Genomic DNA, 62,429 nt, shown 5'->3' on the forward strand with positions numbered 1-62,429 from the left:
CTGTTCCTGCGCAGCTGTTCCTGCGCAGCTGTTTCTGCGCAGCTGTTTCTGCGCAGCTGTTCCTGCGCAGCTGTTCCTGCGCAGCTGTTTCTGCGCAGCTGTTTCTGCGCAGCTGTTCCTGCGCAGCTGTTTCTGTGCAGCTGTTTCTGCGCAGCTGTTTCTGCGCAGCTGTTTCTGCGCAGCTGTTTCTGCGCAGCTGTTTCTGCGCAGCTGTATCTGCGCAGCTGTTTCTGCGCAGCTGTATCTGCGCAGCTGTATCTGCGCAGCTGTATCTGCGCAGCTGTATCTGCGCAGCTGTTTCTGCGCAGCTGTTTCTGCGCAGCTGTTTCTGCGCACTGTTTCTGCGCAGCTGTTTCTGCGCAGCTGTTTCTGCGCAGCTGTTTCTGCGCAGCTGCTTCTGCGCAGCTGCTTCTGCGCAGCTGTTTCTGCGCAGCTGTTTCTGCGCAGCTCTTTCTGCGCAGCTGTTTCTGCGCAGCTCTTTCTGCGCAGCTGTTTCTGCGCAGCTGTTTCTGCGCAGCTGTTTCTGCGCAGCCGTTTCTGCGCAGCCGTTTCTGCGCAGCCGTTTCTGCGCAGCCGTTTCTGCGCAGCCGTTTCTGCGCAGCCGTTTCTGCGCAGCCGTTTCTGCGCAGCCGTTTCTGCGCAGCCGTTTCTGCGCAGCCGTTTCTGCGCAGCCGTTTCTGCGCAGCCGTTTCTGCGCAGCCGTTTCTGCGCAGCCGTTTCTGCGCAGCCGTTTCTGCGCAGCCGTTTCTGCGCAGCCGTTTCTGCGCAGCCGTTTCTGCGCAGCCGTTTCTGCGCAGCCGTTTCTGCGCAGCCGCTTCTGCGCAGCCGTTTCTGCGCAGCCGCTTCTGCGCAGCCGCTTCTGCGCAGCCGCTTCCGCGCAGCCGCTTCCGCGCAGCCGCTTCCGCGCAGCCGTTTCCGCGCAGCCGCTTCCGCGCAGCCGCTTCCGCGCAGCCGCTTCTGCGCAGCCGCTTCTGCGCAGCCGCTTCTGCGCACCGGCTTCTGCGCAGCCGCTTCTGCGCAGCCGCTTCTGCGCAGCCGCTTCTGCGCAGCCGCTTCTGCGCAGCCGCTTCTGCGCAGCTGTTTCTGCGCAGCTGTTTCTGCGCAGCTGTTTCTGCGCAGCTGCATCTGCGCAGCTGTTTCTGCGCAGCTGCTTCTGCGAAGCTGCTTCTGCGCAGCTGCTGCTGCGCAGCCGTTTCTGCGCAGCCGTTTCTGCGCAGCCGTTTCTGCGCAGCCGTTTCTGCGCAGCCGCTTCTGCGCAGCCGCTTCTGCGCAGCCGCTTCTGCGCAGCCGCTACTGCGCAGCCGCTTCTGCGCAGCCGCTTCTGCGCAGCCGCTTCTGCGCAGCAGCTTCTGCGCAGCCGCTTCTGCGCAGCCGCTTCTGCGCAGCCGCTTCTGCGCAGCCGCTTATGCGCAGCCGCTTCTGCGCAGCCGCTTCTGCGCAGCCGCTTCTGCGCAGCCGCTTCTGCGCAGCCGCTTCTGCGCAGCCGCTTCTGCGCAGCCGCTTGTGCGCAGCCGCTTCTGCGCAGCCGCTTCTGCGCAGCCGCTTCTGCGCAGCCGCTTCTGCGCAGCCGCTTCTGCGCAGCCGTATCTGCGCAGCCGTTTCTGCGCAGCCGTTTCTGCGCAGCCGTTTCTGCGCAGCCGTTTCTGCGCAGCCGTTTCTGCGCAGCCGCTTCTGCGCAGCCGCTTCTGCGCAGCCGCTTCTGCGCAGCCGCTTCTGCGCAGCCGCTTCTGCGCAGCCGCTTCTGCGCAGCCGCTTCTGCGCAGCCGCTTCTGCGCAGCCGCTTCTGCGCAGCCGCTTCTGCGCAGCTGTTCCTGCGCAGCCGCTTCTGCGCAGCTGTTTCTGATTTTCTGATGAGACTTCACTGAAACAGCATGGGTGACGAACTCCGTACGCGCGCGTGGTCTAGAGATCCTACCACGCGCGTACGGGATTCAACTTTACATGTTCAACTGCCCAAAAAACATTGAACATGGAGGTACGCTCCTGTAACCGGAGGCTATAGAGTGTTTCTGCGCCGCTGTTTCTGCGCCGCTGTTTCTGCGCCGCTGTTTCTGCGCAGCTGTTTCTGCGCAGCTGTTTCTGCGCAGCTGTTTCTGCGCAGCTGTTTCTGCGCAGCTGTTTCTGCGCAGCTGTTGCTGCGCAGCTGTTCCTGCGCAGCTGTTCCTGCGCAGCTGTTCCTGCGCAGCTGTTTCTGCGCAGCTGTTCCTGCGCAGCTGTTCCTGCGCAGCTGTTCCTGCGCAGCTGTTCCTGCGCAGCTGTTTCTGCGCAGCTGTTTCTGCGCAGCTGTTTCTGCGCAGCTGTTCCTGCGCAGCTGTTCCTGCGCAGCTGTTTCTGCGCAGCTGTTTCTGCGCAGCTGTTTCTGCGCAGCTGTTTCTGCGCAGCTGTTTCTGCGCAGCTGTTTCTGCGCAGCTGTTTCTGCGCAGCTGTTTCTGCGCAGCTGTTTCTGCGCAGCTGTATCTGCGCAGCTGTTTCTGCGCAGCTGTATCTGCGCTGCTGTATCTGCGCAGCTGTATCTGCGCTGCTGTATCTGCGCAGCTGTATCTGCGCAGCTGTTTCTGCGCAGCTGTTTCTGCGCACTGTTTCTGCGCAGCTGTTTCTGCGCAGCTGTTTCTGCGCAGCTGTTTCTGCGCAGCTGCTTCTGCGCAGCTGCTTCTGCGCAGCTGTTTCTGCGCAGCTGTTTCTGCGCAGCTGTTTCTGCGCAGCCGTTTCTGCGCAGCCGTTTCTGCGCAGCCGTTTCTGCGCAGCCGTTTCTGCGCAGCCGTTTCTGCGCAGCCGTTTCTGCGCAGCCGTTTCTGCGCAGCCGTTTCTGCGCAGCCGTTTCTGCGCAGCCGTTTCTGCGCAGCCGTTTCTGCGCAGCCGTTTCCGCGCAGCCGTTTCCGCGCAGCCGTTTCCGCGCAGCCGCTTCCGCGCAGCCGCTTCCGCGCAGCCGCTTCCGCGCAGCCGCTTCCGCGCAGCCGCTTCCGCGCAGCCGCTTCCGCGCAGCCGCTTCCGCGCAGCCGCTTCGGCGCAGCCGCTTCTGCGCAGCTGTTTCTGATTTTCTGATGAGACTTCACTGCAACAGCATGGGTTACGAACTCCGTACGCGCGCGTGGTCTAGAGATCCTACCACGCGCGTACGGGATTCAACTTTACATGTTCAACTGCCCAAAAAACATTGAACATGGAGGTACGCTCCTGTAACCGGAGGCTATAGAGTGTTTCTGCGCCGCTGTTTCTGCGCCGCTGTTTCTGCGCCGCTGTTTCTGCGCAGCTGTTTCTGCGCAGCTGTTTCTGCGCACCTGTTCCTGCGCACCTGTTCCTGCGCAGCTGTTCCTGCGCAGCTGTTCCTGCGCACCTGTTCCTGCGCAGCTGTTCCTGCGCAGCTGTTCCTGCGCAGCTGTTCCCGCGCAGCTGTTCCCGCGCACCTGTTCCCGCGCACCTGTTCCCGCGCACCTGTTCCCGCGCAGCCGTTCCCGCGCAGCCGTTCCCGCGCAGCCGTTTCCGCGCAGCCGCTTCCGCGCAGCCGCTTCCGCGCAGCCGCTTCCGCGCAGCCGCTTCTGCGCAGCCGTCTCCGCGCAGCTGTTTCTGATTTTCTGATGAGACTTCACTGCAACAGCATGGGTGACGAACTCCGTACGCGCCCGTGGTCTAGAGATCCTACCACGCGCGTACGGGATTCAACTTTACATGTTCAACTGCCCAAAAAACATTGAACATGGAGGTACGCTCCTGTAACCGGAGGCTATAGAGTGTTTCTGCGCCGCTGTTTGTGCGCCGCTGTTTCTGCGCAGCTGTTTCTGCGCAGCTGTTTCTGCGCAGCTGTTTCTGCGCAGCTGTTTCTGCGCAGCTGTTCCTGCGCAGCTGTTCCTGCGCAGCTGTTCCTGCGCAGCTGTTCCTGCGCAGCTGTTCCTGCGCAGCTGTTTCTGCGCAGCTGTTTCTGCGCAGCTGTTTCTGCGCAGCTGTTCCTGCGCAGCTGTTCCTGCGCAGCTGTTTCTGCGCAGCTGTTTCTGCGCAGCTGTTCCTGCGCAGCTGTTTCTGCGCAGCTGTTTCTGCGCAGCTGTTTCTGCGCAGCTGTTTCTGCGCAGCTGTTTCTGCGCAGCTGTTTCTGCGCAGCTGTATCTGCGCAGCTGTATCTGCGCAGCTGTTTCTGCGCAGCTGTTTCTACGCAGCTGTTTCTGCGCACTGTTTCTGCGCAGCTGTTTCTGCGCAGCTGTTTCTGCGCAGCTGTTTCTGCGCAGCTGCTTCTGCGCAGCTGCTTCTGCGCAGCTGCTTCTGCGCAGCTGTTTCTGCGCAGCTGTTTCTGCGCAGCTGTTTCTGCGCAGCCGTTTCTGCGCAGCCGTTTCTGCGCAGCCGTTTCTGCGCAGCCGTTTCTGCGCAGCCGTTTCTGCGCAGCCGTTTCTGCGCAGCCGTTTCTGCGCAGCCGTTTCTGCGCAGCCGTTTCTGCGCAGCCGTTTCTGCGCAGCCGTTTCTGCGCAGCCGTTTCTGCGCAGCCGTTTCTGCGCAGCCGCTTCCGCGCAGCCGCTTCCGCGCAGCCGCTTCCGCGCAGCCGCTTCCGCGCAGCCGCTTCCGCGCAGCCGCTTCCGCGCAGCCGCTTCCGCGCAGCCGCTTCCGCGCAGCCGCTTCCGCGCAGCCGCTTCCGCGCAGCCGCTTCCGCGCAGCCGCTTCTGCGCAGCTGTTTCTGATTTTCTGATGAGACTTCACTGCAACAGCATGGGTGACGAACTCCGTACGCGCGCGTGGTCTAGAGATCCTACCACGCGCGTACGGGATTCAACTTTACATGTTCAACTGCCCAAAAAACATTGAACATGGAGGTACGCTCCTGTAACCGGAGGCTATAGAGTGTTTCTGCGCCGCTGTTTCTGCGCCGCTGTTTCTGCGCCGCTGTTTCTGCGCAGCTGTTTCTGCGCAGCTGTTTCTGCGCACCTGTTCCTGCGCACCTGTTCCTGCGCAGCTGTTCCTGCGCAGCTGTTCCTGCGCACCTGTTCCTGCGCAGCTGTTCCTGCGCAGCTGTTCCCGCGCAGCTGTTCCCGCGCACCTGTTCCCGCGCACCTGTTCCCGCGCACCTGTTCCCGCGCAGCCGTTCCCGCGCAGCCGTTCCCGCGCAGCCGTTCCCGCGCAGCCGTTTCCGCGCAGCCGCTTCCGCGCAGCCGCTTCCGCGCAGCCGCTTCCGCGCAGCCGCTTCCGCGCAGCCGCTTCTGCGCAGCCGTCTCCGCGCAGCTGTTTCTGATTTTCTGATGAGACTTCACTGCAACAGCATGGGTGACGAACTCCGTACGCGCCCGTGGTCTAGAGATCCTACCACGCGCGTACGGGATTCAACTTTACATGTTCAACTGCCCAAAAAACATTGAACATGGAGGTACGCTCCTGTAACCGGAGGCTATAGAGTGTTTCTGCGCCGCTGTTTGTGCGCCGCTGTTTCTGCGCAGCTGTTTCTGCGCAGCTGTTTCTGCGCATCTGTTTCTGCGCATCTGTTTCTGCGCAGCTGTTTCTGCACAGCTGTTTCTGCGCAGCTGTTTCTGCGCCGCTGTTTCTGCGCCGCTGTTTCTGCGCAGCTGTTTCTGCGCAGCTGTTTCTGCGCACCTGTTCCTGCGCACCTGTTCCTGCGCAGCTGTTCCTGCGCAGCTGTTCCTGCGCACCTGTTCCTGCGCAGCTGTTCCTGCGCAGCTGTTCCTGCGCAGCTGTTCCCGCGCAGCTGTTCCCGCGCACCTGTTCCCGCGCACCTGTTCCCGCGCACCTGTTCCCGCGCAGCCGTTCCCGCGCAGCCGTTCCCGCGCAGCCGTTCCCGCGCAGCCGTTTCTGCGCAGCCGTTTCTGCGCAGCCGTTTCTGCGCAGCCGTTTCTGCGCAGCCGTTTCTGCGCAGCCGTTTCTGCGCAGCCGTTTCTGCGCAGCCGTTTCTGCGCAGCCGCTTCCGCGCAGCCGCTTCCGCGCAGCCGCTTCCGCGCAGCCGCTTCCGCGCAGCCGCTTCCGCGCAGCCGCTTCCGCGCAGCCGCTTCCGCGCAGCCGCTTCCGCGCAGCCGCTTCCGCGCAGCCGCTTCCGCGCAGCCGCTTCTGCGCAGCTGTTTCTGATTTTCTGATGAGACTTCACTGCAACAGCATGGGTGACGAACTCCGTACGCGCGCGTGGTCTAGAGATCCTACCACGCGCGTACGGGATTCAACTTTACATGTTCAACTGCCCAAAAAACATTGAACATGGAGGTACGCTCCTGTAACCGGAGGCTATAGAGTGTTTCTGCGCCGCTGTTTCTGCGCCGCTGTTTCTGCGCCGCTGTTTCTGCGCAGCTGTTTCTGCGCAGCTGTTTCTGCGCACCTGTTCCTGCGCACCTGTTCCTGCGCAGCTGTTCCTGCGCAGCTGTTCCTGCGCACCTGTTCCTGCGCAGCTGTTCCTGCGCAGCTGTTCCCGCGCAGCTGTTCCCGCGCACCTGTTCCCGCGCACCTGTTCCCGCGCACCTGTTCCCGCGCAGCCGTTCCCGCGCAGCCGTTCCCGCGCAGCCGTTCCCGCGCAGCCGTTTCCGCGCAGCCGCTTCCGCGCAGCCGCTTCCGCGCAGCCGCTTCCGCGAAGCCGCTTCCGCGCAGCCGCTTCCGCGCAGCCGCTTCTGCGCAGCCGTCTCCGCGCAGCTGTTTCTGATTTTCTGATGAGACTTCACTGCAACAGCATGGGTGACGAACTCCGTACGCGCCCGTGGTCTAGAGATCCTACCACGCGCGTACGGGATTCAACTTTACATGTTCAACTGCCCAAAAAACATTGAACATGGAGGTACGCTCCTGTAACCGGAGGCTATAGAGTGTTTCTGCGCCGCTGTTTGTGCGCCGCTGTTTCTGCGCAGCTGTTTCTGCGCAGCTGTTTCTGCGCATCTGTTTCTGCGCATCTGTTTCTGCGCATCTGTTTCTGCGCAGCTGTTTCTGCGCAGCTGTTTCTGCGCAGCTGTTTCTGCGCCGCTGTTTCTTCGCCGCTGTTTCTGCGCAGCTGTTTCTGCGCAGCTGTTTCTGCGCACCTGTTCCTGCGCACCTGTTCCTGCGCAGCTGTTCCTGCGCAGCTGTTCCTGCGCACCTGTTCCTGCGCAGCTGTTCCTGCGCAGCTGTTCCTGCGCAGCTGTTCCCGCGCAGCTGTTCCCGCGCACCTGTTCCCGCGCACCTGTTCCCGCGCACCTGTTCCCGCGCAGCCGTTCCCGCGCAGCCGTTCCCGCGCAGCCGTTCCCGCGCAGCCGTTCCCGCGCAGCCGTTCCCGCGCAGCCGTTCCCGCGCAGCCGTTCCCGCGCAGCCGTTCCCGCGCAGCCGTTTCTGCGCAGCCGTTTCTGCGCAGCCGTTTCTGCGCAGCCGTTTCTGCGCAGCCGTTTCTGCGCAGCCGTTTCTGCGCAGCCGTTTCTGCGCAGCCGTTTCTGCGCAGCCGTTTCTGCGCAGCCGTTTCTGCGCAGCCGTTTCTGCGCAGCCGTTTCTGCGCAGCCGTTTCTGCGCAGCCGTTTCTGCGCAGCCGTTTCTGCGCAGCCGTTTCTGCGCAGCCGTTTCTGCGCAGCCGCTTCTGCGCAGCCGCTTCTGCGCAGCCGCTTCCGCGCAGCCGCTTCCGCGCAGCCGTTTCCGCGCAGCCGCTTCCGCGCAGCCGCTTCCGCGCAGCCGCTTCCGCGCAGCCGCTTCTGCGCAGCCGCTTCTGCGCAGCCGCTTCTGCGCAGCCGCTTCTGCGCAGCCGCTTCTGCGCAGCCGTTTCTGCGCAGCCGTTTCTGCGCAGCCGTTTCTGCGCAGCCGTTTCTGCGCAGCTGCATCTGCGCAGCTGCTTCTGCGCAGCTGCTTCTGCGCAGCTGCTGCTGCGCAGCCGTTTCTGCGCAGCCGTTTCTGCGCAGCCGCTTCTGCGCAGCCGCTTCTGCGCAGCCGCTTCTGCGCAGCCGCTTCTGCGCAGCCGCTTCTGCGCAGCCGCTTCTGCGCAGCCGCTTCTGCGCAGCCGCTTCTGCGCTGCCGCTTATGCGCAGCCGCTTATGCGCAGCCGCTTCTGCGCAGCCGCTTCTGCGCAGCCGCTTCTGCGCAGCCGCTTCTGCGCAGCCGCTTCTGCGCAGCCGCTTCTGCGCAGCCGCTTGTGCGCAGCCGCTTGTGCGCAGCCGCTTCTGCGCAGCCGCTTCTGCGCAGCCGCTTCTGCGCAGCCGCTTCTGCGCAGCCGTTTCTGCGCAGCCGTATCTGCGCAGCCGTATCTGCGCAGCCGTTTCTGCGCAGCCGTTTCTGCGCAGCCGTTTCTGCGCAGCCGTTTCTGCGCAGCCGCTTCTGCGCAGCCGCTTCTGCGCAGCCGCTTCTGCGCAGCCGCTTCTGCGCAGCCGCTTCTGCGCAGCCGCTTCTGCGCAGCTGTTCCTGCGCAGCCGCTTCTGCGCAGCTGTTTCTGATTTTCTGATGAGACTTCACTGCAACAGCATGGGTGACGAACTCCGTACGCGCGCGTGGTCTAGAGATCCTACCACGCGCGTACGGGATTCAACTTTACATGTTCAACTGCCCAAAAAACATTGAACATGGAGGTACGCTCCTGTAACCGGAGGCTATAGAGTGTTTCTGCGCCGCTGTTTCTGCGCCGCTGTTTCTGCGCAGCTGTTTCTGCGCAGCTGTTTCTGCGCAGCTGTTCCTGCGCAGCTGTTCCTGCGCTGCTGTTCCTGCGCAGCTGTTCCTGCGCAGCTGTTCCTGCGCAGCTGTTCCTGTGCAGCTGTTCCTGCGCAGCTGTTCCTGTGCAGCTGTTCCTGCGCAGCTGTTCCTGCGTAGCTGTTCCTGCGCAGCTGTTCCTGCGCAGCTGTTTCTGCGCAGCTGTTCCTGCGCAGCTGTTCCTGCGCAGCTGTTTCTGCGCAGCTGTTTCTGCGCAGCTGTTTCTGTGCAGCTGTTCCTGCGCAGCTGTTTCTGCGCAGCTGTTTCTGCGCAGCTGTTTCTGCGCAGCTGTTTCTGCGCAGCTGTTTCTGCGCAGCTGTTTCTGCGCAGCTGTATCTGCGCAGCTGTATCTGCGCAGCTGTTTCTGCGCAGCTGTTTCTGCGCAGCTGTATCTGCGCAGCTGTATCTGCGCAGCTGTATCTGCGCAGCTGTTTCTGCGCAGCTGTTTCTGCGCACTGTTTCTGCGCAGCTGTTTCTGCGGAGCTGTTTCTGCGCAGCTGTTTCTGCGCAGCTGCTTCTGCGCAGCTGTTTCTGCGCAGCTGTTTCTGCGCAGCTGTTTCTGCGCAGCTGTTTCTGCGCAGCCGTTTCTGCGCAGCTGTTTCTGCGCAGCCGTTTCTGCGCAGCCGTTTCTGCGCAGCCGTTTCTGCGCAGCCGTTTCTGCGCAGCCGTTTCTGCGCAGCCGTTTCTGCGCAGCCGTTTCTGCGCAGCCGTTTCTGCGCAGCCGTTTCTGCGCAGCCGTTTCTGCGCAGCCGTTTCTGCGCAGCCGTTTCTGCGCAGCCGTTTCTGCGCAGCCGTTTCTGCGCAGCCGTTTCTGCGCAGCCGTTACTGCGCAGCCGTTTCTGCGCAGCCGTTTCTGCGCAGCCGTTTCTGCGCAGCCGTTTCTGCGCAGCCGTTTCTGCGCAGCCGTTTCTGCGCAGCCGTATCTGCGCAGCCGTATCTGCGCAGCCGTTTCTGCGGAGCCGCTTCTGCGCAGCCGCTTCTGCGCAGCCGCTTCTGCGCAGCCGTATCAGCGCAGCCGTTTCTGCGCAGCCGTTTCTGCGCAGCCGTTTCTGCGCAGCCGTATCTGCGCAGCCGTATCTGCGCAGCCGTTTCTGCGCAGCCGTTTCTGCGCAGCCGTTTCTGCGCAGCTGCTTCTGCGCAGCTGCTTCTGCGCAGCTGCTTCTGCGCAGCTGCTTCTGCGCAGCTGATTCTGCGCAGCCGCTTCTGCGCAGCCGCTTCTGCGCAGCCGTTTCTGCGCAGTCGTTTCTGCGCAGCCGTTTCTGCGCAGCCGTTTCTGCGCAGCCGTTTCTGCGCAGCCGTTTCTGCGCAGCCGTTTCTGCGCAGCCGTTTCTGCGCAGCCGTTTCTGCGCAGACGTTCCTGCGCAGCCGTTTCTGCGCAGCCGTTTCTGCGCAGCCGCTTCTGCGCAGCCGCTTCTGCGCAGCCGCTTCTGCGCAGCCGCTTCTGCGCAGCCGCTTCTGCGCAGCCGCTTCTGCGCAGCCGCTTCTGCAGAGCCGCTTCTGCGCAGCCGCTTCTGCGCAGCCGCTTCTGCGCAGCCGCTTCTGCGCAGCCGCTTCTGCGCAGCCGCTTCTGCGCAGCCGCTTCTGCGCAGCCGCTTCTGCGCAGCCGTTCCTGCGAAGCCGTTCCTGCGCAGCCGTTCCTGCGCAGCCGTTCCTGCGCAGCCGTTCCTGCGCAGCCGTTCCTGCGCAGCCGTTCCTGCGCAGCCGTTCCTGCGCAGCCGTTTCTGCGCAGCCGTTTCTGCGCAGCCGTATCTGCGCAGCCGTTTCTGCGCAGCCGTTTCTGCGCAGCCGTTTCTGCGCAGCCGTTTCTGCGCAGCCGCTTCTGCGCAGCCGCTTCTGCGCAGCCGCTTCTGCGCAGCCGCTTCTGCGCAGCCGCTTCTGCGCAGCCGCTTCTGCGCAGCCGCTTCTGCGCAGCCGCTTCTGCGCAGCCGCTTCTGCGCAGCCGCTTCTGCGCAGCCGCTTCTGCGCAGCCGCTTCTGCGCAGCCGCTTCTGCGCAGCCGCTTCTGCGCAGCCGCTTCTGCGCAGCCGTTTCTGCGCAGCCGTTTCTGCGCAGCCGCTTCTGCGCAGCCGCTTCTGCGCAGCCGCTACTGCGCAGCCGCTACTGCGCAGCCGCTTCTGCGCAGCCGCTTCTGCGCAGCCGCTTCTGCGCAGCCGCTTCTGCGCAGCCGCTTCTGCGCAGCCGCTTCAGCGCAGCCGCTTCTGCGCAGCCGCTTCTGCGCAGCCGCTTATGCGCAGCCGCTTATGCGCAGCTGTTCCTGCGCAGCCGTTTCTGCGAAGCCGTTTCTGCGCAGCCGCTTCTGCGCAGCCGCTTCTGCGCAGCTGTTTCTGATTTTCTGATGAGACTTCACTGCAACAGCATGGGTGACGAACTCCGTACGCGCGCGTGGTCTAGAGATCCTACCACGTGCGTACGGGATTCAACTTTACATGTTCAACTGCCCAAAAAACATTGAACATGGAGGTACGCTCCTGTAACCGGAGGCTATAGAGTGTTTCTGCGCCGCTGTTTCTGCGCCGCTGTTTCTGCGCCGCTGTTTCTGCGCAGCTGTTTCTGCGCAGCTGTTTCTGCGCAGCTGTTTCTGCGCAGCTGTTTCTGCGCAGCTGTTGCTGCGCAGCTGTTCCTGCGCAGCTGTTCCTGCGCAGCTGTTCTTGCGCAGCTGTTTCTGCGCAGCTGTTCCTGCGCAGCTGTTCCTGCGCAGCTGTTCCTGCGCAGCTGTTCCTGCGCAGCTGTTTCTGCGCAGCTGTTTCTGCGCAGCTGTTTCTGCGCAGCTGTTCCTGCGCAGCTGTTTCTGCGCAGCTGTTTCTGCGCAGCTGTTCCTGCGCAGCTGTTTCTGCGCAGCTGTTTCTGCGCAGCTGTTTCTGCGCAGCTGTTTCTGCGCAGCTGTTTCTGCGAAGCTGTATCTGCGCAGCTGTATCTGCGCAGCTGTTTCTGCGCAGCTGTATCTGCGCAGCTGTATCTGCGCAGCTGTTTCTGCGCAGCTGTTTCTGCGCAGCTGTTTCTGCGCACTGTTTCTGCGCAGCTGTTTCTGCGCAGCTGTTTCTGCGCAGCTGCTTCTGCGCAGCTGCTTCTGCGCAGCTGTTTCTGCGCAGCTGTTTCTGCGCAGCTGTTTCTGCGCAGCCGTTTCTGCGCAGCCGTTTCTGCGCAGCCGTTTCTGCGCAGCCGTTTCTGCGCAGCCGTTTCTGCGCAGCCGTTTCTGCGCAGCCGTTTCTGCGCAGCCGTTTCTGCGCAGCCGTTTCTGCGCAGCCGTTTCTGCGCAGCCGTTTCTGCGCAGCCGCTTCCGCGCAGCCGCTTCCGCGCAGCCGCTTCCGCGCAGCCGCTTCCGCGCAGCCGCTTCCGCGCAGCCGCTTCCGCGCAGCCGCTTCCGCGCAGCCGCTTCCGCGCAGCCGCTTCCGCGCAGCCGCTTCCGCGCAGCCGCTTCCGCGCAGCCGCTTCCGCGCAGCCGCTTCCGCGCAGCCGCTTCCGCGCAGCCGCTTCCGCGCAGCCGCTTCCGCGCAGCCGCTTCTGCGCAGCTGTTTCTGATTTTCTGATGAGACTTCACTGCAACAGCATGGGTGACGAACTCCGTACGCGCGCGTGGTCTAGAGATCCTACCACGCGCGTACGGGATTCAACTTTACATGTTCAACTGCCCAAAAAACATTGAACATGGAGGTACGCTCCTGTAACCGGAGGCTATAGAGTGTTTCTGCGCCGCTGTTTCTGCGCCGCTGTTTCTGCGCCGCTGTTTCTGCGCAGCTGTTTCTGCGCAGCTGTTTCTGCGCACCTGTTCCTGCGCACCTGTTCCTGCGCAGCTGTTCCTGCGCAGCTGTTCCTGCGCACCTGTTCCTGCGCAGCTGTTCCTGCGCAGCTGTTCCCTCGCAGCTGTTCCCGCGCACCTGTTCCCGCGCACCTGTTCCCGCGCACCTGTTCCCGCGCAGCCGTTCCCGCGCAGCCGTTCCCGCGCAGCCGTTCCCGCGCAGCCGTTCCCGCGCAGCCGTTCCCGCGCAGCCGTTTCCGCGCAGCCGTTTCCGCGCAGCCGTTTCCGCGCAGCCGCTTCAACGCAGCCGCTTCCGCGCAGCCGCTTCCGCGCAGCCGCTTCTGCGCAGCCGCTTCTGCGCAGCCGTCTCCGCGCAGCTGTTTCTGATTTTCTGATGAGACTTCACTGCAACAGCATGGGTGACGAACTCCGTACGCGCCCGTGGTCTAGAGATCCTACCACGCGCGTACGGGATTCAACTTTACATGTTCAACTGCCCAAAAAACATTGAACATGGAGGTACGCTCCTGTAACCGGAGGCTATAGAGTGTTTCTGCGCCGCTGTTTGTGCGCCGCTGTTTCTGCGCAGCTGTTTCTGCGCAGCTGTTTCTGCGCATCTGTTTCTGCGCAGCTGTTTCTGCACAGCTGTTTCTGCGCAGCTGTTTCTGCGCAGCTGTTTCTGCGCAGCTGTTTCTGCGCAGCTGTTTCTGCGCAGCTGTTTCTGCGCAGCTGTTTCTGCGCAGCTGTTTCTGCGCAGCTGTCTCTGCGCAGCTGTCTCTGCGCAGCTGTCTCTGCGCAGCTGTCTCTGCGCAGCTGTCTCTGCGCAGCTGTTTCTGCGCAGCTGTTTCTGCGCATCTGTTTCTGCGCAGCTGTCTCTGCGCAGCTGTTTCTGCGCAGCTGCTTATGCCTAGCTGTTTCTGCGCAGCTGTTTCGGCGCAGCTGTTCCGGCGCAGCTGTTTCGGCGCAGCTGTTTCTGCGCAGCTGTTTCGGCGCAGCTGTTTCGGCGCAGCTGTTTCGGCGCAGCTGTTTAGGCGCAGCTGTTTCGGCGCAGCAGTTTCGGCGCAGCAGTTTCGGCGCAGCAGTTTCGGCGCAGCAGTTTCGGCGCAGCAGTTTCGGCGCAGCAGTTTCGGCGCAGCAGTTTCGGCGCAGCAGTTTCGGCGCAGCAGTTTCGGCGCAGCAGTTTCGGCGCAGCAGTTTCGGCGCAGCAGTTTCGGCGCAGCAGTTTCGGCGCAGCAGTTTCGGCGCAGCTGTTTCGGCGCAGCTTTTTCGGCGCAGCTGTTTCGGCGCAGCTGTTTCGGCGCAGCTGTTTCGGCGCAGCTGTTTCGGCGCAGCTGTTTCGGCGCAGCTGTTTCGGCGCAGCTGTTTCGGCGCAGCTGTTTCGGCGCAGCTGTTTCGGCGCAGCTGTTTCGGCGCAGCTGTTTCGGCGCAGCTGTTTCGGCGCAGCTGTTTCTGCGCAGCTGTTTATGCGCAGCTGTTTATGCGCAGCTGTTTATGCGCAGCTGTTTATGCGCAGCTGTTCATGCGCAGCTGTTCATGCGCAGCCGTTTCTGCGCAGCCGTTTCTGCGCAGCCGTTTCTGCGCAGCCGTTTCTGCGCAGCCGTTTCTGCGCAGCCGTTTCTGCGCAGCCGTTTCTGCGCAGCCGTTTCTGCGCAGCCGTTTCTGCGCAGCCGTTTCTGCGCAGCCGTTTCTGCGCAGCCGTTTCTGCGCATACGTTTCTGCGCAGCCGTTTCTGCGCAGCCGTTTCTGCGCAGCCGTTACTGCGCAGCCGTTACTGCGCAGCCGTTTCTGCGCAGCCGTTTCTGCGCAGCCGTTTCTGCGCAGCCGTTTCTGCGCAGCCGTTTCTGCGCAGCCGTTTCTGCGCAGCCGTTTCTGCGGAGCCGCTTCTGCGCAGCCGCTTCTGCGCAGCCGTATCAGCGCAGCCGCTTCTGCGCAGCCGTTTCTGCGCAGCCGTTTCTGCGCAGCCGTATCTGCGCAGCCGTATCTGCGCAGCCGTTTCTGCGCAGCCGTTTCTGCGCAGCCGCTTCTGCGCAGCCGCTTCTGCGCAGCCGCTTCTGCGCAGCCGCTTCTGCGCAGCCGATTCTGCGCAGCCGCTTCTGCGCAGCCGCTTCTGCGCAGCCGCTTCTGCGCAGTCGTTTCTGCGCAGCCGTTTCTGCGCAGCCGTTTCTGCGCAGCCGTTTCTGCGCAGCCGTTTCTGCGCAGCCGTTTCTGCGCAGCCGTTTCTGCGCAGACGTTCCTGCGCAGCCGTTTCTGCGCAGCCGCTTCTGCGCAGCCGCTTCTGCGCAGCCGCTTCTGCGCAGCCGCTTCTGCGCAGCCGCTTCTGCGAAGCCGCTTCTGCGCAGCCGCTTCTGCGCAGCCGCTTCTGCGCAGCCGCTTCTGCGCAGCCGCTTCTGCGCAGCCGCTTCTGCGCAGCCGCTTCTGCGCAGCCGCTTCTGCGCCGCCGCTTCTGCGCAGCCGCTTCTGCGCAGCCGCTTCTGCGAAGCCGTTCCTGCGCAGCCGTTCCTGCGCAGCCGTTCCTGCGCAGCCGTTCCTGCGCAGCCGTTCCTGCGCAGCCGTTCCTGCGCAGCCGTTCCCGCGCAGCCGTTCCCGCGCAGCCGTTCCCGCGCAGCCGTTCCTGCGCAGCCGTTTCTGCGCAGCCGCTTCTGCGCAGCCGCTTCTGCGCAGCCGCTTCTGCGCAGCCGCTTCTGCGCAGCCGCTTCTGCGCAGCCGCTTCTGCGCAGCCGCTTCTGCGCAGCCGCTTCTGCGCAGCCGCTTCTGCGCAGCCGCTTCTGCGCAGCCGCTTCTGCGCAGCCGCTTCTGCGCAGCCGCTTCTGCGCAGCCGCTTCTGCGCAGCCGCTTCTGCGCAGCCGCTTCTGCGCAGCCGCTACTGCGCAGCCGCTTCTGCGCAGCCGCTTCTGCGCAGCCGCTTCTGCGCAGCCGCTTATGCGCAGCTGTTCCTGCGCAGCCGCTTCTGCGCAGCTGTTTCTGATTTTCTGATGAGACTTCACTGCAACAGCATGGGTGACGAACTCCGTACGCGCGCGTGGTCTAGAGATCCTACCACGTGCGTACGGGATTCAACTTTACATGTTCAACTGCCCAAAAAACATTGAACATGGAGGTACGCTCCTGTAACCGGAGGCTATAGAGTGTTTCTGCGCCGCTGTTTCTGCGCCGCTGTTTCTGCGCCGCTGTTTCTGCGCCGCTGTTTCTGCGCCGCTGTTTCTGCGCAGCTGTTTCTGCGCAGCTCTTTCTGCGCAGCTGTTTCTGCGCAGCTGTTTCTGCGCAGCTGTTGCTGCGCAGCTGTTCCTGCGCAGCTGTTCCTGCGCAGCTGTTTCTGCGCAGCTGTTTCTGCGCAGCTGTTGCTGCGCAGCTGTTTCTGCGCACCTGTTCCTGCGCAGCTGTTCCTGCGCAGCTGTTCCTGCGCAGCTGTTCCTGCGCACCTGTTCCTGCGCACCTGTTCCTGCGCACCTGTTCCTGCGCAGCTGTTCCTGCGCACCTGTTCCTGCGCAGCTGTTCCTGCGCACCTGTTCCTGCGCACCTGTTCCTGCGCACCTGTTCCTGCGCACATGTTCCTGCGCACCTGTTCCTGCGCAGCTGTTCCTGCGCACCTGTTCCTGCGCACCTGTTCCTGCGCAGCTGTTCCTGCGCACCTGTTCCTGCGCACCTGTTCCTGCGCACCTGTTCCTGCGCACCTGTTCCTGCGCAGCTGTTCCTGCGCAGCTGTTCCTGCGCAGCTGTTCCTGCGCAGCTGTTCCTGCGCAGCTGCTCCTGCGCAGCTGTTCCTGCGCAGCTGTTCCTGCGCAGCTGTTTCTGCGCAGCTGTTCCTGCGCAGCTGTTTCTGCGCAGCTGTTTCTGCGCAGCTGTTTATGCGCAGCTGTTTCTGCGCAGCTGTTTCTGCGCAGCTGTTTCTGCGCAGCTGTTCCTGCGCAGCTGTTTCTGCGCAGCTGTTTCTGCGCAGCTGTTTCTGCGCAGCTGTTTCTGCGCAGCTGTTCCTGTGCAGCTGTTTCTGCGCAGCTGTTCCTGCGCAGCTGTTTCTGCGCAGCTGTTTCTGCGCAGCTGTTTCTGCGCAGCTGTTTCTGCGCAGCTGTTTCTGCGCAGCTGTTCCTGCGCAGCTGTTTCTGCGCAGCTGTTACTGCGCAGCTGTTTCTGCGCAGCTGTTTCTGCGAAGCTGTTTCTGCGCAGCTGTTTCTGCGAAGCTGTTTCTGCGCAGCTGTTTCTGCGCAGCTGTTTCTGCGCAGCTGTTTCTGCGCAGCTGTTCCTGCGCAGCTGTTCCTGCGCAGCTGTTTCTGCGCAGCTGTTCCTGCGCAGCTGTTTCTGCGCAGCTGTTTCTGCGCAGCTGTTTCTGCGCAGCTGTTCCTGCGCAGCTGTTCCTGCACAGCTGTTTCTGCGCAGCTGTTCCTGCGCAGCTGTTCCTGCGCAGCTGTTCCTGTGCGGCTGTTCCTGCGCGGCTGTTCCTGCGCGGCTGTTTCTGCGCGGCTGTTCCTGCGCGGCTGTTCCTGCGCGGCTGTTCCTGCGCGGCTGTTCCTGCGCGGCTGTTCCTGCGCGGCTGTTCCTGCGCGGCTGTTCCTGCGCGGCTGTTTCTGCGCGGCTGTTCCTGCGCGGCTGTTCCTGCGCGGCTGTTCCTGCGCGGCTGTTCCTGCGCGGCTGTTCCTGCGCGGCTGTTCCTGCGCGGCTGTTTCTGCGCGGCTGTTTCTGCGAGGCTGTTTCTGCGCAGCTGTTTCTGCGCAGCTGTTTCTGCGCAGCTGGTCCTGCGCAGCTGTTCCTGCGCACCTGTTCCTGCACACCTGTTTTTGCGCACCTGTTCCTGCGCAGCTGTTCCTGCGCAGCTGTTCCCGCGCAGCTGTTCCCGCGCACCTGTTCCCGCGCACCTGTTCCCGCGCACCTGTTCCCGCGCACCTGTTCTCGCGCAGCTGTTTCCGCGCAGCCGTTTCCGCGCAGCCGTTTCCGCGCAGCCGTTTCCGCGCAGCCGCTTCTGCGCAGCCGCTTCTGCGCAGCCGTCTCCGCGCAGCTGTTTCTGATTTTCTGATGAGACTTCACTGCAACAGCATGGGTGACGAACTCCGTACGCGCGCGTGGTCTAGAGATCCTACCACGCGCGTACGGGATTCAACTTTACATGTTCAACTGCCCAAAAAACATTGAACATGGAGGTACGCTCCTGTAACCGGAGGCTATAGAGTGTTTCTGCGCCGCTGTTTCTGCGCCGCTGTTTCTGCGCAGCTGTTTCTGCGCAGCTGTTTCTGCGCAGCTGTTTCTGCGAAGCTGTTTCTGCGCAGCTGTTTCTGCGCAGCTGTTTCTGCGCAGCTGTTTCTGCGCAGCTGTTTCTGTGCAGCTGTTTCTGCGCAGCTGTCTCTGCGCAGCTGTTTCTGCGCAGCTGTTTCTGCGCAGCTGTTTCTGTGCAGCTGTTTCTGCGCAGCTGTCTCTGCGCAGCTGTTTCTGCGCAGCTGTTTCTGCGCAGCTGTTTCTGCGCAGCTGTTCCTGCGCAGCTGTTTCTGCGCAGCTGTTTCTGCGCAGCTGTTTCTGCGCAGCTGTTTCTGCGCAGCTGTTCCTGCGCAGCTGTTTCTGCGCAGCTGTTTCTGCGCAGCTGTTTCTGCGCAGCTGTTTCTGCGCAGCTGTTCCTGCGCAGCTGTTTCTGCGCAGCTGTTTCTGCGCAGCTGTTCCTGCGCAGCTGTTCCTGCGCAGCTGTTTCTGCGCCGCTGTTTCTGCGCCGCTGTTTCTGCGCAGCTGTTTCTGCGCAGCTGTTTCTGCGCATCTGTTTCTGCGCAGCTGTTTCTGCGCAGCTGTTTCTGCGCAGCTGTTTCTGCGCAGCTGTTTCTGCGCAGCTGTTTCTGCGCAGCTGTTTCTGCGCAGCTGTATCTGCGCAGCTGTTTCTGCGCAGCTGTCTCTGTGCAGCTGTCTCTGCGCAGCTGTCTCTGCGCAGCTGTCTCTGCGCAGCTGTTTCTGCGCAGCTGTTTCTGCGCAGCTGTTTCTGCGCAGCTGTTTCTGCGCAGCTGTTTCTGCGCAGCTGTTTCTGCGCAGCTGTTTCTGCGCAGCTGTTTCTGCGCAGCTGTTTCTGCGCAGCTGTTCCTGCGCAGCTGTTCCTGCGCACCTGTTCCTGCGCAGCTGTTCCTGCGCAGCTCTTCCTGCGCAGCTGTTCCTGCGCACCTGCTCCTGCGCACCTGTTCCTGCGCACCTGTTCCTCCGCACCTGTTCCTGCGCACCTGTTCCTGCGCACCTGTTCCTGCGCAGCTGTTCCTGCGCAGCTGTTCCTGCGCAGCTGTTCCTGCGCAGCTGTTCCTGCGCAGCTGCTCCTGCGCAGCTGCTCCTGCGCAGCTGTTTCTGCGCAGCTGTTCCTGCGCAGCTGTTCCTGCGCAGCTGTTTCTGCGCAGCTGTTTCTGCGCAGCTGTTTCTGCGCAGCTGTTTCTGCGCAGCTGTTTCTGCGCAGCTGTTTCTGCGCAGCTGTTCCTGCGCAGCTGTTTCTGCGCAGCTGTTTCTGCGCAGCTGTTCCTGCGCAGCTGTTTCTGCGCAGCTGTTTCTGCGCAGCTGTTTCTGCGCAGCTGTTCCTGCGCAGCTGTTTCTGCGCAGCTGTTTCTGCGCAGCTGTTCCTGCGCAGCTGTTTCTGCGAAGCTGTTTCTGCGCAGCTGTTTCTGCGCAGCTGTTTCTGCGCAGCTGTTCCTGCGCAGCTGTTCCTGCGCAGCTGTTCCTGCGCAGCTGTTCCTGCGCAGCTGTTCCTGCGCAGCTGTTCCTGCGCAGCTGTTCCTGCGCTGCTGTTCCTGCGCAGCTGTTTCTGCGCAGCTGTTCCTGCGCAGCTGTTTCTGCGCAGCTGTTCCTGCGCAGCTGTTTCTGCGCAGCTGTTCCTGCGCAGCTGTTCCTGCGCAGCTGTTCCTGCGCAGCTGTTCCTGCGCAGCTGTACCTGCGCAGCTGTTCCTGCGCAGCTGTTCCTGCGCAGCTGTTCCTGTGCAGCTGTTCCTGCGCAGCTGTTTCTGCGCAGCTGTTCCTGCGCAGCTGTTCCTGCGCAGCTGTACCTGCGCAGCTGTTCCTGCGCAGCTGTTCCTGCGCAGCTGTTCCTGCGCAGCTGTTCCTGCGCAGCTGTTCCTGCGCAGCTGTTCCTGCGCAGCTGTTCCTGCGCAGCTGTTTCTGCGCAGCTGTTCCTGCGCAGCCGTTTCTGCGCAGCCGTTTCTGCGCAGCCGTTTCTGCGCAGCCGTTTCTGCGCAGCCGTTTCTGCGCAGCCGTTTCTGCGCAGCCGTTTCTGCGCAGCCGTTTCTGCGCAGCCGTTCCTGCGCAGCTGTTTCTGCGCAGCTGTTTCTGCGAAGCTGTTTCTGCGCAGCTGTTTCTGCGCAGCTGTTTCTGCGCAGCTGTTCCTGCGCAGCTGTTTCTGCGCAGCTGTTTCTGCGCAGCTGTTCCTGCGCGGCTGTTCCTGCGCACCTGTTTTTGCGCACCTGTTCCTGCGCAGCTGTTCCTGCGCAGCTGTTCCTGCGCAGCTGTTCCCGCGCACCTGTTCCCGCGCACCTGTTCCCGCGCACCTGTTCTCGCGCAGCTGTTCTCGCGCAGCCGTTTCCGCGCAGCCGTTTCTGCGCAGCCGCTTCCGCGCAGCCGCTTCTGCGCAGCCGTCTCCGCGCAGCTGTTTCTGATTTTCTGATGAGACTTCACTGCAACAGCATGGGTGACGAACTCCGTACGCGCGCGTGGTCTAGAGATCCTACCACGCGCGTACGGGATTCAACTTTACATGTTCAACTGCCCAAAAAACATTGAACATGGAGGTACGCTCCTGTAACCGGAGGCTATAGAGTGTTTCTGCGCCGCTGTTTCTGCGCCGCTGTTTCTGCGCAGCTGTTTCTGTGCAGCTGTTTCTGCGCAGCTGTTTCTGCGCAGCTGTTTCTGCGCAGCTGTTTCTGCGCAGCTGTTTCTGCGCAGCTGTTTCTGCGCAGCTGTTTCTGCGCAGCTGTTTCTGCGCAGCTGTCTCTGCACAGCTGTTTCTGCGCAGCTGTCTCTGCGCAGCTGTTTCTGCGCAGCTGTTTCTGCGCAGCTGTTTCTGCGCAGCTGTTTCTGCGCAGTTGTTTCTGCGCAGCTGTTTCTGCGCAGCTGTTTCTGCGCAGCTGTTTCTGCGTAGCTGTTCCTGCGCAGCTGTTTCTGCGAAGCTGTTTCTGCGCAGCTGTTTCTGCGCAGCTGTTTCTGCGCAGCTGTTTCTGCGCAGCTGTTCCTGCGCAGCTGTTTCTGCGCAGCTGTTTCTGCGCAGCTGTTTCTGCGCAGCTGTTTCTGCGCAGCTGTTCCTGCGCAGCTGTTTCTGCGCAGCTGTTTCTGCGCAGCTGTTCCTGCGCAGCTGTTTCTGCGCCGCTGTTTCTGCGCCGCTGTTCCTGCGCAGCTGTTTCTGCGCAGCTGTTTCTTCGCATCTGTTTCTGCGCAGCTGTTTCTGCGCAGCTGTTTCTGCGCAGCTGTTTCTGCGCAGCTGTTTCTGCGCAGCTGTATCTGCACAGATGTCTCTGCGCAGCTGTCTCTGCGCAGCTGTCTCTGCGCAGCTGTCTCTGCGCAGCTGTCTCTGCGGAGCTGTTTCTGCGCAGCTGTTTCTGCGCAGCTGTTTCTGCGCAGCTGTTTCTGCGCAGCTGTTTCTGCGCAGCTGTTTCTGCGCAGCTGTTTCTGCGCAGCTGTTTCTGCGCAGCTGTTTCTGCGCAGCTGTTTCTGCGCAGCTGTTTCTGCGCAGCTGTTCCTGCGCACCTGTTCCTGCGCAGCTGTTCCTGCGCAGCTGTTCCTGCGCAGCTGTTCCTGCGCAGCTGTTCCTGCGCAGCTGTTCCTGCGCAGCTGTTCCTGCGCAGCTGTTCCTGCGCACCTGCTCCTGCGCAGCTGTTCCTGCGCACCTGTTCCTCCGCACCTGTTCCTGCGCACCTGTTCCTGCGCACCTGTTCCTGCGCACCTGTTCCTGCGCAGCTGTTCCTGCGCAGCTGTTCCTGCGCAGCTGTTCCTGCGCAGCTGCTCCTGCGCAGCTGTTTCTGCGCAGCTGTTTCTGCGCAGCTGTTTCTGCGCAGCTGTTTCTGCGCAGCTGTTTCTGCGCAGCTGTTTCTGCGCAGCTGTTTCTGCGCAGCTGTTTCTGCGCAGCTGTTTCTGCGCAGCTGTTTCTGCGCAGCTGTTTCTGCGCAGCTGTTCCTGCGCAGCTGTTCCTGCGCAGCTGTTTCTGCGCAGCTGTTCCTGCGCAGCTGTTTCTGCGCAGCTGTTTCTGCGCAGCTGTTCCTGCGCAGCTGTTCCTGCGCAGCTGTTTCTGCGCAGCTGTTTCTGCGCAGCTGTTTCTGCGAAGCTGTTTCTGCGCAGCTGTTTCTGCGCAGCTGTTTCTGCGCAGCTGTTCCTGCGCAGCTGTTTCTGCGCAGTTGTTTCTGCGCAGCTGTTCCTGCGCAGCTGTTTCTGCGCAGTTGTTTCTGCGCAGTTGTTTCTGCGCAGCTGTTCCTGCGCAGCTGTTTCTGCGCAGCTGTTCCTGCGCAGCTGTTTCTGCGCAGCTGTTCCTGCGCAGCTGTTCCTGCGCAGCTGTTCCTGCGCAGCTGTTCCTGCGCAGCTGTTCCTGCGCAGCTGTTCCTGCGCAGCTGTTCCTGCGCAGCTGTTCCTGCGCAGCTGTTTCTGCGCAGCTGTTTCTGCGCAGCTGTTCCTGCGCAGCTGTTCCTGCGCAGCTGTTCCTGCGCAGCTGTTCCTGCGCAGCTGTTTCTGCGCAGCTGTTCCTGCGCAGCTGTTCCTGCGCAGCTGTTCCTGCGCAGCTGTTCCTGCGCAGCTGTTTCTGCGCAGCTGTTCCTGCGCAGCTGTTACTGCGCAGCTGTTCCTGCGCAGCTGTTCCTGCGCAGCTGTTCCTGCGCAGCTGCTCCTGCGCAACTGTTCCTGCGCAGCTGTACCTGCGCAGCTGTTCCTGCGCAGCTGTTCCTGCGCAGCTGTTCCTGCGCAGCTGTTTCTGCGCAGCTGTTCCTGCGCAGCTGTTCCTGCGCAGCTGTACCTGCGCAGCTGTTCCTGCGCAGCTGTTCCTGCGCAGCTGTTCCTGCGCAGCTGTTCCTGCGCAGCTGTTCCTGCGCAGCTGTTTCTGCGCAGCTGTTTCTGCGCAGCTGTTCCTGCGCAGCTGTTCCTGCGCAGCTGTTCCTGCGCACCTGTTCCTGCGCAGCTGTTCCTGCGCAGCTGTTCCTGCGCAGCTGTTTCTGCGCAGCTGTTCCTGCGCAGCTGTCCCTGCGCAGCTGTTCCTGCGCAGCTGTTACTGCGAGCTGTTTCTGCGCAGCTGTTTCTGCGCAGCTGTATCTGCGCAGCTGTTTCTGCGCAGCTGTTTCTGCGCAGCTGTTTCTGCGCAGCTGCTTCTGCGCAGCTGCTTCTGCGCAGCTGCTTCTGCGCAGCTGCTTCTGCGCAGCTGTTTCTGCGCAGCTGTTTCTGCGCAGCCGTTTCTGCGCAGCCGTTTCTGCGCAGCCGTTTCTGCGCAGCCGTTTCTGCGCAGCCGTTTCTGCGCAGCCGTTTCTGCGCAGCCGTTTCTGCGCAGCCGTTTCTGCGCAGCCGTTTCTGCGAAGCCGTTTCTGCGCAGCCGTTTCTGCGCAGCCGTTCCTGCGCAGCTGTTCCTGCGCAGCTGTTCCTGCGCAGCTGTTTCTGCGCAGCTGTTTCTGCGCAGCTGTTCCTGCGCAGCTGTTCCTGCGCAGCTGTTCCTGCGCAGCTGTTCCTGCGCACCTGTTTTTGCGCACCTGTTCCTGCGCAGCTGTTCCTGCGCAGCTGTTCCTGCGCAGCTGTTCCTGCGCAGCTGTTCCCGCGCACCTGTTCCCGCGCACCTGTTCTCGCGCAGCTGTTCTCGCGCAGCCGTTTCCGCGCAGCCGTTTCCGCGCAGCCGTTTCCGCGCAGCCGCTTCCGCGCAGCCGCTTCTGCGCAGCCGTCTCCGCGCAGCTGTTTCTGATTTTCTGATGAGACTTCACTGCAACAGCATGGGTGACGAACTCCGTACGCGCGCGTGGTCTAGAGATACTACCACGCGCGTACGGGATTCAACTTTACATGTTCAACTGCCCAAAAAACATTGAACATGGAGGTACGCTCCTGTAACCGGAGGCTATAGAGTGTTTCTGCGCCGCTGTTTCTGCGCCGCTGTTTCTGCGCAGCTGTTTCTGCGCAGCTGTTTCTGCGCAGCTGTTTCTGCGCAGCTGTTTCTGCGCAGCTGTTTCTGCGCAGCTGTTTCTGCGCAGCTGTTTCTGCGCAGCTGTCTCTGCGCAGCTGTTTCTGCGCAGCTGTCTCTGCGCAGCTGTTTCTGCGCAGCTGTTTCTGCGCAGCTGTTTCTGCGCAGCTGTTTCTGCGCAGCTGTTTCTGCGCAGCTGTTTCTGCGCAGCTGTTTCTGCGTAGCTGTTCCTGCGCAGCTGTTTCTGCGAAGCTGTTTCTGCGCAGCTGTTTCTGCGCAGCTGTTTCTGCGCAGCTGTTTCTGCGCAGCTGTTCCTGCGCAGCTGTTCCTGCGCAGCTGTTTCTGCGCAGCTGTTTCTGCGCAGCTGTTTCTGCGCAGCTGTTCCTGCGCAGCTGTTCCGGCGCAGCTGTTCCTGCGCAGCTGTTCCTGCGCAGCTGTTCCTGCGCAGCTGTTCCTGCGCACCTGTTTTTGCGCACCTGTTCCTGCGCAGCTGTTCCTGCGCAGCTGTTCCTGCGCAGCTGTTCCTGCGCAGCTGTTCCCGCGCACCTGTTCCCGCGCACCTGTTCTCGCGCAGCTGTTCTCGCGCAGCCGTTTCCGCGCAGCCGTTTCCGCGCAGCCGTTTCCGCGCAGCCGCTTCCGCGCAGCCGCTTCTGCGCAGCCGTCTCCGCGCAGCTGTTTCTGATTTTCTGATGAGACTTCACTGCAACAGCATGGGTGACGAACTCCGTACGCGCGCGTGGTCTAGAGATACTACCACGCGCGTACGGGATTCAACTTTACATGTTCAACTGCCCAAAAAACATTGAACATGGAGGTACGCTCCTGTAACCGGAGGCTATAGAGTGTTTCTGCGCCGCTGTTTCTGCGCCGCTGTTTCTGCGCAGCTGTTTCTGCGCAGCTGTTTCTGCGCAGCTGTTTCTGCGCAGCTGTTTCTGCGCAGCTGTTTCTGCGCAGCTGTTTCTGTGCAGCTGTTTCTGCGCAGCTGTCTCTGCGCAGCTGTTTCTGCGCAGCTGTCTCTGCGCAGCTGTTTCTGCGCAGCTGTTTCTGCGCAGCTGTTTCTGCGCAGCTGTTTCTGCGCAGCTGTTTCTGCGCAGCTGTTTCTGCGTAGCTGTTCCTGCGCAGCTGTTTCTGCGAAGCTGTTTCTGCGCAGCTGTTTCTGCGCAGCTGTTTCTGCGCAGCTGTTTCTGCGCAGCTGTTTCTGCGCAGCTGTTCCTGCGCAGCTGTTCCTGCGCAGCTGTTTCTGCGCAGCTGTTTCTGCGCAGCTGTTCCTGCGCAGCTGTTCCTGCACAGCTGTTTCTGCGCAGCTGTTTCTGCGCAGCTGTTCCTGCGCAGCTGTTTCTGCGCCGCTGTTTCTGCGCCGCTGTTTCTGCGCAGCTGTTTCTGCGCAGCTGTTTCTTCGCATCTGTTTCTGCGCAGCTGTTTCTGCGCAGCTGTTTCTGCGCAGCTGTTTCTGCGCAGCTGTTTCTGCGCAGCTGTTTCTGCGCAGCTGTTTCTGCGCAGCTGTTTCTGCGCAGCTGTTTCTGCGCAGCTGTATCTGCGCAGATGTCTCTGCGCAGCTGTCTCTGCGCAGCTGTCTCTGCGCAGCTGTCTCTGCGGAGCTGTTTCTGCGCAGCTGTTTCTGCGCAGCTGTTTCTGCGCAGCTGTTTCTGCGCAGCTGTTTCTGCGCAGCTGTTTCTGCGCAGCTGTTTCTGCGCAGCTGTTTCTGCGCAGCTGTTTCTGCGCAGCTGTTTCTGCGCACCTGTTCCTGCGCACCTGTTCCTGCGCAGCTGTTCCTGCGCAGCTGTTCCTGCGCAGCTGTTCCTGCGCACCTGCTCCTGCGCACCTGTTCCTGCGCAGCTGTTCCTGCGCACCTGTTCCTCCGCACCTGTTCCTGCGCACCTGTTCCTGCGCACCTGTTCCTGCGCAGCTGTTCCTGCGCAGCTGTTCCTGCGCAGCTGCTCCTGCGCAGCTGTTTCTGCGCAGCTGTTCCTGCGCAGCTGTTTCTGCGCAGCTGTTTCTGCGCAGCTGTTTCTGCGCAGCTGTTTCTGCGCAGCTGTTTCTGCGCAGCTGTTTCTGCGCAGCTGTTCCTGCGCAGCTGTTTCTGCGCAGCTGTTTCTGCGCAGCTGTTTCTGCGCAGCTGTTCCTGCGCAGCTGTTTCTGCGCAGCTGTTTCTGCGCAGCTGTTCCTGCGCAGCTGTTCCTGCGCAGCTGTTTCTGCGCAGCTGTTTCTGCGCAGCTGTTTCTGCGAAGCTGTTTCTGCGCAGCTGTTTCTGCGCAGCTGTTTCTGCGCAGCTGTTTCTGCGCAGTTGTTTCTGCGCAGTTGTTTCTGCGCAGCTGTTCCTGCGCAGCTGTTTCTGCGCAGCTGTTCCTGCGCAGCTGTTTCTGCGCAGCTGTTCCTGCGCAGCTGTTTCTGCGCAGCTGTTCCTGCGCAGCTGTTCCTGCGCAGCTGTTCCTGCGCAGCTGTTCCTGCGCAGCTGTTCCTGCGCAGCTGTTTCTGCGCAGCTGTTTCTGCGCAGCAGTTTCTGCGCAGCAGTTTCTGCGCAGCAGTTTCTGCGCAGCTGTTCCTGCGCAGCTGTTCCTGCGCAGCTGTTCCTGCGCAGCTGTTCCTGCGCAGCTGTTCCTGCGCAGCTGTTTCTGCGCAGCTGTTTCTGCGCAGCTGTTCCTGCGCAGCTGTTCCTGCGCAGCTGTTCCTGCGCTGCTGTTCCTGCGCAGCTGCTTCTGCGCAGCTGTTCCTGCGCAGCTGTTCCTGCGCAGCTGTTCCTGCGCAGCTGTTCCTGCGCAGCTGTTCCTGCGCAGCTGTTCCTGCGCAGCTGTTCCTGCGCAGCTGTTCCTGCGCAGCTGTTCCTGCGCAGCTGTTTCTGCGCAGCTGTTTCTGCGCAGCTGCTTCTGCGCAGCTGCTTCTGCGCAGCTGCTTCTGCGCAGCTGCTTCTGCGCAGCTGCTTCTGCGCAGCTGCTTCTGCGCAGCTGCTTCTGCGCAGCTGTTCCTGCGCAGCTGTTTCTGCGCAGCTGTTTCTGCGCAGCTGTTTCTGCGCAGCTGCTTCTGCGCAGCTGCTTCTGCGCAGCTGCTTCTGCGCAGCTGCTTCTGCGCAGCTGCTTCTGCGCAGCTGCTTCTGCGCAGCTGCTTCTGCGCAGCCGTTTCTGCGCAGCCGTTTCTGCGCAGCCGTTTCTGCGCAGCCGTTTCTGCGCAGCCGTTTCTGCGCAGCCGTTTCTGCGCAGCCGTTTCTGCGCAGCCGTTTCTGCGCAGCCGCTTCTGCGCAGCCGCTTCTGCGCAGCCGCTTCTGCGCAGCCGCTTCTGCGCAGCCGCTTCTGCGCAGCCGCTTCCGCGAAGCCGCTTCCGCGCAGCCGCTTCCGCGCAGCCGCTTCCGCGCAGCCGCTTCCGCGCAGCCGCTTCCGCGCAGCCGCTTCCGCGCAGCCGTTTCCGCGCAGCCGTTTCCGCGCAGCCGCTTCCGCGCAGCCGCTTCCGCGCAGCCGCTTCCGCGCAGCCGCTTCCGCGCAGCCGCTTCCGCGCAGCCGCTTCTGCGCAGCCGCTTCTGCGCAGCCGCTTCTGCGCAGCCGCTTCTGCGCAGCCGCTTCTGCGCAGCCGTTTCTGCGCAGCCGTTTCTGCGCAGCCGTTTCTGCGCAGCCGTTTCTGCGCAGCCGTTTCTGCGCAGCCGTTTCTGCGCAGCCGCTTCTGCGCAGCCGCTTCTGCGCAGCCGCTGCTGCGCAGCCGTTTCTGCGCAGCCGTTTCTGCGCAGCCGTTTCTGCGCAGCCGCTTCTGCGCAGCCGCTTCTGCGCAGCCGCTTCTGCGCAGCCGCTTCTGCGCAGCCGCTTCTGCGCAGCCGCTTCTGCGCAGCCGCTTCTGCGCAGCCGCTTCTGCGCAGCCGCTTCTGCGCAGCCGCTTCTGCGCAGCCGCTTCTGCGCAGCCGCTTGTGCGCAGCCGCTTCTGCGCAGCCGCTTGTGCGCAGCCGCTTGTGCGCAGCCGCTTCTGCGCAGCCGCTTGTGCGCAGCCGCTTCTGCGCAGCCGCTTCTGCGCAGCCGCTTCTGCGCAGCCGCTTCTGCGCAGCCGCTTCTGCGCAGCCGCTTCTGCGCAGCCGCTTCTGCGCAGCCGCTTCTGCGCAGCCGCTTCTGCGCAGCCGCTTCTGCGCAGCTGTTCCTGCGCAGCCGCTTCTGCGCAGCTGTTTCTGATTTTCTGATGAGACTTCACTGCAACAGCATGGGTGACGAACTCCGTACGCGCGCGTGGTCTAGAGATCCTACCACGCGCGTACGGGATTCAACTTTACATGTTCAACTGCCCAAAAAACATTGAACATGGAGGTACGCTCCTGTAACCGGAGGCTATAGAGTGTTTCTGCGCCGCTGTTTCTGCGCCGCTGTTTATGCGCAGCTGTTCCTGCGCAGCTGTTCCTGCGCAGCTGTTCCTGCGCAGCTGTTCCTGCGCAGCTGTTCCTGCGCAGCTGTTCCTGCGCAGCTGTTCCTGTGCAGCTGTTCCTGCGCGGCTGTTCCTGCGCGGCTGTTCCTGCGCGGCTGTTCCTGCGCGGCTGTTTCTGCGCAGCTGATTCTGCGCGGCTGTTTCTGCGAGGCTGTTTCTGCGAGGCTGTTTCTGCGCGGCTGTTTCTGCGCAGCTGTTTCTGCGCAGCTGTTCCTGCGCAGCTGTTCCTGCGCAGCTGTTCCTGCGCAGCTGTTCCTGCGCAGCTGTTCCTGCGCAGCTGTTCCTGCGCACATGTTCCTGCGCACCTGTTCCTGCGCACCTGTTCCTGCGCACCTGTTCCTGCGCACCTGTTCCTGCGCACCTGTTCCTGCGCAGCTGTTCCTGCGCAGCTGTTCCCGCGCACCTGTTCCCGCGCACCTGTTCCCGCGCACCTGTTCCCGCGCAGCTGTTCCCGCGCAGCCGTTCCCGCGCAGCCGTTCCCGCGCAGCCGTTTCCGCGCAGCCGTTTCCGCGCAGCCGTTTCCGCGCAGCCGTTTCCGCGCAGCCGTTTCCGCGCAGCCGCTTCCGCGCAGCCGCTTCTGCGCAGCCGTCTCCGCGCAGCTGTTTCTGATTTTCTGATGAGACTTCACTGCAACAGCATGGGTGACGAACTCCGTACGCGCGCGTGGTCTAGAGATCCTACCACGCGCGTACGGGATTCAACTTTACATGTTCAACTGCCCAAAAAACATTGAACATGGAGGTACGCTCCTGTAACCGGAGGCTATAGAGTGTTTCTGCGCCGCTGTTTCTGCGCAGCTGTTTCTGCGCAGCTGTTTCTGCGCAGCTGTTTCTGCGCAGCTGTTTCTGCGCAGCTGTTTCTGCGCAGCTGTTTCTGCGCAGCTGTTTCTGCGCAGCTGTTTCTGCGCAGCTGTCTCTGCGCAGCTGTCTCTGCGCAGCTGTCTCTGTGCAGCTGTCTCTGCGCAGCTGTCTCTGCGCAGCTGTCTCTGCGCAGCTGTCTCTGCGCAGCTGTTTCTGCGCAGCTGTTTCTGCGCAGCTGTTTCTGCGCAGCTGTTTCTGCGCAGCTGTTTCTGCGCAGCTGTTTCTGCGCAGCTGTTTCTGCGCAGCTGTTTCTGCGCAGCTGTTTCTGCGCAGCTGTTGCTGTGCACCTGTTCCTGCGCAGCTGTCCCTGCGCAGCTGTTCCTGCGCACCTGTTCCTGCGCAGCTGTTCCTGCGCACCTGTTCCTGCGCACCTGTTCCTGCGCACCTGTTCCTGCGCAGCTGTTCCTGCGCACCTGTTCCTGCGCAGCTGTTCCTGCGCAGCTGTTCCTGCGCACCTGTTCCTGCGCACCTGTTCCTGTGCAGCTGTTCCTGCGCAGCTGTTCCTGCGCAGCTGTTCCTGCGCAGCTGTTCCTGCGCAGCTGTTCCTGCACAGCTGTTCCTGCGCAGCTGTTCCTGCGCAGCTGTTCCTGCGCAGCTGCTCCTGCGCAGCTGTTCCTGCGCAGCTGTTCCTGCGCAGCTGTTTCTGCGCAGCTGTTCCTGCGCAGCTGTTTCTGCGCAGCTGTTTCTGCGCAGCTGTTTCTCCGCAGCTGTTTCTGCGCAGCTGTTTCTGCGCAGCTGTTCCTGCGCAGCTGTTTCTGCGAAGCTGTTTCTGCGCAGCTGTTTCTGCGCAGCTGTTTCTGCGCAGCCGTTTCTGCGCAGCTGTTCCTGCGCAGCTGTTTCTGCGCAGCTGTTTCTGCGCAGCTGTTCCTGCGCAGCTGTTTCTGCGCAGCTGTTTCTGCGCAGCTGTTTCTGCGCAGCTGTTCCTGCGCAGCTGTCTCTGCGCAGCTGTTTCTGCGCAGCTGTTTCTGCGCAGCTGTTTCTGCGAAGCTGTTTCTGCGCAGCTGTTTCTGCGCAGCTGTTTCTGCGCAGCTGTTCCTGCGCAGCTGTTTCTGCGCAGCTGTTTCTGCGCAGCTGTTTCTGCGCAGCTGTTCCTGCGCAGCTGTTCCTGCGCAGCTGTTCCTGCGCAGCTGTTCCTGCGCACCTGTTCCTGCGCAGCTGTTCCTGCGCAGCTGTTCCTGCGCAGCTGTTCCTGCGCACCTGTTCCTGCGCACCTGTTCCTGCGCACCTGTTCCTGCGCACCTGTTTTTGCGCACCTGTTTTTGCGCACCTGTTCCTGCGCACCTGTTCCTGCGCAGCTGTTCCTGCGCAGCTGTTCCTGCGCAGCTGTTCCTGCGCACCTGTTCCCCCGCACCTGTTCCCGCGCACCTGTTTCCGCGCAGCCGTTTCCGCGCAGCCGTTTCCGCGCAGCCGTTTCCGCGCAGCCGTTTCCGCGCAGCCGCTTCCGCGCAGCCGCTTCCGCGCAGCCGCTTCCGCGCAGCTGCTTCTGCGCAGCCGTCTCCGCGCAGCTGTTTCTGATTTTCTGATGAGACTTCACTGCAACAGCATGGGTGACGAACTCCGTACGCGCGCGTGGTCTAGAGATCCTACCACGCGCGTACGGGATTCAACTTTACATGTTCAACTGCCCAAAAATCATTGAACATGGAGGTACGCTCCTGTAACCGGAGGCTATAGAGTGTTTTTGCGCCGCTGTTTCTGCGCCGCTGTTTCTGCGCAGCTGTTTCTGCGCAGCTGTTTCTGCGCATCTGTTTCTGCGCAGCTGTTTCTGCGCAGATGTTTCTGCGCAGCTGTTACTGCGCAGCTGTTTCTGCGCAGCTGTTTCTGCGCAGCTGTTTCTGCGCAGCTGTTTCTGCGCAGCTGTTTCTGCGCAGCTGTTTCTGCGCATCTGTTTCTGCGCAGCTGTTTCTGCGCAGCTGTTTCTGCGCAGCTGTTTCTGCGCAGCTGTTTCTGCGCAGCTGTTTCTGCGCAGCTGTTTCTGCGCAGCTGTATCTGCGCAGCTGTTTCTGCGCAGCTGTCTCTGTGCAGCTGTCTCTGCGCAGCTGTCTCTGCGCAGCTGTTTCTGCGCAGCTGTTTCTGCGCAGCTGTTTCTGCGCAGCTGTTTCTGCGCAGCTGTTTCTGCGCAGCTGTTTCTGCGCAGCTGTTTCTGCGCAGCTGTTTCTGCGCAGCTGTTTCTGCGCAGCTGTTTCTGCGCAGCTGTTTCTGCGCAGCTGTTTCTGCGCAGCTGTTCCTGCGCAGCTGTTCCTGCGCACCTGTTCCTGCGCAGCTGTTCCTGCGCAGCTGTTCCTGCGCAGCTGTTCCTGCGCAGCTGTTCCTGCGCACCTGTTCCTGCGCAGCTGTTCCTGCGCAGCTGTTCCTGCGCAGCTGTTCCTGCGCAGCTGTTCCTGCGCAGCTGCTCCTGCGCAGCTGTTTCTGCGCAGCTGTTCCTGCGCACCTGTTCCTGCGCAGCTGTTCCTGCGCAGCTGTTCCTGCGCAGCTGTTCCTGCGCAGCTGTTCCTGCGCAGCTGCTCCTGCGCAGCTGTTTCTGCGCAGCTGTTCCTGCGCAGCTGTTTCTGCGCAGCTGTTTCTGCGCAGCTGTTTCTGCGCAGCTGTTTCTGCGCAGCTGTTTCTGCGCAGCTGTTTCTGCGCAGCTGTTCCTGCGCAGCTGTTTCTGCGCAGCTGTTTCTGCGCAGCTGTTTCTGCGCAGCTGTTTCTGCGCAGCTGTTCCAGCGCAGCTGTTTCTGCGCAGCTGTTTCTGCGCAGCTGTTCCTGCGCAGCTGTTCCTGCGCAGCTGTTCCTGCGCAGCTGTTCCTGCGCAGCTGTTCCTGCGCTGCTGTTCCTGCGGAGCTGTTTCTGCGCAGCTGTTCCTGCGCAGCTGTTTCTGCGCAGCTGTTCCTGCGCAGCTGTTTCTGCGCAGCTGTTCCTGCGCAGCTGTTCCTGCGCAGCTGTTCCTGCGCAACTGTTCCTGCGCAGCTGTACCTGCGCAGCTGTTCCTGCGCAGCTGTTCCTGCGCAGCTGTTCCTGCGCAGCTGTTTCTGCGCAGCTGTTCCTGCGCAGCTGTTCCTGCGCAGCTGTACCTGTGCAGCTGTTCCTGCGCAGCTGTTCCTGCGCAGCTGTTCCTGCGCAGCTGTTCCTGCGCAGCTGTTCCTGCGCAGCTGTTCCTGCGCAGCTGTTCCTGCGCAGCTGTTCCTGCGCAGCTGTTCCTGCGCAGCTGTTCCTGCGCAGCTGTTCCTGCGCAGCTGTTCCTGCGCAGCTGATCCTGCGCAGCTGTTCCTGCGCAGCTGTTTCTGCGCAGCTGTTTCTGCGCAGCTGTTTCTGCGCAGCTGTTTCTGCGCAGCTGTATCTGCGCAGCTGTTTCTGCGCAGCTGTATCTGCGCAGCTGTATCTGCGCAGCTGTTTCTGCGCAGCTGCATCTGCGCAGCTGCTTCTGCGTAGCTGCTTCTGCGCAGCTGCTTCTGCGCAGCTGCTTCTGCGCAGCTGTTTCTGCGCAGCTGTTTCTGCGCAGCTGTTTCTGCGCAGCCGTTTCTGCGCAGCCGTTTCTGCGCAGCCGTTTCTGCGCAGCCGTTTCTGCGCAGCCGTTTCTGCGCAGCCGTTTCTGCGCAGCCGTTTCTGCGCAGCCGTTTCTGCGCAGCCGTTTCTGCGCAGCCGTTTCTGCGCAGCCGTTTCTGCGCAGCCGTTTCTGCGCAGCCGTTCCAGCGCAGCTGTTTCTGCGAAGCTGTTTCTGCGCAGCTGTTTCTGCGCAGCTGTTTCTGCGCAGCTGTTCCTGCGCAGCTGTTCCTGCGCAGCTGTTCCTGCGCAGCTGTTCCTGCGCACCTGTTCCTGCGCACCTGTTCCTGCGCAGCTGTTCCTGCGCACCTGTTCCTGCGCACCTGTTCCTGCGCACCTGTTTTTGCGCACCTGTTCTCGCGCAGCCGTTTCCGCGCAGCCGTTTCCGCGCAGCCGTTTCCGCGCAGCCGCTTCCGCGCAGCCGCTTCCGCGCAGCCGTCTCCGCGCAGCTGTTTCTGATTTTCTGATGAGACTTCACTGCAACAGCATGGGTGACGAACTCCGTACGCGCGCGTGGTCTAGAGATCCTACCACGCGCGTACGGGATTCAACTTTACATGTTCAACTGCCCAAAAAACATTGAACATGGAGGTACGCTCCTGTAACCGGAGGCTATAGAGTGTTTCTGCGCCGCTGTTTCTGCGCCGCTGTTTCTGCGCAGCTGTTTCTGCGCAGCTGTTTCTGCGCAGCTGTTTCTGCGCAGCTGTTTCTGCGCAGCTGTTTCTGCGCAGCTGTTTCTGCGCAGCTGTTTCTGCGCAGCTGTTTCTGCGCAGCTGTTTCTTCGCAGCTGTTTCTGCGCAGCTGTCTCTGCGCAGCTGTCTCTGCGCAGCTGTTTCTGCGCAGCTGTTTCTGCGCAGCTGTTTCTGCGCAGCTGTTTCTGCGCAGCTGTTTCTGCGCAGCTGTTTCTGCGCAGCTGTTTCTGCGCAGCTGTTTCTGCGCAGCTGTTCCTGCGTAGCTGTTCCTGCGCAGCTGTTTCTGCGAAGCTGTTTCTGCGCAGCTGTTTCTGCGCAGCTGTTTCTGCGCAGCTGTTTCTGCGCAGCTGTTCCTGCGCAGCTGTTCCTGCGCAGCTGTTTCTGCGCAGCTGTTTCTGCGCAGCTGTTTCTGCGCAGCTGTTCCTGCGCAGCTGTTTCTGCGCAGCTGTTTCTGCGCAGCTGTTCCTGCGCAGCTGTTCCTGCGCAGCTGTTTCTGCGCCGCTGTTTCTGCGCCGCTGTTTCTGCACAGCTGTTTCTGCACAGCTGTTTCTTCGCATCTGTTTCTGCGCAGCTGTTTCTGCGCAGCTGTTTCTGCGCAGCTGTTTCTGCGCAGCTGTTTCTGCGCAGCTGTTTCTGCGCAGCTGTTTCTGCGCAGCTGTTTCTGCGCAGCTGTTTCTGCGCAGCTGTTTCTGCGCAGCTGTTTCTGCGCAGCTGTTCCTGCGCACCTGTTCCTGCGCACCTGTTCCTGCGCACCTGTTCCTGCGCAGCTGTTCCTGCGCAGCTGTTCCTGCGCAGCTGTTCCTGCGCACCTGCTCCTGCGCACCTGTTCCTGCGCAGCTGTTCCTGCGCACCTGTTCCTCCGCACCTGTTCCTGCGCACCTGTTCCTGCGCACCTGTTCCTGCGCAGCTGTTCCTGCGCAGCTGTTCCTGCGCAGCTGTTCCTGCGCAGCTGCTCCTGCGCAGCTGTTTCTGCGCAGCTGTTCCTGCGCAGCTGTTTCTGCGCAGCTGTTTCTGCGCAGCTGTTTCTGCGCAGCTGTTTCTGCGCAGCTGTTTCTGCGCAGCTGTTTCTGCGCAGCTGTTTCTGCGCAGCTGTTTCTGCGCAGCTGTTCCTGCGCAGCTGTTTCTGCGCAGCTGTTTCTGCGCAGCTGTTCCTGCGCAGCTGTTTCTGCGCAGCTGTTTCTGCGCAGCTGTTTCTGCGCAGCTGTTCCTGCGCAGCTGTTCCTGCGCAGCTGTTTCTGCGCAGCTGTTTCTGCGCAGCTGTTTCTGCGAAGCTGTTTCTGCGCAGCTGTTTCTGCGCAGCTGTTTCTGCGCAGCTGTTCCTGCGCAGCTGTTTCTGCGCAGTTGTTTCTGTGCAGTTGTTTCTGCGCAGCTGTTCCTGCGCAGCTGTTTCTGCGCAGCTGTTCCTGCGCAGCTGTTCCTGCGCAGCTGTTCCTGCGCAGCTGTTCCTGCGCAGCTGTTCCTGCGCAGCTGTTCCTGCGCAGCTGTTCCTGCGCAGCTGTTCCTGCGCAGCTGTTCCTGCGCAGCTGTTTCTGCGCAGCTGTTTCTGCGCAGCAGTTTCTGCGCAGCAGTTTCTGCGCAGCAGTTTCTGCGCAGCTGTTCCTGCGCAGCTGTTCCTGCGCAGCTGTTCCTGCGCAGCTGTTCCTGCGCAGCTGTTTCTGCGCAGCTGTTTCTGCGCAGCTGTTCCTGCGCAGCTGTTCCTGCGCAGCTGTTCCTGCGCAGCTGTTCCTGCGCAGCTGTTTCTGCGCAGCTGTTTCTGCGCAGCTGTTCCTGCGCAGCTGTTTCTGCGCAGCTGTTCCTGCGCAGCTGTTCCTGCGCAGCTGCTCCTGCGCAGCTGTTCCTGCGCAGCTGTACCTGCGCAGCTGTTCCTGCACAGCTGTTCCTGCGCAGCTGTTCCTGCGCAGCTGTTCCTGCGCAGCTGTTCCTGCGCAGCTGTTCCTGCGCAGCTGTTCCTGCGCAGCTGTTCCTGCGCAGCTGTTTCTGCGCAGCTGTTTCTGCGCAGCTGTTTCTGCGCAGCTGTTCCTGCGCAGCTGTTCCTGCGCAGCTGTTCCTGCGCAGCTGTTCCAGCGCAGCTGTTCCTGCGCAGCTGTTCCTGCGCAGCTGTTCCTGCGCAGCTGTTTCTGCGCAGCTGTTCCTGCGCAGCTGTTCCTGCGCAGCTGTTTCTGCGCAGCTGTTTCTGCGCAGCTGTATCTGCGCAGCTGTATCTGCGCAGCTGTTTCTGCGCAGCTGCTTCTGCGCAGCTGCTTCTGCGCAGCTGCTTCTGCGCAGCTGCTTCTGCGCAGCTGCTTCTGCGCAGCTGCTTCTGCGCAGCTGCTTCTGCGCAGCTGTTTCTGCGCAGCCGTTTCTGCGCAGCCGTTTCTGCGCAGCCGTTTCTGCGCAGCCGTTTCTGCGCAGCCGTTTCTGCGCAGCCGTTTCTGCGCAGCCGTTTCTGCGCAGCCGTTTCTGCGCAGCCGTTCCTGCGCTGCCGTTTCTGCGAAGCTGTTTCTGCGCAGCTGTTTCTGCGCAGCTGTGCCTGCGCAGCTGTTCCTGCGCAGCTGTTCCTGCGCAGCTGTTCCTGCGCAGCTGTTCCTGCGCAGCTGTTCCTGCGCAGCTGTTCCTGCGCACCTGTTTTTGCGCACCTGTTCCTGCGCAGCTGTTCCTGCGCAGCTGTTCCTGCGCAGCTGTTCCCGCGCAGCTGTTCCCGCGCACCTGTTCCCGCGCACCTGTTCTCGCGCAGCTGTTCTCGCGCAGCCGTTTCCGCGCAGCCGTTTCCGCGCAGCCGTTTCCGCGCAGCCGCTTCTGCGCAGCCGTCTCCGCGCAGCTGTTTCTGATTTTCTGATGAGACTTCACTGCAACAGCATGGGTGACGAACTCCGTACGCGCGCGTGGTCTAGAGATCCTACCACGCGCGTACGGGATTCAACTTTACATGTTCAACTGCCCAAAAAACATTGAACATGGAGGTACGCTCCTGTAACCAGAGGCTATAGAGTGTTTCTGCGCCGCTGTTTCTGCGCCGCTGTTTCTGCGCCGCTGTTTCTGCGCAGCTGTTTCTGCGCAGCTGTTTCTGCGCAGCTGTTTCTGCGCAGCTGTTTCTGCGCAGCTGTTTCTGCGCAGCTGTTTCTGCGCAGCTGTTTCTGCGCAGCTGTTTCTGCGCAGCTGTCTCTGGGCAGCTGTTTCTGCGCAGCTGTCTCTGCGCAGCTGTTTCTGCGCAGCTGTTTCTGCGCAGCTGTTTCTGCGCAGCTGTTTCTGCGCAGCTGTTTCTGCGCAGCTGTTTCTGCGCAGCTGTTTCTGCGCAGCTGTTCCTGCGCAGCTGTTTCTGCGCAGCTGTTTCTGCGCAGCTGTTTCTGCACAGCTGTTTCTGCGCAGCTGTTTCTGCGCAGCTGTTCCTGCGCAGCTGTTCCTGCGCAGCTGTTTCTGCGCAGCTGTTTCTGCGCAGCTGTTTCTGCGCAGCTGTTCCTGCGCAGCTGTTCCTGCGCAGCTGTTTCTGCGCAGCTGTTTCTGCGCAGCTGTTCCTGCGCAGCTGTTTCTGCGCCACTGTTTCTGCGCCGCTGTTTCTGCGCAGCTGTTTCTGCGCAGCTGTTTCTGCGCAGCTGTTTCTTCGCATCTGTTTCTGCGCAGCTGTTTCTGCGCAGCTGTTTCTGCGCAGCTGTTTCTGCGCAGCTGTTTCTGCGCAGCTGTTTCTGTGCAGCTGTTTCTGCGCAGCTGTTTCTGCGCAGCTGTTTCTGCGCAGCTGTTCCTGCGCACCTGTTCCTGCGCACCTGTTCCTGCGCAGCTGTTCCTGCGCAGCTGTTCCTGCGCAGCTGTTCCTGCGCAGCTGTTCCTGCGCAGCTGTTCCTGCGCACCTGCTCCTGCGCACCTGTTCCTGCGCAGCTGTTCCTGCGCACCTGTTCCTCCGCACCTGTTCCTGCGCACCTGTTCCTGCGCACCTGTTCCTGCGCAGCTGTTCCTGCGCAGCTGTTTCTGCGAAGCTGTTTCTGCGCAGCTGTTTCTGCGCAGCTGTTTCTGCGCAGCTGTTCCTGCGCAGCTGTTTCTGCGCAGTTGTTTCTGCGCAGTTGTTTCTGCGCAGCTGTTCCTGCGCAGCTGTTTCTGCGCAGCTGTTCCTGCGCAGCTGTTTCTGCGCAGCTGTTCCTGCGCAGCTGTTCCTGCGCAGCTGTTCCTGCGCAGCTGTTCCTGCGCAGCTGTTCCTGCGCAGCTGTTCCTGCGCAGCTGTTCCTGCGCAGCTGTTCCTGCGCAGCAGTTTCTGCGCAGCTGTTTCTGCGCAGCTGTTCCTGCGCAGCTGTTCCTGCGCAGCTGTTCCTGCGCAGCTGTTCCTGCGCAGCTGTTTCTGCGCAGCTGTTTCTGCGCAGCTGTTCCTGCGCAGTTGTTCCTGCGCAGCTGTTCCTGCGCAGCTGTTCCTGCGCAGCTGTTCCTGCGCAGCTGTTTCTGCGCAGCTGTTCCTGCGCAGCTGTTTCTGCGCAGCTGTTCCTGCGCAGCTGTTCCTGCGCAGCTGTTCCTGCGCAGCTGTTCCTGCACAGCTGCTCCTGCGCAGCTGCTCCTGCGCAGCTGTACCTGCACAGCTGTTCCTGCGCAGCTGTTCCTGCGCAGCTGTTCCTGCGCAGCTGTTTCTGCGCAGCTGTTCCTGCGCAGCTGTTCCTGCGCAGCTGTACCTGCGCAGCTGTTCCTGCGCAGCTGTTCCTGCGCAGCTGTTCCTGCGCAGCTGTTCCTGCGCAGCTGTTCCTGCGCAGCTGTTCCTGCGCAGCTGTTCCTGCGCAGCTGTTCCTGCGCAGCTGTTTCTGCGCAGCTGTTTCTGCGCAGCTTTTCCTGCGCAGCTGTTCCTGCGCAGCTGTTCCTGCGCAGCTGTTCCTGCGCAGCTGTTCCTGCGCAGCTGTTTCTGCGCAGCTGTTTCTGCGCAGCTGTTTCTGCGCAGCTGTTTCTGCGCAGCTGCTTCTGCGCAGCTGCTTCTGCGCAGCTGCTTCTGCGCAGCTGCTTCTGCGCAGCTGCTTCTGCGCAGCTGCTTCTGCGCAGCTGCTTCTGCGCAGCTGCTTCTGCGCAGCTGCTTCTGCGCAGCTGCTTCTGCGTAGCTGCTTCTGCGCAGCTGTTTCTGCGCAGCCGTTTCTGCGCAGCCGTTTCTGCGCAGCCGTTTCTGCGCAGCCGCTTCTGCGCAGCCGCTTCTGCGCAGCCGCTTCTGCGCAGCCGCTTCTGCGCAGCCGCTTCTGCGCAGCCGCTTCTGCGCAGCCGCTTCTGCGCAGCCGCTTCCGCGCAGCCGCTTCTGCGCAGCCGCTTCCGCGCAGCCGCTTCCGCGCAGCCGCTTCCGCGCAGCCGCTTCCGCGCAGCCGCTTCCGCGCAGCCGCTTCCGCGCAGCCGCTTCCGCGCAGCCGCTTCCGCGCAGCCGTTTCCGCGCAGCCGCTTCCGCGCAGCCGCTTCCGCGCAGCCGCTTCCGCGCAGCCGCTTCTGCGCAGCCGCTTCTGCGCAGCCGCTTCTGCGCAGCCGCTTCTGCGCAGCCGCTTCTTCGCAGCTGTTTCTTCGCAGCTGTTTCTGCGCAGCTGTTTCTGCGCAGCTGCATCTGCGCAGCTGTTTCTGCGCAGCTGCTTCTGCGCAGCTGCTGCTGCGCAGCCGTTTCTGCGCAGCCGTTTCTGCGCAGCCGTTTCTGCGCAGCCGTTTCTGCGCAGCCGCTTCTGCGCAGCCGCTTCTGCGCAGCCGCTTCTGCGCAGCCGCTTCTGCGCAGCCGCTTCTGCGCAGCCGCTTCTGCGCAGCCGCTTCTGCGCAGCCGCTTCTGCGCAGCCGCTTCTGCGCAGCCGCTTCTGCGCAGCCGCTTCTGCGCAGCCGCTTCTGCGCAGCCGCTTCTGCGCAGCCGCTTCTGCGCAGCCGCTTCTGCGGAGCCGCTTCTGCGCAGCCGCTTGTGCGCAGCCGCTTGTGCGCAGCCGCTTGTGCGCAGCCGCTTGTGCGCAGCCGCTTGTGCGCAGCCGCTTCTGCGCAGCCGCTTCTGCGCAGCCGCTTCTGCGCAGCTGTTCCTGCGCAGCCGCTTCTGCGCAGCTGTTTCTGATTTTCTGATGAGACTCCACTGCAACAGCATGGGTGACGAACTCCGTACGCGCGCGTGGTCTAGAGATCCTACCACGCGCGTACGGGATTCAACTTTACATGTTCAACTGCCCAAAAAACATTGAACATGGAGGTACGCTCCTGTAACCGGAGGCTATAGAGTGTTTCTGCGCCGCTGTTTCTGCGCCGCTGTTTCTGCGCCGCTGTTTCTGCGCAGCTGTTTCTGCGAAGCTGTTTCTGCGCAGCTGTTCCTGTGCAGCTGTTCCTGCGCAGCTGTTCCTGCGCAGCTGTTCCTGCGCAGCTGTTCCTGCGCAGCTGTTCCTGCGCAGCTGTTCCTGCGCAGCTGTTCCTGCGCAGCTGTTCCTGCGCAGCTGTTCCTGCGCAGCTGTTCCTGCGCAGCTGTTTCTGCGCAGCTGTTTCTGCGCAGCTGTTTCTGTGCAGCTGTTCCTGCGCAGCTGTTCCTGCGCAGCTGTTTCTGCGCAGCTGTTTCTGCGCAGCTGTTTCTGCGCAGCTGTTTCTGCGCAGCTGTTTCTGCGCAGCTGTTTCTGCGCAGCTGTTTCTGCGCAGCTGTTTCTGCGCAGCTGTATCTGCGCAGCTGTATCTGCGCAGCTGTATCTGCGCAGCTGTTTCTGCGCAGCTGTTTCTGCGCAGCTGTTTCTGCGCAGCTGCTTCTGCGCACTGTTTCTGCGCAGCTGTTTCTGCGCAGCTGTTTCTGCGCAGCTGTTTCTGCGCAGCTGCTTCTGCGCAGCTGTTTCTGCGCAGCTGCTTCTGCGCAGCTGTTTCTGCGCAGCTGTTTCTGCGCAGCTGTTTCTGCGCAGCTGTTTCTGCGCAGCTGTTTCTGCGCAGCTGTTTCTGCGCAGCCGTTTCTGCGCAGCCGTTTCTGCGCAGCCGTTTCTGCGCAGCCGTTTCTGCGCAGCCGTTTCTGCGCAGCCGTTTCTGCGCAGCCGTTTCTGCGCAGCCGTTTCTGCGCAGCCGTTTCTGCGCAGCCGTTTCTGCGCAGCCGTTTCTGCGCAGCCGTTTCTGCGCAGCCGTTTCTGCGCAGCCGTTTCTGCGCATACGTTTCTGCGCAGCCGTTTCTGCGCAGCCGTTTCTGCGCAGCCGTTACTGCGCAGCCGTTTCTGCGCAGCCGTTTCTGCGCAGCCGTTTCTGCGCAGCCGTTTCTGCGCAGCCGTTTCTGCGCAGCCGTATCTGCGCAGCCGCTTCTGCGCAGCCGCTTCTGCGCAGCCGCTTCTGCGCAGCCGCTTCTGCGCAGCCGTTTCTGCGCAGCCGTTTCTGCGCAGCTGTATCTGCGCAGCTGTATCTGCGCAGCTGTATCTGCGCAGCTGTTTCTGCGCAGCTGTTTCTGCGCAGCTGCTTCTGCGCAGCTGCTTCTGCGCAGCTGCTTCTGCGCAGCTGCTTCTGCGCAGCTGCTTCTGCGCAGCCGATTCTGCGCAGCCGCTTCTGCGCAGCCGCTTCTGCGCAGCCGTTTCTGCGCAGTCGTTTCTGCGCAGCCGTTTCTGCGCAGCCGTTTCTGCGCAGCCGTTTCTGCGCAGCCGTTTCTGCGCAGCCGTTTCTGCGCAGCCGTTTCTGCGCAGCCGTTCCTGCGCAGCCGTTTCTGCGCAGCCGCTTCTGCGCAGCCGCTTCTGCGCAGCCGCTTCTGCGCAGCCGCTTCTGCGCAGCCGCTTCTGCGCAGCCGTTCCTGCGAAGCCGTTCCTGCGAAGCCGTTCCTGCGCAGCCGTTCCTGCGCAGCCGTTCCTGCGCAGCCGTTCCTGCGCAGCCGTTTCTGCGCAGCCGTTTCTGCACAGCCGTTTCTGCGCAGCCGTTTCTGCGCAGCCGTTTCTGCGCAGCCGTATCTGCGCAGCCGTTTCTGCGCAGCCGTTTCTGCGCAGCCGCTTCTGCGCAGCCGTTTCTGCGCAGCCGCTTCTGCGCAGCCGCTTCTGCGCAGCCGCTTCTGCGCAGCCGCTTCTGCGCAGCCGCTTCTGCGCAGCCGCTTCTGCGCAGCCGCTTCTGCGCAGCGGCTTCTGCGCAGCCGCTTCTGCGCAGCCGCTTCTGCGCAGCCGCTTCTGCGCAGCCGCTTCTGCGCAGCCGCTTCTGCGCAGCCGCTTCTGCGCAGCCGCTTCTGCGCAGCCGCTTCTGCGCAGCCGCTTCTGCGCAGCCGCTTCTGCGCAGCCGCTTCTGCGCAGCCGCTTCTGCGCAGCCGCTTATGCGCAGCCGCTTATGCGCAGCTGTTCCTGCGCAGCCGTTCCTGCGAAGCCGTTTCTGCGCAGCCGCTTCTGCGCAGCTGTTTCTGATTTTCTGATGAGACTTCACTGCAACAGCATGGGTGACGAACTCCGTACGCGCGCGTGGTCTAGAGATCCTACCACGTGCGTACGGGATTCAACTTTACATGTTCAACTGCCCAAAAAACATTGAACATGGAGGTACGCTCCTGTAACCGGAGGCTATAGAGTGTTTCTGCGCCGCTGTTTCTGCGCCGCTGTTTCTGCGCCGCTGTTTCTGCGCCGCTGTTTCTGCGCAGCTGTTTCTGCGCAGCTGTTTCTGCGCAGCTGTTTCTGCGCAGCTGTTTCTGCGCAGCTGTTCCTGCGCAGCTGTTTCTGCGCAGCTGTTTCTGCGCAGCTGTTCCTGCGCAGCTGTTTCTGCGCAGCTGTTTCTGCGCAGCTGTTTCTGCGCAGCTGTTCCTGCGCAGCTGTTCCTGCGCAGCTGTTCCTGCGCAGCTGTTTCTGCGCAGCTGTTCCTGCGCAGCTGTTCCTGCGCAGCTGTTCCTGCGCAGCTGTTTCTGCGCAGCTGTTCCTGCGCAGCTGTTCCTGCGCAGCTGTTCCTGCGCAGCTGTTCCTGCGCAGCTGTTCCTGCGCAGCTGTTTCTGCGCAGCTGTTTCTGCGCAGCTGTTCCTGCGCAGCTGTTCCTGCGCAGCTGTTTCTGCGCAGCTGTTTCTGCGCAGCTGTTCCTGCGCAGCTGTTTCTGTGCAGCTGTTTCTGCGCAGCTGTTTCTGCGCAGCTGTTTCTGCGCAGCTGTTTCTGCGCAGCTGTTTCTGCGCAGCTGTATCTGCGCAGCTGTTTCTGCGCAGCTGTATCTGCGCAGCTGTATCTGCGCAGCTGTATCTGCGCAGCTGTATCTGCGCAGCTGTTTCTGCGCAGCTGTTTCTGCGCAGCTGTTTCTGCGCACTGTTTCTGCGCAGCTGTTTCTGCGCAGCTGTTTCTGCGCAGCTGCTTCTGCGCAGCTGCTTCTGCGCAGCTGTTTCTGCGCAGCTGTTTCTGCGCAGCTCTTTCTGCGCAGCTGTTTCTGCGCAGCCGTTTCTGCGCAGCCGTTTCTGCGCAGCCGTTTCTGCGCAGCCGTTTCTGCGCAGCCGTTTCTGCGCAGCCGTTTCTGCGCAGCCGTTTCTGCGCAGCCGTTTCTGCGCAGCCGTTTCTGCGCAGCCGTTTCTGCGCAGCCGTTTCTGCGCAGCCGTTTCTGCGCAGCCGTTTCTGCGCAGCCGTTTCTGCGCAGCCGTTTCTGCGCAGCCGTTTCTGCGCAGCCGTTTCTGCGCAGCCGTTTCTGCGCAGCCGTTTCTGCGCAGCCGTTTCTGCGCAGCCGTTTCTGCGCAGCCGTTTCTGCGCAGCCGTTTCTGCGCAGCCGTTTCTGCGCAGCCGTTTCTGCGCAGCCGTTTCTGCGCAGCCGTTTCTGCGCAGCCGCTTCTGCGCAGCCGCTTCTGCGCAGCCGCTTCTGCGCAGCCGCTTCCGCGCAGCCGCTTCCGCGCAGCCGTTTCCGCGCAGCCGCTTCCGCGCAGCCGCTTCCGCGCAGCCGCTTCTGCGCAGCCGCTTCTGCGCAGCCGCTTCTGCGCAGCCGCTTCTGCGCAGCCGTTTCTGCGCAGCCGTTTCTGCGCAGCTGTTTCTGCGCAGCTGTTTCTGCGCAGCTGTTTCTGCGCAGCTGCATCTGCGCAGCTGTTTCTGCGCAGCTGCTTCTGCGAAGCTGCTTCTGCGCAGCTGCTGCTGCGCAGCCGTTTCTGCGCAGCCGTTTCTGCGCAGCCGCTTCTGCGCAGCCGCTTGTGCGCAGCCGCTTGTGCGCAGCCGCTTCTGCGCAGCCGCTTCTGCGCAGCCGCTTCTGCGCAGCCGCTTCTGCGCAGCCGCTTCTGCGCAGCCGCTTCTGCGCAGCCGCTTCTGCGCAGCCGCTTCTGCGCAGCCGCTTCTGCGCAGCCGTTTCTGCGCAGCCGTTTCTGCGCAGCCGTTTCTGCGCAGCCGCTTCTGCGCAGCCGCTTCTGCGCAGCCGCTTCTGCGCAGCCGCTTCTGCGCAGCCGCTTCTGCGCAGCCGCTTCTGCGCAGCCGTTTCTGCGCAACCGTTTCTGCGCAGCCGCTTCTGCGCAGCCGCTTCTGCGCAGCCGCTTCTGCGCAGCCGCTTCTGCGCAGCCGCTTCTGCGCAGCTGTTCCTGCGCAGCCGCTTCTGCGCAGCTGTTTCTGATTTTCTGATGAGACTTCACTGCAACAGCATGGGTGACGAACTCCGTACGCGCGCGTGGTCTAGAGATCCTACCACGCGCGTACGGGATTCAACTTTACATGTTCAACTGCCCAAAAAACATTGAACATGGAGGTACGCTCCTGTAACCGGAGGCTATAGAGTGTTTCTGCGCCGCTGTTTCTGCGCCGCTGTTTCTGCGCAGCTGTTTCTGCGCAGCTGTTTCTGCGCAGCTGTTTCTGCGCAGCTGTTCCTGCACAGCTGTTCCTGCGCTGCTGTTCCTGCGCAGCTGTTCCTGCGCAGCTGTTCCTGCGCAGCTGTTCCTGCGCAGCTGTTCCTGCGCAGCTGTTCCTGCGTAGCTGTTCCTGCGCAGCTGTTCCTGCGCAGCTGTTTCTGCGCAGCTGTTCCTGCGCAGCTGTTCCTGCGCAGCTGTTTCTGCGCAGCTGTTTCTGCGCAGCTGTTTCTGTGCAGCTGTTCCTGCGCAGCTGTTTCTGCGCAGCTGTTTCTGCGCAGCTGTTTCTGCGCAGCTGTTTCTGCGCAGCTGTTTCTGCGCAGCTGTATCTGCGCAGCTGTATCTGCGCAGCTGTTTCTGCGCAGCTGTTTCTGCGCAGCTGTATCTGCGCAGCTGTATCTGCGCAGCTGTATCTGCGCAGCTGTATCTGCGCAGCTGTTTCTGCGCAGCTGTTTCTGCGCAGCTGTTTCTACGCACTGTTTCTGCGCAGCTGTTTCTGCGGAGCTGTTTCTGCGCAGCTGTTTCTGCGCAGCTGCTTCTGCGCAGCTGTTTCTGCGCAGCTGCTTCTGCGCAGCTGCTTCTGCGCAGCTGTTTCTGCGCAGCTGTTTCTGCGCAGCTGTTTCTGCGCAGCTGTTTCTGCGCAGCTGTTTCTGCGCAGCTGTTTCTGCGCAGCCGTTTCTGCGCAGCCGTTTCTGCGCAGCCGTTTCTGCGCAGCCGTTTCTGCGCAGCCGTTTCTGCGCAGCCGTTTCTGCGCAGCCGTTTCTGCGCAGCCGTTTCTGCGCAGCCGTTTCTGCGCAGCCGTTTCTGCGCAGCCGTTTCTGCGCAGCCGTTTCTGCGCATACGTTTCTGCGCAGCCGTTTCTGCGCAGCCGTTTCTGCGCAGCCGTTACTGCGCAGCCGTTTCTGCGCAGCCGTTTCTGCGCAGCCGTTTCTGCGCAGCCGTTTCTGCGCAGCCGTTTCTGCGCAGCCGTATCTGCGCAGCCGTTTCTGCGGAGCCGCTTCTGCGCAGCCGCTTCTGCGCAGCCGCTTCTGCGCAGCCGTATCAGCGCAGCCGTTTCTGCGCAGCCGTTTCTGCGCAGCCGTTTCTGCGCAGCCGTATCTGCGCAGCCGTATCTGCGCAGCTGTTTCTGCGCAGCTGTTTCTGCGCAGCTGCTTCTGCGCAGCTGCTTCTGCGCAGCTGCTTCTGCGCAGCTGCTTCTGTGCAGCTGCTTCTGCGCAGCTGATTCTGCGCAGCCGCTTCTGCGCAGCCGCTTCTGCGCAGCTGTTTCTGCGCAGTCGTTTCTGCGCAGCCGTTTCTGCGCAGCCGTTTCTGCGCAGCCGTTTCTGCGCAGCCGTTTCTGCGCAGCCGTTTCTGCGCAGCCGTTTCTGCGCAGCCGTTTCTGCGCAGCCGTTTCTGCGCAGCCGTTTCTGCGCAGACGTTCCTGCGCAGCCGTTTCTGCGCAGCCGCTTCTGCGCAGCCGCTTCTGCGCAGCCGCTTCTGCGCAGCCGCTTCTGCGCAGCCGCTTCTGCGCAGCCGCTTCTGCGCAGCCGCTTCTGCGCAGCCGCTTCTGCGCAGCCGCTTCTGCGCAGCCGCTTCTGCGCAGCCGCTTCTGCGCAGCCGCTTCTGCGCAGCCGCTTCTGCGCAGCCGCTTCTGCGCAGCCGCTTCTGCGCAGCCGTTCCTGCGAAGCCGTTCCTGCGCAGCCGTTCCTGCGCAGCCGTTCCTGCGCAGCCGTTCCTGCGCAGCCGTTCCTGCGCAGCCGTTCCTGCGCAGCCGCTTCTGCGCAGCCGCTTCTGCGCAGCCGCTTCTGCGCAGCCGCTTCTGCGCAGCCGCTTCTGCGCAGCCGCTTCTGCGCAGCCGCTTATGCGCAGCCGTTCCTGCGCAGCCGTTTCTGCGAAGCCGTTTCTGCGCAGCCGCTTCTGCGCAGCCGCTTCTGCGCAGCTGTTTCTGATTTTCTGATGAGACTTCACTGCAACAGCATGGGTGACGAACTCCGTACGCGCGCGTGGTCTAGAGATCCTACCACGTGCGTACGGGATTCAACTTTACATGTTCAACTGCCCAAAAAACATTGAACATGGAGGTACGCTCCTGTAACCGGAGGCTATAGAGTGTTTCTGCGCCGCTGTTTCTGCGCCGCTGTTTCTGCGCCGCTGTTTCTGCGCAGCTGTTTCTGCGCAGCTGTTTCTGCGCAGCTGTTTCTGCGCAGCTGTTGCTGCGCAGCTGTTCCTGCGCAGCTGTTCCTGCGCAGCTGTTCCTGCGCAGCTGTTTCTGCGCAGCTGTTCCTGCGCAGCTGTTCCTGCGCAGCTGTTCCTGCGCAGCTGTTCCTGCGCAGCTGTTTCTGCGCAGCTGTTTCTGCGCAGCTGTTTCTGCGCAGCTGTTCCTGCGCAGCTGTTCCTGCGCAGCTGTTTCTGCGCAGCTGTTTCTGCGCAGCTGTTCCTGCGCAGCTGTTTCTGCGCAGCTGTTTCTGCGCAGCTGTTTCTGCGCAGCTGTTTCTGCGCAGCTGTTTCTGCGCAGCTGTTTCTGCGCAGCTGTATCTGCGCAGCTGTTTCTGCGCAGCTGTATCTGCGCAGCTGTATCTGCGCAGCTGTATCTGCGCAGCTGTTTCTGCGCAGCTGTTTCTGCGCAGCTGTTTCTGCGCACTGTTTCTGCGCAGCTGTTTCTGCGCAGCTGTTTCTGCGCAGCTGCTTCTGCGCAGCTGCTTCTGCGCAGCTGTTTCTGCGCAGCTGTTTCTGCGCAGCTGTTTCTGCGCAGCTGTTTCTGCGCAGCTGTTTCTGCGCAGCCGTTTCTGCGCAGCCGTTTCTGCGCAGCCGTTTCTGCGCAGCCGTTTCTGCGCAGCCGTTTCTGCGCAGCCGTTTCCGCGCAGCCGTTTCCGCGCAGCCGTTTCCGCGCAGCCGCTTCCGCGCAGCCGCTTCCGCGCAGCCGCTTCCGCGCAGCCGCTTCCGCGCAGCCGCTTCCGCGCAGCCGCTTCCGCGCAGCCGCTTCCGCGCAGCCGCTTCCGCGCAGCCGCTTCCGCGCAGCCGCTTCCGCGCAGCCGCTTCTGCGCAGCTGTTTCTGATTTTCTGATGAGACTTCACTGCAACAGCATGGGTGACGAACTCCGTACGCGCGCGTGGTCTAGAGATCCTACCACGCGCGTACGGGATTCAACTTTACATGTTCAACTGCCCAAAAAACATTGAACATGGAGGTACGCTCCTGTAACCGGAGGCTATAGAGTGTTTCTGCGCCGCTGTTTCTGCGCCGCTGTTTCTGCGCCGCTGTTTCTGCGCAGCTGTTTCTGCGCAGCTGTTTCTGCGCACCTGTTCCTGCGCACCTGTTCCTGCGCAGCTGTTCCTGCGCAGCTGTTCCTGCGCACCTGTTCCTGCGCAGCTGTTCCTGCGCAGCTGTTCCTGCGCAGCTGTTCCCGCGCAGCTGTTCCCGCGCACCTGTTCCCGCGCACCTGTTCCCGCGCACCTGTTCCCGCGCAGCCGTTCCCGCGCAGCCGTTCCCGCGCAGCCGTTCCCGCGCAGCCGTTTCCGCGCAGCCGTTTCCGCGCAGCCGCTTCCGCGCAGCCGCTTCCGCGCAGCCGCTTCCGCGCAGCCGCTTCCGCGCAGCCGCTTCTGCGCAGCCGTCTCCGCGCAGCTGTTTCTGATTTTCTGATGAGACTTCACTGCAACAGCATGGGTGACGAACTCCGTACGCGCCCGTGGTCTAGAGATCCTACCACGCGCGTACGGGATTCAACTTTACATGTTCAACTGCCCAAAAAACATTGAACATGGAGGTACGCTCCTGTAACCGGAGGCTATAGAGTGTTTCTGCGCCGCTGTTTGTCCGCCGCTGTTTCTGCACAGCTGTTTCTGCGCAGCTGTTTCTGCGCATCTGTTTCTGCGCAGCTGTTTCTGCACAGCTGTTTCTGCGCAGCTGTTTCTGCGCAGCTGTTTCTGCGCAGCTGTTCCTGCGCAGCTGTTCCTGCGCAGCTGTTCCTGCGCAGCTGTTCCTGCGCAGCTGTTCCTGCGCAGCTGTTCCTGCGCAGCTGTTTCTGCGCAGCTGTTTCTGCGCAGCTGTTCCTGCGCAGCTGTTCCTGCGCAGCTGTTTCTGCGCAGCTGTTTCTGCGCAGCTGTTCCTGCGCAGCTGTTTCTGCGCAGCTGTTTCTGCGCAGCTGTTTCTGCGCAGCTGTTTCTGCGCAGCTGTTTCTGCGCAGCTGTTTCTGCGCAGCTGTTTCTGCGCAGCTGTATCTGCGCAGCTGTATCTGCGCAGCTGTTTCTGCGCAGCTGTTTCTGCGCAGCTGTTTCTGCGCACTGTTTCTGCGCAGCTGTTTCTGCGCAGCTGTTTCTGCGCAGCTGCTTCTGCGCAGCTGCTTCTGCGCAGCTGTTTCTGCGCAGCTGTTTCTGCGCAGCTGTTTCTGCGCAGCTGTTTCTGCGCAGCCGTTTCTGCGCAGCCGTTTCTGCGCAGCCGTTTCTGCGCAGCCGTTTCTGCGCAGCCGTTTCTGCGCAGCCGTTTCTGCGCAGCCGTTTCTGCGCAGCCGTTTCTGCGCAGCCGTTTCTGCGCAGCCGTTTCTGCGCAGCCGTTTCTGCGCAGCCGTTTCTGCGCAGCCGTTTCCGCGCAGCCGCTTCCGCGCAGCCGCTTCCGCGCAGCCGCTTCCGCGCAGCCGCTTCCGCGCAGCCGCTTCCGCGCAGCCGCTTCCGCGCAGCCGCTTCCGCGCAGCCGCTTCCGCGCAGCCGCTCCCGCGCAGCCGCTCCCGCGCAGCCGCTTCCGCGCAGCCGCTTCCGCGCAGCCGCTTCCGCGCAGCCGCTTCCGCGCAGCCGCTTCTGCGCAGCTGTTTCTGATTTTCTGATGAGACTTCACTGCAACAGCATGGGTGACGAACTCCGTACGCGCGCGTGGTCTAGAGATCCTACCACGCGCGTACGGGATTCAACTTTACATGTTCAACTGCCCAAAAAACATTGAACATGGAGGTACGCTCCTGTAACCGGAGGCTATAGAGTGTTTCTGCGCCGCTGTTTCTGCGCCGCTGTTTCTGCGCCGCTGTTTCTGCGCAGCTGTTTCTGCGCAGCTGTTTCTGCCCACCTGTTCCTGCGCACCTGTTCCTGCGCAGCTGTTCCTGCGCAGCTGTTCCTGCGCACCTGTTCCTGCGCAGCTGTTCCTGCGCAGCTGTTCCCGCGCAGCTGTTCCCGCGCAGCTGTTCCCGCGCACCTGTTCCCGCGCACCTGTTCCCGCGCACCTGTTCCCGCGCAGCCGTTCCCGCGCAGCCGTTCCCGCGCAGCCGTTCCCGCGCAGCCGTTTCCGCGCAGCCGTTTCCGCGCAGCCGTTTCCGCGCAGCCGCATCCGCGCAGCCGCTTCCGCGCAGCCGCTTCCGCGCAGCCGCTTCCGCGCAGCCGCTTCCGCGCAGCCGCTTCTGCGCAGCCGTCTCCGCGCAGCTGTTTCTGATTTTCTGATGAGACTTCACTGCAACAGCATGGGTGACGAACTCCGTACGCGCCCGTGGTCTAGAGATCCTACCACGCGCGTACGGGATTCAACTTTACATGTTCAACTGCCCAAAAAACATTGAACATGGAGGTACGCTCCTGTAACCGGAGGCTATAGAGTGTTTCTGCGCAGCTGTTTCTGCGCCGCTGTTTCTGCGCCGCTGTTTCTGCGCAGCTGTTTCTGCGCAGCTGTTTCTGCGCACCTGTTCCTGCGCACCTGTTCCTGCGCAGCTGTTCCTGCGCAGCTGTTCCTGCGCACCTGTTCCTGCGCAGCTGTTTCTGCGCAGCTGTTCCTGCGCAGCTGTTCCTGCGCAGCTGTTTCTGCGCAGCTGTTTCTGCGCAGCTGTTTCTGTGCAGCTGTTCCTGCGCAGCTGTTTCTGCGCAGCTGTTTCTGCGCAGCTGTTTCTGCGCAGCTGTTTCTGCGCAGCTGTATCTGCGCAGCTGTATCTGCGCAGCTGTTTCTGCGCAGCTGTTTCTGCGCAGCTGTATCTGCGCAGCTGTATCTGCGCAGCTGTATCTGCGCAGCTGTTTCTGCACAGCTGTTTCTGCGCAGCTGTATCTGCGCAGCTGTTTCTGCGCAGCTGTTTCTGCGCAGCTGTTTCTGCGCAGCTGTTTCTGCGCACTGTTTCTGCGCAGCTGTTTCTGCGCAGCTGCTTCTGCGCAGCTGTTTCTGCGCAGCTGCTTCTGCGCAGCTGCTTCTGCGCAGCTGTTTCTGCGCAGCTGTTTCTGCGCAGCCGTTTCTGCGCAGCCGTTTCTGCGCAGCCGTTTCTGCGCAGCCGTTTCTGCGCAGCCGTTTCTGCGCAGCCGTTTCTGCGCAGCCGTTTCTGCGCATACGTTTCTGCGCAGCCGTTTCTGCGCAGCCGTTTCTGCGCAGCCGTTACTGCGCAGCCGTTTCTGCGCAGCCGTTTCTGCGCAGCCGTTTCTGCGCAGCCGTTTCTGCGCAGCCGTTTCTGCGCAGCCGTTTCTGCGCAGCCGTATCTGCGCAGCCGTTTCTGCGGAGCCGCTTCTGCGCAGCCGCTTCTGCGCAGCCGCTTCTGCGCAGCCGTATCAGCGCAGCCGTTTCTGCGCAGCCGTTTCTGCGCAGCCGTTTCTGCGCAGCCGTATCTGCGCAGCTGTATCTGCGCAGCTGCTTCTGCGCAGCTGCTTCTGCGCAGCTGATTCTGCGCAGCCGCTTCTGCGCAGCCGCTTCTGCGCAGCTGTTTCTGCGCAGTCGTTTCTGCGCAGCCGTTTCTGCGCAGCCGTTTCTGCGCAGCCGTTTCTGCGCAGCCGTTTCTGCGCAGCCGTTTCTGCGCAGCCGTTTCTGCGCAGCCGTTTCTGCGCAGCCGTTTCTGCGCAGCCGTTTCTGCGCAGACGTTCCTGCGCAGCCGTTTCTGCGCAGCCGTTTCTGCGCAGCCGCTTCTGCGCAGCCGCTTCTGCGCAGCCGCTTCTGCGCAGCCGCTTCTGCGCAGCCGCTTCTGCGCAGCCGCTTCTGCGCAGCCGCTTCTGCGCAGCCGCTTCTGCGCAGCCGCTTCTGCGCAGCCGCTTCTGCGCAGCCGCTTCTGCGCAGCCGCTTCTGCGCAGCCGCTTCTGCGCAGCCGCTTCTGCGCAGCCGCTTCTGCGCAGCCGTTCCTGCGAAGCCGTTCCTGCGAAGCCGTTCCTGCGCAGCCGTTCCTGCGCAGCCGTTCCTGCGCAGCCGTTCCTGCGCAGCCGTTCCTGCGCAGCCGTTCCTGCGCAGCCGCTTCTGCGCAGCCGCTTCTGCGCAGCCGCTTCTGCGCAGCCGCTTCTGCGCAGCCGCTTCTGCGCAGCCGCTTCTGCGCAGCCGCTTCTGCGCAGCCGCTTATGCGCAGCCGTTCCTGCGCAGCCGTTTCTGCGAAGCCGTTTCTGCGCAGCCGCTTCTGCGCAGCCGCTTCTGCGCAGCTGTTTCTGATTTTCTGATGAGACTTCACTGCAACAGCATGGGTGACGAACTCCGTACGCGCGCGTGGTCTAGAGATCCTACCACGTGCGTACGGGATTCAACTTTACATGTTCAACTGCCCAAAAAACATTGAACATGGAGGTACGCTCCTGTAACCGGAGGCTATAGAGTGTTTCTGCGCCGCTGTTTCTGCGCCGCTGTTTCTGCGCCGCTGTTTCTGCGCAGCTGTTTCTGCGCAGCTGTTTCTGCGCAGCTGTTTCTGCGCAGCTGTTGCTGCGCAGCTGTTCCTGCGCAGCTGTTCCTGCGCAGCTGTTCCTGCGCAGCTGTTTCTGCGCAGCTGTTCCTGCGCAGCTGTTCCTGCGCAGCTGTTCCTGCGCAGCTGTTCCTGCGCAGCTGTTTCTGCGCAGCTGTTTCTGCGCAGCTGTTTCTGCGCAGCTGTTCCTGCGCAGCTGTTCCTGCGCAGCTGTTTCTGCGCAGCTGTTTCTGCGCAGCTGTTCCTGCGCAGCTGTTTCTGCGCAGCTGTTTCTGCGCAGCTGTTTCTGCGCAGCTGTTTCTGCGCAGCTGTTTCTGCGCAGCTGTATCTGCGCAGCTGTTTCTGCGCAGCTGTATCTGCGCAGCTGTATCTGCGCAGCTGTATCTGCGCAGCTGTTTCTGCGCAGCTGTTTCTGCGCACTGTTTCTGCGCAGCTGTTTCTGCGCAGCTGTTTCTGCGCAGCTGCTTCTGCGCAGCTGCTTCTGCGCAGCTGCTTCTGCGCAGCTGTTTCTGCGCAGCTGTTTCTGCGCAGCTGTTTCTGCGCAGCTGTTTCTGCGCAGCCGTTTCTGCGCAGCCGTTTCTGCGCAGCCGTTTCTGCGCAGCCGTTTCTGCGCAGCCGTTTCTGCGCAGCCGTTTCTGCGCAGCCGTTTCTGCGCAGCCGTTTCTGCGCAGCCGTTTCCGCGCAGCCGCTTCCGCGCAGCCGCTTCCGCGCAGCCGCTTCCGCGCAGCCGCTTCCGCGCAGCCGCTTCCGCGCAGCCGCTTCCGCGCAGCCGCTTCCGCGCAGCCGCTTCCGCGCAGCCGCTTCCGCGCAGCCGCTTCCGCGCAGCCGCTTCTGCGCAGCTGTTTCTGATTTTCTGATGAGACTTCACTGCAACAGCATGGGTGACGAACTCCGTACGCGCGCGTGGTCTAGAGATCCTACCACGCGCGTACGGGATTCAACTTTACATGTTCAACTGCCCAAAAAACATTGAACATGGAGGTACGCTCCTGTAACCGGAGGCTATAGAGTGTTTCTGCGCCGCTGTTTCTGCGCCGCTGTTTCTGCGCCGCTGTTTCTGCGCAGCTGTTTCTGCGCAGCTGTTTCTGCGCACCTGTTCCTGCGCACCTGTTCCTGCGCAGCTGTTCCTGCGCAGCTGTTCCTGCGCACCTGTTCCTGCGCAGCTGTTCCTGCGCAGCTGTTCCTGCGCAGCTGTTCCCGCGCAGCTGTTCCCGCGCACCTGTTCCCGCGCACCTGTTCCCGCGCACCTGTTCCCGCGCAGCCGTTCCCGCGCAGCCGTTCCCGCGCAGCCGTTCCCGCGCAGCCGTTTCCGCGCAGCCGTTTCCGCGCAGCCGCTTCCGCGCAGCCGCTTCCGCGCAGCCGCTTCCGCGCAGCCGCTTCCGCGCAGCCGCTTCTGCGCAGCCGTCTCCGCGCAGCTGTTTCTGATTTTCTGATGAGACTTCACTGCAACAGCATGGGTGACGAACTCCGTACGCGCCCGTGGTCTAGAGATCCTACCACGCGCGTACGGGATTCAACTTTACATGTTCAACTGCCCAAAAAACATTGAACATGGAGGTACGCTCCTGTAACCGGAGGCTATAGAGTGTTTCTGCGCCGCTGTTTGTCCGCCGCTGTTTCTGCGCAGCTGTTTCTGCGCAGCTGTTTCTGCGCATCTGTTTCTGCGCAGCTGTTTCTGCACAGCTGTTTCTGCGCAGCTGTTTCTGCGCAGCTGTTTCTGCGCAGCTGTTCCTGCGCAGCTGTTCCTGCGCAGCTGTTCCTGCGCAGCTGTTCCTGCGCAGCTGTTCCTGCGCAGCTGTTCCTGCGCAGCTGTTTCTGCGCAGCTGTTTCTGCGCAGCTGTTTCTGCGCAGCTGTTCCTGCGCAGCTGTTTCTGCGCAGCTGTTTCTGCGCAGCTGTTCCTGCGCAGCTGTTTCTGCGCAGCTGTTTCTGCGCAGCTGTTTCTGCGCAGCTGTTTCTGCGCAGCTGTTTCTGCGCAGCTGTTTCTGCGCAGCTGTTTCTGCGCAGCTGTATCTGCGCAGCTGTATCTGCGCAGCTGTTTCTGCGCAGCTGTTTCTGCGCAGCTGTTTCTGCGCACTGTTTCTGCGCAGCTGTTTCTGCGCAGCTGTTTCTGCGCAGCTGCTTCTGCGCAGCTGCTTCTGCGCAGCTGCTTCTGCGCAGCTGTTTCTGCGCAGCTGTTTCTGCGCAGCTGTTTCTGCGCAGCTGTTTCTGCGCAGCCGTTTCTGCGCAGCCGTTTCTGCGCAGCCGTTTCTGCGCAGCCGTTTCTGCGCAGCCGTTTCTGCGCAGCCGTTTCTGCGCAGCCGTTTCTGCGCAGCCGTTTCTGCGCAGCCGTTTCTGCGCAGCCGTTTCTGCGCAGCCGTTTCTGCGCAGCCGTTTCTGCGCAGCCGTTTCTGCGCAGCCGTTTCTGCGCAGCCGTTTCTGCGCAGCCGTTTCCGCGCAGCCGCTTCCGCGCAGCCGCTTCCGCGCAGCCGCTTCCGCGCAGCCGCTTCCGCGCAGCCGCTTCCGCGCAGCCGCTTCCGCGCAGCCGCTTCCGCGCAGCCGCTCCCGCGCAGCCGCTCCCGCGCAGCCGCTTCCGCGCAGCCGCTTCCGCGCAGCCGCTTCTGCGCAGCTGTTTCTGATTTTCTGATGAGACTTCACTGCAACAGCATGGGTGACGAACTCCGTACGCGCGCGTGGTCTAGAGATCCTACCACGCGCGTACGGGATTCAACTTTACATGTTCAACTGCCCAAAAAACATTGAACATGGAGGTACGCTCCTGTAACCGGAGGCTATAGAGTGTTTCTGCGCCGCTGTTTCTGCGCCGCTGTTTCTGCGCCGCTGTTTCTGCGCAGCTGTTTCTGCGCAGCTGTTTCTGCGCACCTGTTCCTGCGCAGCTGTTCCTGCGCAGCTGTTCCTGCGCACCTGTTCCTGCGCAGCTGTTCCTGCGCAGCTGTTCCTGCGCAGCTGTTCCCGCGCAGCTGTTCCCGCGCACCTGTTCCCGCGCACCTGTTCCCGCGCAGCCGTTCCCGCGCAGCCGTTCCCGCGCAGCCGTTCCCGCGCAGCCGTTCCCGCGCAGCCGTTTCCGCGCAGCCGTTTCCGCGCAGCCGTTTCCGCGCAGCCGCATCCGCGCAGCCGCTTCCGCGCAGCCGCTTCCGCGCAGCCGCTTCCGCGCAGCCGCTTCTGCGCAGCCGTCTCCGCGCAGCTGTTTCTGATTTTCTGATGAGACTTCACTGCAACAGCATGGGTGACGAACTCCGTACGCGCCCGTGGTCTAGAGATCCTACCACGCGCGTACGGGATTCAACTTTACATGTTCAACTGCCCAAAAAACATTGAACATGGAGGTACGCTCCTGTAACCGGAGGCTATAGAGTGTTTCTGCGCCGCTGTTTGTGCGCCGCTGTTTCTGCGCAGCTGTTTCTGCGCAGCTGTTTCTGCGCATCTGTTTCTGCGCAGCTGTTTCTGCACAGCTGTTTCTGCGCAGCTGTTTCTGCGCAGCTGTTTCTGCGCAGCTGTTTCTGCGCAGCTGTTTCTGCGCAGCTGTTTATGCGCAGCTGTTTCTGCGCAGCTGTTTCTGCGCAGCTGTTTCTGCGCAGCTGTCTCTGCGCAGCTGTCTCTGCGCAGCTGTCTCTGCGCAGCTGTCTCTGCGCAGCTGTTTCTGCGCAGCTGTTTCTGCGCAGCTGTTTCTGCGCAGCTGTTTCTGCGCATCTGTTTCTGCGCAGCTGTCTCTGCGCAGCTGTTTCTGCGCAGCTGCTTATGCCTAGCTGTTTCTGCGCAGCTGTTTCGGCGCAGCTGTTTCGGCGCAGCAGTTTCGGCGCAGCTGTTTCGGCGCAGCTGTTTCGGCGCAGCTGTTTCGGCGCAGCTGTTTCGGCGCAGCTGTTTCGGCGCAGCTGTTTCGGCGCAGCTGTTTCGGCGCAGCTGTTTCGGCGCAGCTGTTTCGGCGCAGCTGTTTCGGCGCAGCTGTTTCGGCGCAGCTGTTTCGGCGCAGCTGTTTCGGCGCAGCTGTTTATGCGCAGCTGTTTATGCGCAGCTGTTTATGCGCAGCTGTTTATGCGCAGCTGTTTATGCGCAGCTGTTCATGCGCAGCTGTTCATGCGCAGCTGTTCATGCGCAGCTGTTTCTGCGCAGCTGTTTCTGCGCAGCTGTTACTGCGCAGCCGTTCCTGCGCATCCGTTCCTGCGCAGCCGTTCCTGCGCAGCCGCTTCTGCGCAGCCGCTTCTGCGCAGCTGTTTCTGATTTTCTGATGAGACTTCACTGCAACAGCATGGGTGACGAACTCCGTACGCGCGCGTGGTCTAGAGATCCTACCACGTGCGTACGGGATTCAACTTTACATGTTCAACTGCCCAAAAAACATTGAACATGGAGGTACGCTCCTGTAACCGGAGGCTATAGAGTGTTTCTGCGCCGCTGTTTCTGCGCCGCTGTTTCTGCGCCGCTGTTTCTGCGCCGCTGTTTCTGTGCAGCTGTTTCTGCGCAGCTGTTTCTGCGCAGCTGTTTCTGCGCAGCTGTTTCTGCGCATCTGCTTCTGCGCAGCTGTTTCTGCACAGCTGTTTCCGCGCAGCTGTTTCCGCGCAGCTGTTTCCGCGCAGCTGTTTCCGCGCAGCTGTTTCCGCGCAGCTGTTTCCGCGCAGCTGTTTCCGCGCAGCTGTTTCTGCGCAGCTGTTTCTGCGCAGCTGTTTCTGCGCAGCTGTTTCTGCGCAGCTGTTTCTGCGCAGCTGTTCCTGCGCAGCTGTTCCTGCGCAGCTGTTCCTGCGCAGCTGTTCCTGCGCAGCTGTTCCTGCGCAGCTGTTTCTGCGCAGTTGTTTCTGCGCAGCTGTTTCTGCGCAGCTGTTTCTGGGCAGCTGTTCCTGCGCAGCTGTTCCTGCGCAGCTGTTTCTGCGCAGCTGTTTCTGCGCAGCTGATCCTGCGCAGCTGATTCTGCGCAGCTGTTCCTGCGCAGCTGTTCCTGCGCAGCTGTTTCTGCGCAGCTGTTTCTGCGCAGCTGTTTCTGCGCAGCTGTTTCTGCGCAGCTGTTTCTGCGCAGCTGTTTCTGCGCAGCTGTTTCTGCGCAGCTGTTTCTGCGCAGCTGTTTCTGCGCAGCTGTTTCTGCGCAGCTGTTTCTGCGCAGCTGTTTCTGCGCAGCTGTTTCTGCGCAGCTGTTTCTGCGCAGCTGTTTCTGCGCAGCCGTTTCTGCGCAGCCGTTTCTGCGCAGCCGTTTCTGCGCAGCCGTTTCTGCGCAGCCGTTTCTGCGCAGCCGTTTCTGCGCAGCCGTTTCTGCGCAGCCGTTTCTGCGCAGCCGTTTCTGCGCAGCCGTTTCTGCGCAGCCGTTTCTGCGCAGCCGTTTCTGCGCAGCCGTTTCTGCGCAGCCGTTTCTGCGCAGCCGTTTCTGCGCAGCCGTTTCTGCGCAGCCGTTTCTGCGCAGCCGTTTCTGCGCAGCCGCTTCTGCGCATCTGTTCCTGCGCAGCTGTTCCTGCGCAGCTGTTCCTGCGCAGCTGTTCCTGCGCAGCCGTTTCTGCGCAGCCGCTTCTGCGCAGCCGCTTCTGCGCAGCCGCTTCTGCGCAGCCGCTTCTGCGCAGCTGTTTCTGATTTTCTGATGAGACTTCACTGCAACAGCATGGGTGACGAACTCCGTACGCGCGCGTGGTCTAGAGATCCTACCACGCGCGTACGGGATTCAACTTTACATGTTCAACTGCCCAAAAAACATTGAAAATGGAGGTACGCTCCTGTAACCGGAGGCTATAGAGTGTTTCTGCGCCGCTGTTTCTGCGCCGCTGTTTCTGCGCCGCTGTTTCTGCGCAGCTGTTTCTGCGCAGCTGTTTCTGCGCAGCTGTTTCTGCGCAGCTGTTTCTGCGCAGCTGTTTCTGCGCAGCTGTTTCTGCGCAGCTGTTCCTGCGCAGCTGTTCCTGCGCAGCTGTTCCTGCGCAGCTGTTCCTGCGCAGCTGTTCCTGCGCAGCTGTTCCTGCGCAGCTGTTTCTGCGCAGCTGTTCCTGCGCAGCTGTTCCTGCGCAGCTGTTTCTGCGCAGCTGTTCCTGCGCAGCTGTTCCTGCGCAGCTGTTTCTGCGCAGCTGTTTCTGCGCAGCTGTTTCTGCGCAGCTGTTTCTGCGCAGCTGTATCTGCGCAGCTGTATCTGCGCAGCTGTTTCTGCGCAGCTGTTTCTGCGCAGCTGTATCTGCGCAGCTGTTTCTGCGCAGCTGTTTCTGCGCAGCTGTTTCTGCGCACAGTTTCTGCGCAGCTGTTTCTGCGCAGCTGTTTCTGCGCAGCTGTTTCTGCGCAGCTGCTTCTGCGCAGCTGTTTCTGCGCAGCTGCTTCTGCGCAGCCGTTTCTGCGCAGACGTTTCTGCGCAGCCGCTTCTGCGCAGCCGCTTCTGCGCAGCCGCTTCTGCGCAGCCGCTTCTGCGCAGCCGCTTCTGCGCAGCCGCTTCTGCGCAGCCGTTTCTGCGCAGCCGTTTCTGCGCAGCCGTTTCTGCGCAGCCGTATCAGCGCAGCCGTTTCTGCGCAGCCGTTTCTGCGCAGCCGTTTCTGCGCAGCCGTATCTGCGCAGCCGTATCTGCGCAGCTGTTTCTGCGCAGCTGTTTCTGCGCAGCTGTTTCTGCGCAGCTGCTTCTGCGCAGCTGCTTCTGCGCAGCTGCTTCTGCGCAGCCGTTTCTGCGCAGCCGTTTCTGCGCAGCCGTTTCTGCGCAGCCGTTTCTGCGCAGCCGTTTCTGCGCAGCCGTTTCTGCGCAGCCGTTTCTGCGCAGCCGTTTATGCGCAGCCGTTTATGCGCAGCCGTTTCTGCGCAGCCGTTTCTGCGCAGCCGTTTCTGCGCAGCCGTTTCTGCGCAGCCGTTCCTGCGCAGCCGTTCCTGCGCAGCCGTTTCTGCGCAGCCGTTTCTGCGCAGCCGTTTCTGCGCAGCCGCTTCTGCGCAGCCGCTTCTGCGCAGCCGCTTCTGCGCAGCCGCTTCTGCGCAGCCGCTTCTGCGCAGCCGCTTCTGCGCAGCCGCTTCTGCGCAGCCGCTTCTGCGCAGCCGCTTCTGCGCAGCCGCTTCTGCGCAGCCGCTTCTGCGCAGCCGCATCTGCGCAGCCGCTTCTGCGCAGCCGCTTCTGCGAAGCCGCTTCTGCGCAGCCGTTCCTGCGCAGCCGTTCCTGCGCAGCCGTTCCTGCGCAGCCGTTCCTGCGCAGCCGTTCCTGCGCAGCCGTTCCTGCGCAGCCGTTCCTGCGCAGCCGTTCCTGCGCAGCCGTTCCTGCGCAGCCGTTCCTGCGCAGCCGTTCCTGCGCAGCCGTTCCTGCGCAGCCGTTCCTGCGCAGCCGTTTCTGCGCAGCCGTTTCTGCGCAGCCGTATCTGCGCAGCCGTTTCTGCGCAGCCGTTTCTGCGCAGCCGTTTCTGCGCAGCCGTTTCTGCGCAGCCGTTTCTGCGCAGCCGTTTCTGCGCAGCCGCTTCTGCGCAGCCGCTTCTGCGCAGCCGCTTCTGCGCAGCCGCTTCTGCGCAGCCGCTTCTGCGCAGCCGCTTCTGCGCAGCCGCTTCTGCGCAGCCGCTTCTGCGCAGCCGCTTCTGCGCAGCCGCTTCTGCGCAGCCGCTTCTGCGCAGCCGTTTCTGCGCAGCCGTTTCTGCGCAGCCGCTTCTGCGCAGCCGCTTCTGCGCAGCCGCTTCTGCGCAGCCGCTTCTGCGCAGCCGCTTCTGCGCAGCCGCTTCTGCGCAGCCGCTTCTGCGCAGCCGCTACTGCGCAGCCGCTTCTGCGCAGCCGCTTCTGCGCAGCCGCTTCTGCGCAGCCGCTTCTGCGCAGCCGCTTCTGCGCAGCCGCTTCTGCGCAGCCGCTTCTGCGCAGCCGCTTCTGCGCAGCCGCTTCTGCGCAGCCGCTTCTGCGCAGCCGTTTCTGCGCAGCCGCTTCTGCGCAGCTGTTTCTGATTTTCTGATGAGACTTCACTGCAACAGCATGGGTGACGAACTCCGTACCCGCGCGTGGTCTAGAGATCCTACCACGCGCGTACGGGATTCAACTTTACATGTTCAACTGCCCAAAAAACATTGAACATGGAGGTACGCTCCTGTAACCGGAGGCTATAGAGTGTTTCTGCGCCGCTGTTTCTGCGCCGCTGTTTCTGCGCAGCTGTTTCTGCGCAGCTGTTTCTGCGCAGCTGTTTCTGCGCAGCTGTTTCTGCGCAGCTGTTTCTGCGCAGCTGTTTCTGCGCAGCTGTTCCTGCGCAGCTGTTCCTGCGCAGCTGTTCCTGCGCAGCTGTTTCTGCGCAGCTGTTCCTGCGCAGCTGTTCCTGCGCAGCTGTTCCTGCGCAGCTGTTCCTGTGCAGCTGTTTCTGCGCAGCTGTTTCTGCGCAGCTGTTCCTGCGCAGCTGTTCCTGCGCAGCTGTTCCTGCGCAGCTGTTTCTGCGCAGCTGTTCCTGCGCAGCTGTTCCTGCGCAGCTGTTTCTGCGCAGCTGTTTCTGCGCAGCTGTTTCTGCGCAGCTGTTTCTGCGCAGCTGTTTCTGCGCAGCTGTTTCTGCGCAGCTGTTTCTGCGCAGCTGTTTCTGCGCAGCTGTATCTGCGCAGCTGTATCTGCGCAGCTGTTTCTGCGCAGCTGTTTCTGCGCAGCTGTTTCTGCGCACTGTTTCTGCGCAGCTGTTTCTGCGCAGCTGTTTCTGCGCAGCTGTTTCTGCGCAGCTGTTTCTGCGCAGCTGCTTCTGCGCAGCTGCTTCTGCGCAGCTGTTTCTGCGCAGCTGTTTCTGCGCAGCCGTTTCTGCGCAGCCGTTTCTGCGCAGCCGTTTCTGCGCAGCCGTTTCTGCGCAGCCGTTTCTGCGCAGCCGTTTCTGCGCAGCCGTTTCTGCGCAGCCGTTTCTGCGCAGCCGTTTCTGCGCAGCCGTTTCTGCGCAGCCGTTTCTGCGCAGCCGTTTCTGCGCAGCCGTTTCTGCGCAGCCGTTTCTGCGCAGCCGTTTCTGCGCAGCCGTTTCCGCGCAGCCGCTTCCGCGCAGCCGCTTCCGCGCAGCCGCTTCCGCGCAGCCGCTTCCGCGCAGCCGCTTCCGCGCAGCCGCTTCCGCGCAGCCGCTTCCGCGCAGCCGCTTCCGCGCAGCCGCTTCCGCGCAGCCGCTTCCGCGCAGCCGCTTCCGCGCAGCCGCTTCTGCGCAGCTGTTTCTGATTTTCTGATGAGACTTCACTGCAACAGCATGGGTGACGAACTCCGTACGCGCGCGTGGTCTAGACATCCTACCACGCGCGTACGGGATTCAACTTTACATGTTCAACTGCCCAAAAAACATTGAACATGGAGGTACGCTCCTGTAACCGGAGGCTATAGAGTGTTTCTGCGCCGCTGTTTCTGCGCCGCTGTTTCTGCGCCGCTGTTTCTGCGCAGCTGTTTCTGCGCAGCTGTTTCTGCGCACCTGTTCCTGCGCACCTGTTCCTGCGCAGCTGTTCCTGCGCAGCTGTTCCTGCGCACCTGTTCCTGCGCAGCTGTTCCTGCGCAGCTGTTCCTGCGCAGCTGTTCCCGCGCAGCTGTTCCCGCGCACCTGTTCCCGCGCACCTGTTCCCGCGCAGCCGTTCCCGCGCAGCCGTTCCCGCGCAGCCGTTCCCGCGCAGCCGTTTCCGCGCAGCCGTTTCCGCGCAGCCGTTTCCGCGCAGCCGCTTCCGCGCAGCCGCTTCCGCGCAGCCGCTTCCGCGCAGCCGCTTCCGCGCAGCCGCTTCCGCGCAGCCGCTTCTGCGCAGCCGTCTCCGCGCAGCTGTTTCTGATTTTCTGATGAGACTTCACTGCAACAGCATGGGTGACGAACTCCGTACGCGCCCGTGGTCTAGAAATCCTACCACGCGCGTACGGGATTCAACTTTACATGTTCAACTGCCCAAAAAACATTGAACATGGAGGTACGCTCCTGTAACCGGAGGCTATAGAGTGTTTCTGCGCCGCTGTTTGTGCGCCGCTGTTTCTGCGCAGCTGTTTCTGCGCAGCTGTTTCTGCGCATCTGTTTCTGCGCAGCTGTTTCTGCACAGCTGTTTCTGCGCAGCTGTTTCTGCGCAGCTGTTTCTGCGCAGCTGTTTCTGCGCAGCTGTTTCTGCGCAGCTGTTTCTGCGCAGCTGTTTCTGCGCAGCTGTTTCTGCGCAGCTGTCTCTGCGCAGCTGTCTCTGCGCAGCTGTCTCTGCGCAGCTGTCTCTGCGCAGCTGTCTCTGCGCAGCTGTTTCTGCGCAGCTGTTTCTGCGCAGCTGTTTCTGCGCAGCTGTTTCTGCGCATCTGTTTCTGCGCAGCTGTCTCTGCGCAGCTGTTTCTGCGCAGCTGCTTATGCCTAGCTGTTTCTGCGCAGCTGTTTCGGCGCAGCTGTTTCGGCGCAGCTGTTTCGGCGCAGCTGTTTCTGCGCAGCTGTTTCGGCGCAGCTGTTTCGGCGCAGCTGTTTCGGCGCAGCTGTTTCGGCGCAGCTGTTTCGGCGCAGCAGTTTCGGCGCAGCAGTTTCGGCGCAGCAGTTTCGGCGCAGCAGTTTCGGCGCAGCAGTTTCGGCGCAGCAGTTTCGGCGCAGCTGTTTCGGCGCAGCTGTTTCGGCGCAGCTGTTTCGGCGCAGCTGTTTCGGCGCAGCTGTTTCGGCGCAGCTGTTTCGGCGCAGCTGTTTCGGCGCAGCTGTTTCGGCGCAGCTGTTTATGCGCAGCTGTTTATGCGCAGCTGTTCATGCGCAGCTGTTTATGCGCAGCTGTTTCTGCGCAGCTGTTTCTGCGCAGCTGTTACTGCGCAGCCGTTCCTGCGCATCCGTTCCTGCGCAGCCGCTTCTGCGCAGCCGCTTCTGCGCAGCTGTTTCTGATTTTCTGATGAGACTTCACTGCAACAGCATGGGTGACGAACTCCGTACGCGCGCGTGGTCTAGAGATCCTACCACGTGCGTACGGGATTCAAGTTTACATGTTCAACTGCCCAAAAAACATTGAACATGGAGGTACGCTCCTGTAACCGGAGGCTATAGAGTGTTTCTGCGCCGCTGTTTCTGCGCCGCTGTTTCTGCGCCGCTGTTTCTGCGCCGCTGTTTCTGCGCAGCTGTTTCTGCGCAGCTGTTTCTGCGCAGCTGTTTCTGCGCAGCTGTTTCTGCGCATCTGCTTCTGCGCAGCTGTTTCTGCACAGCTGTTTCCGCGCATCTGCTTCTGCGCAGCTGTTTCTGCACAGCTGTTTCCGCGCAGCTGTTTCCGCGCAGCTGTTTCCGCGCAGCTGTTTCCGCGCAGCTGTTTCCGCGCAGCTGTTTCCGCGCAGCTGTTTCCGCGCAGCTGTTTCCGCGCAGCTGTTTCCGCGCAGCTGTTTCTGCGCAGCTGTTTCTGCGCAGCTGTTTCTGCGCAGCTGTTTCTGCGCAGCTGTTCCTGCGCAGCTGTTCCTGCGCAGCTGTTCCTGCGCAGCTGTTCCTGCGCAGCTGTTCCTGCGCAGCTGTTTCTGCGCAGTTGTTTCTG

General features: G+C 62.2%; 1 protein-coding gene across 1 annotated transcript; it reads right to left on the reverse strand.

The window, feature by feature from the left end:
- Positions 1 to 54,437: 54,437 nt before the first annotated feature.
- On the reverse strand, positions 54,438 to 60,223 carry LOC126232309 (trichohyalin-like). The gene is made up of 4 exons (XM_049942592.1): positions 59,021 to 60,223; positions 56,813 to 58,905; positions 55,445 to 56,708; positions 54,438 to 55,088 (listed from the first exon to the last, which is right to left on the reverse strand). The coding sequence occupies exons 1-4, from the start codon at positions 60,221 to 60,223 to the stop codon at positions 54,438 to 54,440; spliced, it is 5,211 nt and encodes a 1,736-aa protein (XP_049798549.1).
- Between the last annotated feature and the right edge of the window lie 2,206 nt (positions 60,224 to 62,429).

Source organism: Schistocerca nitens, unplaced genomic scaffold, assembly GCF_023898315.1.
Source record: "Schistocerca nitens isolate TAMUIC-IGC-003100 unplaced genomic scaffold, iqSchNite1.1 HiC_scaffold_468, whole genome shotgun sequence".
In the NCBI taxonomy this organism is placed as follows: domain Eukaryota; kingdom Metazoa; phylum Arthropoda; class Insecta; order Orthoptera; family Acrididae; genus Schistocerca; species Schistocerca nitens.

Coding starts and splice junctions, on each gene's coding strand:
- LOC126232309 (XM_049942592.1), bottom strand. CDS start 60,223: ATGTCTAGACCACGCGCGCGTACGGAGTTCGTCACCCATGCTGTTGCA. Junction 58,906..59,020: donor AACATGTAAAGTTGAATCCC/GTACGCGCGTGG, acceptor GCGGCTGCGCAG/AAACGGCTGCGCAGAAGCGG. Junction 56,709..56,812: donor ACAGCGGCGCAGAAACAGCG/GCGCAGAAACAC, acceptor CGCGCGTGGTAG/GATCTCTAGACCACGCGCGC.